The sequence below is a fragment of the Rosa rugosa genome, chromosome 2, assembly GCF_958449725.1.
Source record: "Rosa rugosa chromosome 2, drRosRugo1.1, whole genome shotgun sequence".
NCBI classification, from domain to species: Eukaryota; Viridiplantae; Streptophyta; class Magnoliopsida; order Rosales; family Rosaceae; genus Rosa; species Rosa rugosa.
The window spans coordinates 56,344,131-56,415,848 of record NC_084821.1 but is presented as its reverse complement, the minus strand read 5'-3'; the positions used below and the strand labels follow the sequence as shown (position 1 = coordinate 56,415,848).

General features: G+C 40.4%; 4 protein-coding genes, 1 long non-coding RNA gene and 2 pseudogenes across 5 annotated transcripts; 4 read left to right on the top strand and 3 right to left on the bottom strand.

Moving 5' to 3' along the window:
* Positions 1 to 5,902: 5,902 nt before the first annotated feature.
* Positions 5,903 to 10,557, bottom strand: LOC133731091 (cysteine-rich receptor-like protein kinase 10). The gene is made up of 8 exons (XM_062158550.1): positions 10,540 to 10,557; positions 7,922 to 8,084; positions 7,680 to 7,876; positions 7,332 to 7,565; positions 7,178 to 7,193; positions 6,560 to 6,785; positions 6,308 to 6,458; positions 5,903 to 6,220 (listed from the first exon to the last, which is right to left on the bottom strand). Exons 1-8 carry the CDS (start codon positions 10,555 to 10,557, stop codon positions 5,903 to 5,905), a joined length of 1,323 nt encoding a protein of 440 aa, XP_062014534.1.
* A 2,645-nt stretch (positions 10,558 to 13,202) lies between these two features.
* LOC133728640 (G-type lectin S-receptor-like serine/threonine-protein kinase At1g67520) lies at positions 13,203 to 16,441 on the top strand (annotated as a pseudogene).
* Positions 16,442 to 27,198: 10,757 nt separating this feature from the next.
* LOC133731090 (cysteine-rich receptor-like protein kinase 44) lies at positions 27,199 to 28,738 on the bottom strand (annotated as a pseudogene).
* Positions 28,739 to 32,171: 3,433 nt separating this feature from the next.
* Positions 32,172 to 33,953, top strand: LOC133733437 (PRA1 family protein B4-like). The gene is made up of 4 exons (XM_062161053.1): positions 32,172 to 32,921; positions 33,041 to 33,184; positions 33,355 to 33,424; positions 33,483 to 33,953. The coding sequence occupies exon 1, from the start codon at positions 32,364 to 32,366 to the stop codon at positions 32,916 to 32,918; it is 555 nt and encodes a 184-aa protein (XP_062017037.1). The 5' UTR covers positions 32,172 to 32,363; the 3' UTR covers positions 32,919 to 32,921; positions 33,041 to 33,184; positions 33,355 to 33,424; positions 33,483 to 33,953.
* Positions 33,954 to 43,930: 9,977 nt separating this feature from the next.
* On the bottom strand, positions 43,931 to 45,169 carry LOC133728641 (uncharacterized). The gene is made up of 2 exons (XR_009855940.1): positions 44,427 to 45,169; positions 43,931 to 44,337 (listed from the first exon to the last, which is right to left on the bottom strand). It is a non-coding gene; the product is annotated as an uncharacterized LOC133728641 (long non-coding RNA).
* A 464-nt stretch (positions 45,170 to 45,633) lies between these two features.
* Positions 45,634 to 49,380, top strand: LOC133728639 (G-type lectin S-receptor-like serine/threonine-protein kinase At1g67520). Its single transcript, XM_062156063.1, has 7 exons — positions 45,634 to 46,610; positions 46,702 to 46,806; positions 46,915 to 47,111; positions 47,972 to 48,182; positions 48,296 to 48,533; positions 48,629 to 48,779; positions 48,867 to 49,380. The coding sequence occupies exons 1-7, from the start codon at positions 45,686 to 45,688 to the stop codon at positions 49,176 to 49,178; spliced, it is 2,139 nt and encodes a 712-aa protein (XP_062012047.1). The 5' UTR covers positions 45,634 to 45,685; the 3' UTR covers positions 49,179 to 49,380.
* Positions 49,381 to 58,260: 8,880 nt separating this feature from the next.
* Positions 58,261 to 59,968, top strand: LOC133731089 (uncharacterized). Its single transcript, XM_062158549.1, has 2 exons — positions 58,261 to 59,236; positions 59,655 to 59,968. Exons 1-2 carry the CDS (start codon positions 58,261 to 58,263, stop codon positions 59,966 to 59,968), a joined length of 1,290 nt encoding a protein of 429 aa, XP_062014533.1.
* The last annotated feature ends 11,750 nt before the right edge of the window (positions 59,969 to 71,718 follow it).

Below are 71,718 nucleotides of genomic sequence, written 5' to 3'. Positions count from 1 at the left end.
CATTTTTTATGAAGAAGTCGAAGGCTCATTCTGAAGGCTTGTTGGAGAAATAATTGAAGGAATAAAGGGGCAGAAACTGACCTAAAACCAGCTCAATATTCACATGTTCATGTTTCCTACCCACATGAAGAAAGCTAGATGCTTTTCTTCTTTTCCTTAGATATATTTTTCAAGACAATCTCTTTAATAGATCATCACCACTTCCATGTTGCTGCACCTTCATGCTTTGCTTTCATTTCATCTTTTCTCTATCTTTTCCATATTTTACAAGTGAACTTAGATCTACTTTCATTATTTTTCTTCCACTCATCATTTCACTCTTCTTTTTCTTCCCTATATAAACACATTCTCTTCTCATTCTAACACACCCATTCACACAACATCAAAACATCTCTAAGATGATCTAAGTTCTCTCTAGAGCAACCTCTCTAAGAGCAACTCCTCTCCTTCTCTTTCTCTTAGCGGTGATCACACTCCTAGTCCTAGTCTTCCCAGAAGCCGACTTTCAGTGCCACTAAACCCTCTGTCATCGTATTTCGGTCCTAGTCTCCTCGAGAGCCGATTGTAGTACCACGACCAAACACCAACAGACACACATTCACATTCAACAACAACATCTCTAAGATGATCTAAGTTCTCTCTAGAGCAAACCTCTCTAAGAGCAACTCCTACTCCTCTCCTTCTCTTTCTCTTACCGGTGATCACACTCCTAGTCCTAGTCTTCTCAGAAGCCGACTTTCAGTGCCACCAAACCCTCTGTCAACGTGCTTCGGTCCTAGTCTCCTCGGGAGCCGACGGTAGTGTCGCGACCACAACGGTTACAGAACCAGCCAAGCAAGGGTAACGCCCTAGCAACCCAGCCAAGCTAAAGTCACGCTTTAGCAAGATCTCAACACTTCCCGGTGATGTCGCTCTGCTCGATCTACAATATTGAGTATCGATTGTGTTAACAAGAAGAAACTTCAGCAAAGTCCTCACCACGAGGTAGAAAGAATCCCACGACGAGGTTGGTGCTCTCCTCGTCCACAATTGCTTGAAAGAAGTCAGGTCAAGGGACACCCCCGACGACCGCACCCGAACGGTGCTGGCACGCCCGCGCAAGAAAAGAGACTGTTGACCAGCTGCAGCAAAATTGGAGCCAAACATTTTGGCACGCCCAGTGGGACCAGCATATTCAACCACCGGGCTTCAAAACAAACATTTTGGCACGCCCAGTGGGACAAGGTTAGAATTTTCTTTTCTCTTGAAGCACATTCAACCACCGGGCTTCAAAACAAACATTTTGGCACGCCCAGTGGGACTATACTAGAGTATTTTTTCGTCATCATTGAGATGCCAGGGGAAAATCTTTACCAAAAGAAATTCCTAAAGTGAATTGATGGACAATGTTGCCACCATTGGCGATACCGCCATTAATGATGAGTTTATGCCTATTCCCATCCCAGAGGGGGCAAGCATTGATGACCAGCTCGCGATCATCATGGCCAACATCGAGAGGAATAAAGAAAAGCAAGCCAGGGACATGGCCATTTTGATCGCAAAAACAAAGCAGAGGTTTCGCGATTGGGACCTAGAAATTGAGCAGAACGCTCGAGAAGAGGTCATTTATGAGGCTGATTTGCCTATAGGTGGCAATCAACCTAATGGCCTCACTGGTGAATCACAGCCTTACATAGAGGCTACTTATGGAGAACGTCATCAACAAGATTGTTCTTCAGACAAGAAAATTGTCTCTGAACAAATATCTGATGTCTCCACTGATCAAGCCAAATATGTGGCTACTGATCAGATGCATGGGGGGCAAGATATGACCCATGATCATCCCTTTGATCAAGAGAAGTTGGCGACAGTTGGCGACAAAGCCGATCTTGGGACACCGTCATCTTCTAAATTACAATTGGAGATCATGTCTCGTCAACCAACAAAGATACTTGGGGGGCAAGAATACCCCTCTCACGAGCCAAATTCCTCCAAATTCTTCAACGAGAAGTATCTTTGTTCTTTTTCTACAAGCTCTCATAGGAGGGATTTTTACCCTACAAATTTTGATACATCGGAGCTTGGAGTGAAGCATAGATGGCCTCCCCCGTGGCCTTCTGGAGGTTAGCCAAATATAGTGCTGCTAACTTCTTTCTTTGTTTTTAAATTTCCTGTCAATTTTCAGTTTTCATTTTTATTTTCGTCATTTGTGAATCATAACGGAATAGGTGAAGTCTCTTTTGTTAATATTGGCCTAAACTCCTTATTGGTGCCTAGTTCAGGTCCCTTAAGGTTAAGGGCGGCTTTTATTAACACTTGTTGAACTGTCTTCACACTTATGACCTTTCTCATCTTAGTAAGTATAGCCTATGTGAAATGGTGTCTAGAAAGAGGACAACGTTCATGACAGGTTCTTGAATCCAGAAGTGCGTGCAAATGGGCCTAAACCACTATGTGGGAGTAGCTCATGCCAAAATGGATTCTGCCTCTCTTGTTCGCCCTCCCCCACCTGGCCATTTCAGTAAGGTTGCCCAAAGGATTTGAAAGAAAATTTGTGTCTAGGCGACTATACTTGGGCCGCATGTCTAAACCTTGATTCACAATGTCTTATTAAAATTAAAAAAAAAAGACAAAAATACAAAAAGAGTTTCAAATTTGTGCGTCGCGGAGGATGCAAAAAATTGTGTTCTTGCCTAATAGTGGCTGGAACTTGCTAATATACTTAAGAGGCCATTGGTATTGGTCTGGGCACATATACAACAGGCATTTAATATGCCTAGTATGGTATTAGCAGTGGAGGAGGTCAAATCAATATTTTTGCCAATAATTGTGGCGAAAGCTGGGTTGCGAATTGTTGGCAGCGAAGTGGTTTTAATTACATGGCCTCGCAAAGGATGGTTCGCGAAGGAAGACTGGCGATTAATATATGTATGCTCACTATGTATAATTAAGAGTGAGAGAGGCTACTGTTCAAGTAATTTTAGTCAAGCCAATACAAGTGGCTTTGGAGCAACGACATTATAAGAGGAGTGCTGATTCAAGACCTCTTCAGTCAAGACGAAGACCTTTGACTTCGAGGTCTGGGGGGCAATATTTGGACCCAAAATGAACATTTTGGCCTGACAAGGCATGTGTTGGAGAAATTGAGCCAATGTCAGTGGCTCAAGCTATATATTGTCGACAAGCTCGAAATATATATTTAGAGGCTAAATAAAGCCTACTATGGAAGCATGGAAGCATGAAAAGTTAACTTTAGCACATTTTCCTACTTCGGCTAGGAGAAACCGAGCTAAACAAGGAAGGAGGGGCGGCAGACTAACCAAATGAAATCGAAATGTACTGAAACTTTCCAGATCCATTCTAGACAGCCCAAGGATCATTTCTTATGAAGAGTGCAAGAGCTTTTTTTGAGTGGAAGGCCTTCAAACAATCAGCCCAATTTTCTACAGAAGCAAAACTGGAAAACTGGACCTGTAAGAGGTCCAGCAGCATTTTCGGCCCAACCACATGGAATAAAAATCTGAAAATTTGTCAGGATGATCTACACTCATAGTGGAACATTTTTTATGAAGAAGTCGAAGGCTCATTCTGAAGGCTTGTTGGAGAAATAATTGAAGGAATAAAGGGGCAGAAACTGACCTAAAACCAGCTCAATATTCACATGTTCATGTTTCCTACCCACATGAAGAAAGCTAGATGCTTTTCTTCTTTTCCTTAGATATATTTTTCAAGACAATCTCTTTAATAGATCATCACCACTTCCATGTTGCTGCACCTTCATGCTTTGCTTTCATTTCATCTTTTCTCTATCTTTTCCATATTTTACAAGTGAACTTAGATCTACTTTCATTATTTTTCTTCCACTCATCATTTCACTCTTCTTTTTCTTCCCTATATAAACACATTCTCTTCTCATTCTAACACACCCATTCACACAACATCAAAACATCTCTAAGATGATCTAAGTTCTCTCTAGAGCAACCTCTCTAAGAGCAACTCCTCTCCTTCTCTTTCTCTTAGCGGTGATCACACTCCTAGTCCTAGTCTTCCCAGAAGCCGACTTTCAGTGCCACTAAACCCTCTGTCATCGTATTTCGGTCCTAGTCTCCTCGAGAGCCGATTGTAGTACCACGACCAAACACCAACAGACACACATTCACATTCAACAACAACATCTCTAAGATGATCTAAGTTCTCTCTAGAGCAAACCTCTCTAAGAGCAACTCCTACTCCTCTCCTTCTCTTTCTCTTACCGGTGATCACACTCCTAGTCCTAGTCTTCTCAGAAGCCGACTTTCAGTGCCACCAAACCCTCTGTCAACGTGCTTCGGTCCTAGTCTCCTCGGGAGCCGACGGTAGTGTCGCGACCACAACGGTTACAGAACCAGCCAAGCAAGGGTAACGCCCTAGCAACCCAGCCAAGCTAAAGTCACGCTTTAGCAAGATCTCAACACTTCCCGGTGATGTCGCTCTGCTCGATCTACAATATTGAGTATCGATTGTGTTAACAAGAAGAAACTTCAGCAAAGTCCTCACCACGAGGCAGAAAGAATCCCACGACGAGGTTGGTGCTCTCCTCGTCCACAATTGCTTGAAAGAAGTCAGGTCAAGGGACACCCCCGACGACCGCACCCGAACGGTGCTGGCACGCCCGCGCAAGAAAAGAGACTGTTGACCAGCTGCAGCAAAATTGGAGCCAAACAGGATGATTGATCATTAAATCGTTGTAAGCAGTTCATATTAATGAAGTTCTTCTTTGATCAAAAAAAAAAAAAAATCTCCTTTAATCACTCTCCTTAAATGTAGGCTTTGTACCTGTATATAAACGAGTAACTAGTACTGATATGTAATCTAAGACAGTTTTGGTCCATATTAAACTTATTACTAGCCAAATCAAGGTTGTGCTCTGATGTATGGCTCAATATTGTTCCCCCAATCTTCTTAGTTTCTGTTTTAACTAGTGATGGCATGGCCCTCCTTGCCCTCACTATTTGCTTTTTCTCTGTTGTTTTGCCTGCTTCTTTTGTCAGAAGCTTCCAGTTGTATTTGCTTGGCTTCCCCTTTGGGGTTTTAATCGAAGTTATAAAGTTTTCCCGACCAAAGAAAAAGCAATTCCAAAACTATCGTTATGCAGGAATTTCAGTGGCCTCCCACTAAAAGTTTTTAAGCAATATTGTGTTAGGATCGAGATCCCTAGAAGTCATGGAACAATTCTACATATGGCTCCCACCCAGTAATCACTATATATGCTGAAAAAAGTGACTACTCTATTAAGAGGAACAGCAAAATAGTGGCATCCCCAGTCAAAATCATCAGCCGTATTCGTCGAATCACCAACAACCATGCATATTAATTCTGCTCTCTATAAACAGGCTTCAAGGTTCCTTGCGATCAAATGAATAAGTTCAGTCTCTACCAATAGGTTCCTTACGACCATTACCCGAACTATAAAGAGGGTCGCACTACTGCATAACACTTCAGAAGTTATCCGTAGTCCTTACTACAAAAGAACCCGAGAAGCAAATATTTATAACAACCAAATCACAGCTCAAGTAACTCAACCCCTTCCAACTAGCCAACACATCCACGATGATCTTTCCCCTCCTATAAGAGCCAACAAAAGAGCGGATACAAAATTGCCAATGCTCTATGATTGTCGGAAGTGGGGAAATCGGTGGGAGAGTGGATCCGGCCACCAAGTGATGATGGGGTTAGACTTGATCACCCATCAGATGAAGAACTTAGGTTCAAGTAAACCACCCGAGCCACACAACATATAACTTAATCTGTCCTCGAAAAATATTGTCCTCCAAAAAATATTGTTCCAAATGACTTACCCTAAGACCTATACCAAATTATCGTCCATCTCAAATCTCAGTACTACTTGCTATAACTCATAGCAACACACATTCACATAGTACATTTAACGTCCATACATATTGGAAATGGTCATACCATTCATTGACACAATTTGTTGTTTGTCTCCAACTATAGTACTAGTAGCACTAGCACTGATCACTTCTTCCGTACAAAATGATGGTTTTGTAGGTTCTGGTAGTGGCACGCTTTCATTTGTCAACATAGATATCACCTCTGACATGGTAGGCCGATTGGCTGCAGTATCCCCCACGCATAGTAGACCAACAATGACGCATCTTAAAAACTGATCCATATTGCATGAATCTCCCAAGTTTGAATCCATTAGTTGTAGCCCTGCACCTTCTTTCCATAACTCCCACGCCTGAAATTAGCGAAGTCATATCAGATCATTTAGGATATCAGAAAAAGGGGTGCAAATCTGATTACTGTAGAGATTTTTTTGACATACATATCCTACTAAATTGAGTACTCGACCATCATTGTAGAAGCAGTTGTTTTTCCTACCACTTAGGATTTCAAGCATTAACACCCCAAAACTGTAGACATCAGATTTTACGGAAAAAACTCCATTCATTGTGTACTCAGGAGGCATGTAACCACTGCACCAATTGGAAAACAAAAATTTACTTGTATGCAGATATCTGCAAAATCTGCATGCTAGTGACCAAAAGCAAAAGACAAGTGTGTACTATTTACTTACAGTGTCCCAACAATCCTGCCTGTATTTCCTTCAAGTTCATTATGTGTGAAAATCCTTGCCATACCAAAATCAGAAATTTTTGGATTCATACTTTTATCAAGTAGTACATTACTAGCTTTTAGATCTCTATGAACTACTTTCTTTCTTGAGTATTTGTGCAAATAAAGCAATCCTTGAGCAATTCCTTCAATTATGCTGAAACGCTTGTGCCAATCAAGAAGAACGCCTTCAGTTGTATATGGCCAATACAAAGAGATTAAAGTCAGATATAATCTCACTTATATATGTATATGTATATGTATATGTATATCTATATGTGTATGTATATATATATGTGTGTGCGCACGCGCGCGTGTGTGTATATCAGAGAGTTCAAGAGTAGACCCTCATCATTTGCGCAGTTTCTCCCTATGGCATGAAGTACCATAGAAATATTAGGTCCTCATTCAGGATGATCCTTACCAAAATCAGTCAAGTCAGAAATTATTCAGTCACTTGACTATCTTTATTTTCAGCCAACGGACCGTTTATCTGCATAATTTCAAAGAGCAAATAGTTTCCGATATGATTGTTTTTTGCAAGCTAGCATGATCCTTGAAGAGGACCTAAAGGATGGACGTTTCTGATTACTGTACTGCATTGCTGAGTAGCAAAATGGAGGTCCACCCTTGATCTTCATGCAGATATATATATGTGCTTTTGATTGAAAAAAAAAAAAAGAACGTGGATATACATCTGTTAAGTAAATATATCACAGATACTAAGATCAAACTGATATGTTGACAACTGAATTACCAAATAAAAAGTAGTCCAGACTTTTGTTTGGCATGTACTCATATATCAATATCCTCTCTTCCCCATGAACGCAAAATCCAAAAAGCTGCACAAGGTTTGTATGTTGAAGTTCATATATAAGGATCAATTCATTCTTAAACTCTAATGTTCCTTGCCCTGAACATTTTGAAAGCCTCTTCACTGCTATTTCTTTTCCCGTCAACAATTTTCCCTGATGATTAATCATATTTCCATCATATATATGTATACATAAACAGATAAAAAAGGCTATTATATTTCTTAGCTACAAATGGAAACAGAAAATACATAAAAGACCCTTTATTACCTTATAAACAGGTCCAAATCCCCCTTGTCCAAGCTTGTTTTCTTCAGCGAAGTTACATGTGGCAGCCATGATTGATGCATAGCTAAATATGCTTAAATCATGTCCCGTGACCAGCAATTTGTTCTGATCAATCTCATCCTCACCTATTAAGAATAGTATAGAGACAGAAAACGTTATAAACGTGAAGTTGAATCTGTCTAACAACTGCATATCATGCATGCTTAATTAACTAAACAATATACCTGAAAGTTCTGATTTTCTTCTTCTTCGTAGATGACACAAGATGCAAAAGGCTATTACCACAAGAGTAGCACTAATAGCCGCCCCAATCCAAATCCATTTACTTGTTGCACCTAGAGAGTCGCGATTAATTATTCTTTTTCTTACCCATTTTCGGTAAACAGACTGGAATTTAAGTATTAAGCATTATATGTAGCTTCAAAGAAAAGAAGAAGAAAAAACAGTCAATGTGTTGTAGGAGAATGCAATTGTGTGTGTATTATTGATAATAGGAGCCCTTTAAATAGGGAGTTACAAGGTACCCAAAAAGGTAATAGAATCCGATTACAATTGAATACCTAGAACACATTCCTATTACAACTCTAACCCTAGTTTGTAGAGGCACACATTATGTCGATATCCTTCAACACTCCCCCTTGTGCCGCTCAAACTTGGTGATGACGCTTTAATTGTTGCCTCGTTAAAAACCTTGACAGGTAACAAAAACCCTGTGGGACAAAAATAACCCTGGTCGAAGGACAAAAAGAGCACAACACGTCCTTCACTCTTCGAGATCGAACATGTAGACATCATGCCTCCCCCTGATGTCAATATCTCCCCCTGATTGCTACAATCATGGGAGTTCGGATAACTTTCTTAATCCGATGCTTTTCACATGTTTCTCGAATGTGGATTTTGGTAACGACTTAGTAAATAAGTCCGCTACATTATCCTCAGATCGGATTTGGTTCACTTCAATATTTAGAAGTGCCTGTTGTCATTTTGATGGAGGGGAGGAGGAGCACGGAAGGTGGCATTTTGCCTTGTGGGGTCCGATCCCACACTTCCGTTATCTCTTTTCTCTGTAGGGATAGAACAAGCCCATATCAATCGTACCTCTCAAGTATCGAAAGATTGTCTTTATACCAATCTAATGGCGTTGCGTTGGCGCGGGGCTATGTCTAGCCAACAAGTTCATAATAATTGAGGTATCCGGTCTTGTATTGTGCTAAGTACAATAATGCGCCTATTGTACATAAGTAAGCACTTCTGCTATTAACACGTCTTCGTCATCATCCCTGGGACGAAACGGATCCCTTTTAGGGCCAAGACTACGGACGACCATGGTGCATCTTTGACTTTATCAAAAAATGTCTCTTGACACGGTATACAAGTTCTGAATTTAGACAAAACCGTGTTCTCCCAAGGTCATTCCTCTCAAACTCGGATTTCAGGTGTTCAGCGGTTTTCCTTAACCCACAAGGGTTCCAATTATGTTTATCAACATAAACCGCGACAATTGCAAATCCGGAACTTGTCATAGAAACGCGTGGGCATAGTTCATCATATCCCTTCCCAATCAAGTAGTCACTTTAGTGAGCGTTTCAACCTCGTTGCAAACGCGCTCCGTGGTCTAGAGCCACTTGACTTGGGTAAATGAAGTTCACAAGAACCTTCATTATATTCCGTATCTAGATCCCCATAAAGATATGTAGTGACCACATTTGTAAGCTGCATGTTCAGTTATTTGGAAACTACCAAACTGACAAGGTAGTGGAGTGCAATGACATCCATTACGAGAGAATATGTCTTCTCGTAGTCAATTCCAGGGCGTTTTGTGAGAAGCCTTGCGCCATAAGGCGAGATTATCATCTCTTTTTCTCATCACGCTATCTAACGAAGACCTATTAATGTCAACAGGTTTTATGTTAGGAGGTGTTGGCATCTCAGGCCCGAAATCCTTCCTCTTCGTTAGTGAATCCAATTCAACCTGGATCGCATCTTTCCATTTAGGCTAATTTTCTCTACGTTGGCATTCTTCAACGGAGTAAGGTTCGATGTCATTGGTCTCAATAATTCCACGTCCTCATGTACACTAGTGTAGTTCGTAGAGATCTCTATATTCTCAGGAATTGGTTCTAACATTGAGGCGTCCCCCAACGATGTCTCTTGGACATAACCACAATCCAAAATATTCTCATGAGACGGATTTTGAGTATCAAATGATCAATGGATCAAGTTGTGCCAAACTCGCTCTCCTCTTAGGGCGAGAATCCATCGAACCTATGGGTCTCCTACGCTCTCTAGCGGAACCCATGGCCTATGACGCCATTATGCCACCTTGTGGCGTCACCATACCACCATCCATGGTGGTGGTGCCGTACCCATCTTCTCTGGGTGACACCATGTCCTCTTATGGGGACATCAATCCTTGCAGGCATGTTTGCAGCAGGTATATGTGATCTCGTCACTTTTAGGGGATCAAGATGAGACATAGTGGGGACAGACCACGACAATTCCTGTCATTCATGTTGAACATTGACGTTCTAATCTCCCCCTAACGACGGGAAGACTGTCTCATCAAAGTAACAATTCGCAAATCCAGCGAAATAGAGATCGCCTATCAAGGGGACTTATATATATATGCATTCGTTGCAATGACTCATGTTGATGCGCTGTGGCGGCGCAATTGGCACATGAACCGCACACTCAAATATGCATAAATACGAGATATTAGACTCGAACCCAGTCACTAGCTGTAACGCAAATAAAAGTTGAGTGGCTGCTATGAGTCGTAGACGAATTAGCATAGCTGCATGCAATATTGCATAACCCAAGCGGAAATATTTGTGCGCATTACCAGTGTCCGGGCTACCATCGTAGTCGTTTAATGGTGGCTTTTCCGCGAGACCAATTGGGTGTGTACATGGGAATATGATACTTGATATCAATACCCAATGACATGTAATAGTCATCGAAAATTGGACTGCAGACATTATAAAGTAGCAATTTTCAATTACTCCCAAGTCACAGTATACTATAAGAACTTTTATTGAGATGACATATTTTGTATGCATCATTAATATTCCTAGCACAAAATTTATGTCAAGAAGACATTCAGAGTCAGATATTAAGAACATGACACTTGATTGAAAGATAAACGTGGTCTGGGAGGCTTTGGCTCTGTTTAGAACAGAGCTGTTAAATTGCCATCTTGTTGTAGTTTAAGATGTTCTGTGGTCTAAAGATAAGGGTTATTTAATTCATTAATTAGGTTTTTGCAATAGGAAGAATTCATCATGTCAATGTAGAGCAAATAATCGAGTTTGGTTCCGAGGGATCAAAAAGACCTCTCTTGTTAGATCTCTAGACAGTGCTATTAACAGAGAGAGAGAAAACTCTTGCTCAGTAGGATAGGATGAATACACCAGTGGTATCAGATGCTAAAATCTAGAATTTTAATTGTAAAGCCCACAGCATTCTTTTTAACAGAAATTCTACTTCAAGTTTCAGACTCTCGGCTTGCAAGATTCTACCCTGAGGCGTAATAGGTTTTATATAGCTCCCACACTATTCTACAAACCATTCATGCTTATAGTTTCGGAATGTTGTTTCAAGAAATGGCAGGACAGAGGAGGAACTTGAGTGCAAATGCAGAAAATTCAAGCCATATATACTTACCTTCCTGGATTTATGAGAAACTAGAAAATGACTCACTATTGAAATTGTGTGTGCATGTGAGTATCATATGTAATAGCCAAGAAGGTCATTGTGCTCTATGGTGAAGTTGAAGTCCTGAAAATGCCTCCAAATAACCTCTCTTCTGTCCACAAGAGAAGCCAATGGAGGATCAATCCAATGAGACTGATGATCAAGAGATATCTACCCAGCCACATGGCAGTACAGATACTGCATTCATGGTACAAGGGTAATGTAGTGCCTATTTAATCTTGTACAGTCCCATAAGAAGAACCAGATCTAACGTAACAGATACTACTACTCAAGGGTCTATGTGTTGAAAATCATATAGTTACTGTACAAGGAAGTGTAGAGGAAGTTAATCAAAGCGGTGATTGTATTCAGTAAGAATAGATAGAAGTTCAATTGCATACATATTTAGCACATCAATAGCTGCTGATTCTAGCTAAGGAGGAAGCATACCTTTTACTTGATAGCAGTATAGTTTAAAGTGACGAAAAAAGATTATATTTCTGACTTATTCCTTTCAGTTTCAACTACTGGCTGATCTTCACAGTATTGTTCTGGATTCCATCTTGTGATCGGCACTCTTCAATAGTATACCTCTCCAAATATGGTGGGGAGTTTGCACTATGACCATTTCAGCTGATATCAAGAACTAGCAATGTCTTCACAACACCTCCACAAAGTATTGCAATGTATATCAGATCACACCCTCATTCGCTTATTTGCATCGCCATCTCCTCAGATAACACAATCACCGCATATTCAGAATAAACCACAGCTGGATGATGACGGTTGGCAACAAAGCCCACACCATATGTAATTCCTGGCATGACACCCCAACTTTTCAATCTAAGATGAGAATAAGTCTTATAAGAATAAGGAAACAACGCTCTTCTGAATCTCATGCTCTGCCAAGCTAGTTATCACTCTTGGGACACTTATCTTCAACTTTCTTTTGGCATTTTACACAATACAATAGCATAAGTAAAATCCCTCCTCCATACTCAACTAAAACCACTGCTTATCTTTTGCCACTGTAAATTTGTAATAACGGCTCTCAAAAGCACACCCGATTAATCTCATTGTTTTGTTCTGCTTCCACTGCGAAAAGTACTCTACACAGACATAGAAATCCTTAAGAACCCGATCGGCTTAGGGAAGCCTGAAGCTAATACTATCTTGGACATGGGGTCTTCTCTTTACATCTAGAACCCATTAGACTCTACAAGAACATCAAAATGCTAGAATTTTTCAGACCCACAACTTCCTGTTTCTTTATCTCTTTTAAGAGTAGAGCAAATTGAAACAAATGCTATTGATTCAAAATCAAACAACCAGCAACCCATTTTTGCATTTTCCAAATCAATAACACACAATAAACAGAGTTAACCAAATATAGAATAGAGGAAAGTGGACACAGTAGCACAGCACTCAATTGGAGAACTCATACTATTATTAAGATTATTCATTTCTAAATGTTCTGAACTTTGCATTTACTATCAGTTGTGAAGAAAGAGGGCATCAAAGTTAAGAGTTTTAGGCTGAAATCGTTCAAAGATTGGAACTTTATTTGTTAATTTAGTTTTCTCTTTGGGTATTACATTTGATATTTCTGAGCAGAATAGAACGGAAGCGAATACCTGGTCGGGTTGGGATCGGATACGATGCGGGCGACTCCAGTGAGGAAAGCATAGGCGGTGAGACTGTCCCTACCAAAAATAGAGGAGGATAGCAACCGATTACCTGCTCAGTCGTTGCCATCTTATTTTCGTTCGAGTGCAGAGTCGCGTGAAAATCATATTCCGAGTACCTAAGACGTTTCGCCGCCTTTGAGGAAGTCAAAAAGTCTTCCATGAACTTTCTACTGAAACTCGGACTCGTATATTTTATTTGAAATCTTTGATTTTTCAAATAATTAAGGCAACCCTTGACCCTCCATGGTTAACGCTTAACAGCATTCCAATGATCATCTTATTGTGCTTGCTCATCAGTTTCTCAAGCTTCTGGACTTGTCATGTTGCAGCTGCACTGTTCATTGGAGACACGCTTAATCCAGGGGAGGCCCTCAATTCCTCGAGCTTTATGGTCTCCGCTTCGGGGGAGTTTACGTTGGGTTTCAACTCCGGCTACCTCATTCTGAGGTGCAAGAACTATGCGGTTTGGGTTGCCAACCTGCACACTCCGATTTCAGACCCTTCGTCGGCGCTTCTCACCTTGGACAAGAACACAACTGTCCTGCAAATTACCCTGAAAGGCAAGAATCCCATCGTTCTTTACTCCCCTTTTCATGATAATAGTACCAATAATGTTGTGGCTACCCTGTTAGATTCTGGCAATTTAGTCCTACGAGAGGTCAATCAGAACGTTTCAAACTCTCCGTTGTGGCAAAGCTTTGATGGTCCTAATGTGGCTCTTAGGCCGGGGATGAAATTAGGTTTTGATGCTGGTCTAAGTATAACTAGCAACAGTATGTCGATTTGGAGTTGGCAGGAAAATCAGAACAGCCGGGGGCCAGGGTCTTTCAGCCTTTATTGGGATTCCGGCACACGCCAATTGCAAGTTAGGAGAAACGGGGATCTTTGGTGGACTAGCGAAACATTGAGAAGTGGAAGATACGAGTATGCTAATTTCCGTAATAAATCCAAGGTCTATAATTTTAGCATGGTTTCATATGAGAATGGAGACTACTTCAGTTACACTGTCGTTGGTGATCCAAATGGCAGATCAGCCTGGGTGCTAGACACAGGTGGGGAGCTTTATGATGTTGACTATAACATTTCTATTGGGTCAGCAGGTGACTGTGATGGCTATAATTATCACACCACCTATAGCTCTGTCGACGGCTATAACTCCGTTGGTGGGACGTGCCAGAGATGGAGTGGCCGGGCCACTCTTTATTGTCCTGTGGCAACATCCTCTGGTGCATTTATTCAGCCGACAGAAAGGCGCTCCTTTAGACCGATCAGTATGAACATGTCTATCAATTCAACATGGGAGGAGACAAATTCAAGTCGATATGGGATTTATGAATGTATGGCTACTTGTTGGATGGACTGTGACTGCCTTGGTTTTGAATTTCTCTTTGATAATCAGACTGGATGTCGATTATGGAGTGTAAAGTATTCTCAGGTCCTTGAAGATCCGGATAGTTCTGCAACTAAATATATTATACCAGGACTAGTCCCTACGTATAAACCGCAATCTCGAAGAAACATAATTGGTTAGTCTACTTAACTAGTTATGCAAAATGATGTAACTAAAATATACAGCTTGAGCTATATATATAGTTAATAGTTTTTCACTGTAGATGCATCACAAAAGTGGATATGGATTGGTATTGCAATTGCGGCTGTTCTTCTGGCGCTGGTGCTTTGCAGCATCTGCTACCTAATACGAAAAAGAAAACTTACAGGTATTAGTTTCTTTAAAGATTATTATGTACACCTGTTTTTTGATGTTGCTTTTGCGAATAGAAATGATAATTATCTGCATTAATCTTAATAGGTGAGAACCAAACAAATATCCAGGATATGCTGAACAGCATGAAATCTAATAGACCTACTGATGCTAATGGGCTTCAAAGTGATGGAAAGAGGGGACAAGATTTAAGTGTATTTAGTTATGCATCTATTACAGCTGCCACTTGCAACTTCTCTAATGAAAATAAGCTCGGAGAAGGAGGTTTTTGACCTGTTTATAAGGGAAGGCTTTGAATAATGCAAGTTATTATTTGAAAAGCTATATGGTTATTAGTTCATTACTTTTTCCTCTTTTGGATTACTGCAAACATTATATATTCAGGGGAAATTGGTGACCGGACAAGAAATAGCAGTGAAAAGGCTTTCAAAACATTCAGGGCAGGGAATATACGAGTTTAAGAATGAATTGATACTTATATATGAACTCCAGCATACAAATCTTGTTCAGTTGTTTGGATTTTGCATTCATGGTGAAGAGAGGATGTTGATATACGAGTACATCCCAAACAAAAGCTTGGACTACTTTTTATTTGGTTATTACCTTAATCTAACTCCTTGCTTAATTACTTTCATTTATCTATTTGTGATCTGATTTAATCCGATTGTACCAATTGGACAGATTCAACTAGATGCCAGCAGTTAGACTGGAACAACCGTTTCAACATAATTGAAGGAATTGCTCAAGGTTTACTTGCACAAATATTCCAGAATGAGAGTAATTCATAGAGATTTGAAAGCAAGTAATGTTCTACTTGATGAAAGCATGAACCCCAAAATTTCCGATTTTGGAATGGCAAGGATTTTCACGAATGATGAACAAGAAACAAATACTATGAAGATTGTTGGCACACGGTAAGTGAACAGTTCTGATATTTTGTTTTTGGTTGTTAAGCATCCATTTGTTAATGTAGTTGTACTAACGAATTCGTCTTCTCATTTTGGTGCAGTGGTTATATGTCCCCTGAGTATATTATGGGGGGAAAATTTTCCATAAAATCTGATGTCTATAGTTTCGGTGTGTTGATACTTGAAATCCTAAGTGGTAGAAGAAACAACAGTTTCTACAATGATGATCGCGCCCTCAATTTAGTTGGCTATGTATGTCAAACAAATCTTTGTTCTTCTTGTAGGAGTGGGAGAGTTCAGTGATTATAAAATTCTAAACGAATGTGGTCTTGTTTCAGGCATGGGTATTATGGAAAGAAGGTGCAGGACTAGAACGAATGGATCCAACACTTGGTGATTCATGTGATAAAGATCATTTCTTGAGGTGCATCCATGTTGGTTTGCTCTGCGTAGAGGAAAATGCAGCCAGCCGACCAAAGATGTTAGATGTGATATCTATGCTAACTAATGAAAGCATGTCATTGCCGATACCTACAAAACCAGCATTTTGTACAGAAAGAAATGTCATCACAACTACTATAGGTGGAAACGGACCGGAAGTGGTGGTATCTGTAAATGGCATCTCCAATTCTGATTTTGATGGACGTTAAATTTACTACCAAGAAAATCGCCACACTTTTCCCTCGAGAATACAAGTGGTTATGAGCTTAGTAGTTTGATTTTCTGTCGAAAAAAGTTTGAGATGGTTATGTTTTCTTCTCTTAACAAAATGTAATATTCATGTATGTTATTGATTATACACATTTATATGCGTCTAATTGTATCTAAAACACTAGAATTAAGCTAATCCTCATGTCAATTATTACGTAACTAATCCACTTTTATTTATTTTATAGGAAATAAGCGAAATTACGGAAACCGAGAAAAATTGGTGTAAAAGCGGAGCAAACTGGAGTTGTTGACAAAATAAAAAATTCTCAACGTGGTCAACGACGTCAAGGAAGAAATGAAAAGACGATAATGAAAATGGTGGTAGAATTACATTGGCTTAATTAACCTAACCTTAGGTTAATTGAAGAAAACGTGGTTTAGGGTTTAGGCCCTAAACCCTAAACCCTAAACGTGGAGTTGAGTAAATAAACACCCAGAGAACCAAGAGAAAAGGGGAACGCGCCTCACGCGCGAGAAAGAAGAGAAAAGGGCGAGTGCGATCTCTCCCGGCCGAACGCCGGCGGTGCTCTTGCCGCTGCGTTCCGGCCCGGGAGAGGATGTTGGTTTGGGTGAATAGCAAGCCTTATGAGCTGAAGCTTGGTCCACGGTGGGAGATAACTGGTCAGATCTGGTTTTGGGAGGATCCATGTCGACCTATCCCGTCCGGATCTTGGTCGTGGGTCTGCAGGAGGGGTACCGTGGTGTCTCTGGAGCAGTTAGTGTGGCTCTGGGGCGCCGATGGCCGGCGGCGTGGTTCCGCGGTGTCTCTGGAGCAGTTGGTGTGGCTCTGGGCCGTGGATGGCCGGTGGCGTGGTACCGTGGTGTCTCTGGAGCAGTTGGGGTGGCTCTGGGATGCGGATTGCCGGCGGTGTGGTTCCGTGGTGTCTCTGAAGCAGTTGGTGTGGCTCTGGGACGCGGGTGGCCGACGGCGGTTCGTGGTGGTCCTGCGACATAAGCGGGCTGGGGGGCGGTGGCTGAGATCTCGATCTCAGGGTGGTGTTGATTCCGGCGTGTCGATGCTGGCTTGGTGGGCTTCTGCGTTGGGCCCTTGGGAGAGATGGTGGATGGGCCGGGCTTCCGCTTTTGGGCTTTGCTGCTGTTTTTTAATTTCTGTTTGTTTTGTTTCCAGTGGTTGCTTTGTTTATTTAGTTGTTTGCAGTTTGTGGGTTGTTTTGCGCGTAATAAGTCCCTATACTCGTTGTGTAGGGATAGTTGGGCTTTTTGCCCGTGGGTGCAATCTTTGTGCCTTGTCTGCTCTAGGTTGGCGGCGATTTACTGGCGTTGTCAAATGGTTGCTGCCTCCTAGTGGCAGGGTGAGACTTCTTGCCACTGGATGTAGTTTCCAGTGGCAACATGATAGGAAAGCTGGGAGAAGTGACATTATGCTTTGCTGTATTAGAGTTACAGATCAAGTAATCTTTCCGTCGTGTCACCGCTTGGTAGCAAATAGAACCGTCTGGAGCGTGTTTTTTGCTAGTTGGTGTGAATTGGAATACAAGTGTTTAGTAGAGTCGTCTATTGACTTATTTTCTGGATGTACTCTTGATGCAGATTGTAATATGGGGTTTAGGCTCTTTGTCCCCCCCTTGTATTCGTCGGTTTCATTTATGAAGGCCTGAGGGCAGCCACATCGGCCCTTGTTTCAAAAAAAAAAAAAAAAAAAAACGTGGACATGCATGCTTTGCTTTAATTGATTGGATGCCACTAGAGCCTTGACACATGGCATGCAGCTGATTTCTTAATTAAACCAATGTTTAATTATATGAATGCTAGTGGTCCATGAGACGGAGACGTGATCCATTCCTTTTGGGCTCTCACAATAGCCGGCCAATCACTCTTTCTCTCTCGACCATGAAGCTCACAGTCACACGCACAACCCAGCATCATTCCCTATCTCTCTCACGTGTAGCAGTTGCCATATATAATCATCAATTCATTCTCTACGGGAACAACCCTAGACCACCTGCCGCACACACCAAATAGAGGCAGCCCCTTTGGGCTGCTCTCTCTCCTCTCCTCTCCTCCTTCTCATCCATTTTTCATAATAGTTTTAGTTTTCTTTTGGGTATTCATAGAATTTCTCACACAAGCTTCAAGGATTCATCAAGAGCTACAAGATTCAAGCTTTAGGTATTTGTGGGTGTTGTAATTCAAGGGAAGTCATATTAGCTTCCTAGCTAATTGTGGCTACCTTTGTGTTCTCCTACACTTCTATAATCTTTTCTCTTTGAATTTTGTATCTTTGATGTTCATAGTTATGGGTTGTGAGTAATTTCTTTGTTGGGAGTTAGGGTTGTGAAGCCCTAACTCATATTGTATAAATATTGATGCTTTAATTTTAATAAATGCAATTTTCATTGTGTATGCTTTAAATCCGAATGTATTGGTCCTTAGAAGCATGTTTCTAGGCTTTGTCACCCTTTGAAATTATGTTGTGGGCAATTGTGATGAATAGATTGATAAATTGACAACTTATTGGTCTTGTTGCGTCTAGGATTTAAGTGTGGTAACCATTAGCTAGCTTAATTGTAGCTAAGCTTGCTTGGGTCTCTATTATCTTGCACTCTAGGCCTCTAATTTTAGATATTGCGGCCTTAACCGGCGTAATGCCTAAATTAGAGAGTTGATTGTGGCCCTAACCGGCATAATCGATACACCGAAAGGATAATTGGTTTAGTAGGCTTGACCGGTACTAAATACGGGACTTAACACATATAGGAAATGCATGCATTTATGAAATTGGCACCGATATTTGCAAGATAGTTAGTGTGAATCACCCGACACTCCCATATTCCCATTAATTTGAAAATCCAAATTTAATTTTCTAGTTCGTTAATTAGTTGTTTAGTTTACTTTTCGGTTGCGTTTAGTTTAGTTAATCCACAATTCAAAACTTCATACAATTTCGACTCATTTGTTTATATCCACCACTAGGCTCTTAGTTTTGATTAGGCTTTGGTGAAAACCAAAGCCGAGCATTGCTAAGGCTTGGTGCCTTAGAATAGCCTTTTTATTCACTTTATTTTTATTTTGTTTGCTTAGTGACTTTAGTTCCGACCACCCAAGGATTGTGGGTTAGCCACTAATCCCCGTGGTACGATAACTTTGGGCATTATACTTCCCTATCTTGACAACGATATGTACGCTTGCGTAAATGTGTATCAAGTCAGTTATCGATAATTTTTTTTTTTTTTTTTAAAGGGTTATCGATAGTATTTTTGACTGAAGGATTTATAATTTATTATTTCATTTGGTTTCTAAGGGTCAATGATTGTAGTGATATACTGTGAAACTCTTTCAAAATGTATTAAAAAACAAATTTAGTTTTGTTGAAGGAAAACCTAATTTGTGTTTAGCCCAAACTCTAGGTTACTTGACCTAGTGGTAATAAGATTTAATTAGAAGGATCTAGAATCCTAATCAATGTAGAATTACATTCCTTGTATGATTGAGATTCTATGCATTGTAATCCTCTATATAAACCTCCCTATTATCAATGAGAATACACAGCAATTATCTCTCAATTTCTGATTCCCTAAAACACGTTATCAGCACGAAGCACTAACCCTGAAACCTAATATTCGTAGCCTCCAAACCCCCGAAACCTCCGCCTCCCACCTTGAAGCTCTCACCCCCAGGAGCCCAGAACCGGCGACGAAGACCCCAGAACCGGCCTGAAAATATCCGAACCGGCCCCCGGAAATATCCATAACCTCTCTCCCCGGTTCGGAGCTTTCCTCCCTGTCAACTGCCACCAAAATTCACCAGCAGCTACAGCAGCACCTCAAATCATTGGAGACAAAAAATCATGATCGGAACCGGCCTAGAACCACGTGAACCGGCCGCCTGAACCACCGGAGCTGCTGAACCGCCGCCTGCATCTTCTACCTGTGCTTCAGTCAACCGAACCCACTTTCGGTCAACCCTAGGCCCAGCTGCGATCAGCCCAAGCCCCAGCAGCCTATGCTCTTGGCCCAGCAACCTGAAGCCCAAGCCGCCAAGCCTCCAAGCCCGAGCCGCCGAGCCACCGAGCTACTAAGCCGCAAACAGATCTGCCACGTCAGCGCAGCTCTGCCACGTCAGCGCCTGACCTGCCACGTCAACCTCCGGTCAACGACCAGTCAACCCTCCGGTCAACACTTTTCCGTCGACTTTTCCGGCCACTTTCCGGCCAACTTTCCTGTCAGCTACAGTAACTCCAGCAGCTACAGTGAATTTCCGTCAACCATTTTTCTGGCATCTTTTAAGGTAAACTGTTCTAAAAGTTCCCGCTTTTGTGAAGTTTTTTTTATTTATTTCTTCTTCTTTTCTCGGGGACTTCCAAAATCCCTTCTCCTACCCCCCTTTCTCTACATAGGGGAGACCAAAAGCCGAACTGTGGGGTTCGTGCTCACTCCAAGCTTAGAGTTTGTAGAGTCCTCCAAACTTAGAGTTTGTTGAGAAGTTATGATCGACCACTTACATCATTGTTTCGATCTAATCCAATATCTCTTGGAATCGAATTTTTTGGAAGCAACTACGCTTGGAAATTCCTAATTTCTTGGAAGCGATTACGCTCAGAAATTTCATATGTTTTTGTGGTAGTCTATTTCGCTCCGAAACTAACCCTAATTTCTTGTTCTCTTTCTGGATGAGTAACCTGAACAAATTGGACTTTGCTCCACTGGGAACAACTGGCTTTGGATATCACAGGTGGGTTCGTGATATCCGCCAGCATCTCAAGGCTGATAGAATCCTGGATATGATTCTAGAGCCTAGCCAGGACGTGTTAACTGTTGAGCAAGCTCAAGCTTTGGAAGCAAATAGAGCAGCCTTAGAGGCAAATAAGCCAAAAGCCATCATCCTAATGACTCGTCATATGGATGATTCGCTCCAGTACGAGTATATGAATGAAGAAGACCCCAGAAGGCTGTGGGTCTCACTCGAAGAAAGATTTGGCAACGTCCGTGACTCCTTGCTTCCTGACCTAGAAGTGAGATGGCATAGCCTCCGCTTCTGTGATTTCAAGTCAGTTCTTGACTATAACTCGGAAGCACTTCGCATTAAATCCTTAATGGAATTCTGTGGTAAAGAGATCACAGATGCGATGTTGATTGAAAAGACTCTCTCTACCTTCCCTGTCTCTGCATTGATGGTTGCTAAGACTATCGAATCGATGTAAATGCAAGACGGATCACAAGGTTTCATGAGCTCATTGGAGCTATGAATGTCGCTGAAAAGCATGATAATATCCTTGTGAAGAACTATCATTCGAGATCCGTGGAAACAGAGCATATTCCGGAATTCAATTATAGTCGCACTTCTAAGAGAGGGCTCCAAGAGCGAAACCCTAATCTTAGGTATACTTTTGGACATTCTGATCCATATAATCGCTCTACTTGGGAAGGTAACCTCCAAAATAGGCGAACAAGGAACCGAAGAGGTAAACGTGGAAAGAGAGAGGGAGGCAATGCCTCTGGCCATGTTGGTGGCGCCACCAACACTAAGAGCCATCTAAATGACGCTTTCAAAGCGCCTCAATCAATGGAGTTCGAGCAAAGGGATGTATGTTCTCGATGTGGAGTGTCTGAGCATTGGGCACACATTTGTAGAGTTCGTGAAGAACTTGTCACCGCCTACAAAGCATATTGTGAAGCAAGAGAAGCTCACTATGTGGAACAAGAAGATCAAGAAGATGATCTAGAGTGAAGGGTTGAAGACTACAAATCTGGCTAGGATCAATAGATCGCCAATTCTGTCTAAGTTTTTATTTTCAAGAGATGTAGGCGATTGCCATATTACTCTTATTGGATCAGATTTTCTTTGATCAAAGAAACAATGATGTACTTCGTTGGCTTATGAATAAAATTTCGAGTTCTTTTCATTATAACTCAATTTTGATTCTGAGCATATGACTTTGTGACTACGATGGCTAGACTATCAGTATTAATTCAAGGACATGGAATAGCCCAAGTTCCACTTGCCAAATGGCACCTTGATTACAGTTGTCACAGAAACTCTCTACGCTCTTAGGGCAAATCGTACCCTATGAATAGCCAACGAATTCCATGCGAAAATGCATGTAGAGAACGGAAATGAGTTCCTTTGCATTACCTCTAATGATTGCGAATAAAGACGCCTCTTAGAGAAGTTTATGTGTCTCTTTAGTGGACTTTATGTCACTATTCGAACTATTAAATCCAATAAAGTTATGAGAGAAGATCTCTTGGATTTAGACACATATTGGCTTTGTCAAGACAGGATAGATCATCCTAGTCATGATATGATGATCCGTCTACAAAAAGACTTCACACTGACATCTTTTCTCTCGAGCAAAATGAAGCATGAATCAAAAGTTGATTCTTCGACTAAGTGTGACCGACGTTGCTGCCTAGGGCACCGCCTCCGTCCACCACCAGCCTAGGGATGGCGTAGTCCCTATCCATGACTCCATGGATGGCGTCCATCATGGTGATGGCGCCCCAGGTGATGCTGCGATCACCCACTTGCTTCAAAATAGCGTTTCAGACGCTCAGGCCTAACCAAAATTCTCATTGGTTGCTTCTAAAGCCTCTCGCTCGTTTTACTAAGCCCGTTCCTTAGGGAAATTAGGACTGAGATCGTCCTATGCAAAGGATATGATGTTACTCATTCTGTTCTTACAAAGAATCCGTAGGGATTTTGTGGATTGATTCAACCAACTTGCGGACGCTTAAATATTTCATGATGTTGGTTGACACGCAAACACGCTGGTCACGTGTTGTGCCATTGTCCACCTATAAATGTTGCTTACGCTACACTCCTAGCACATATCATGTGACAATGGGCTCACTCCCCAAATCATCCTATTCAGTCAATTGGATTTGACTATGTTAGTGAGTTTACATCGAAGACTTTCGATGGATATTGCAATGGGCTTGATGTTGGACATCACATTCCCATGTACACACCCAATTGGTCTCGCGGACACGACTACGATGGTAGTCCGAACATTGGTAATGCGCACCAATCTTCTTACATCCGCTTGGGGTGATGCAATATCGCATGCAGCTATGCTAATTCGTCTACGACCCACTGCCACTCAATCTACCTTTGCGATACAGCTAGTGACTGGGTACAACTATCGTACTTATGCATATTTGAGTGTGACATTTATGTGCCAATTGCGCCGCCACAGCGCTCTATGATGGGTCCTTACAAGACGAATGGGCAACTACGTTGGATTTGAGCTTCCAACAATCGTCCGCCACTTAAATGCCCTTGCTAGGCGATCTCCTTACCGCTAGATTTGCGGATGTCACTTTGATGAGACAGTGTTCCCGTCGTTAGGGGGAGATAAGAACACGAATGTTCAACAGGAACGACAGGAATTGTCGTAGTCTGTCCCCACTATGTCTCATATTGATCCCTATTAAAGTGACGAGATCACACAAATGTGCTGCAAACATGCCTGCAAGGAAGGACGTTCCTACGAGAGGACGTAGTGCCACCCTACACGGAGGTAGGCATGGCGCCAATGCCAAAGAGAGTGGCACTCTGGCGTTACAGGCCATGGCCCCAGCTAGGATGCTTGGGAGGCCTGTGGTTTCGAATGATACTTTCACACATTCCAATCCTTTAATCATCAAGACTCAAAATCCGTCTCATGAGTATCTTCCACGTTATGGTTATCGTTGGGGGACGCCTCAACGTCAAAACCTATTCCTGAGAATATAGAGCTCTATGAAACTTACACTAGTGTACATAAAACGTGGGATAGAAACTCCATCATAATTGATGATGTAGTTGCGTATTTTGTTGCGCATGAGTTTTTGAGTTAGATGATATCGAACCACGCTCCGTTGATGAATGAATGCCAACATAGAGAGTTTTTGGCCTAAATGGAAAGATGCGATCCAGGTTAAGATGGATTCTCTAACGAAGAGGAAGGTTTTCGAGCTAGAGATGCCAACACCTCCTAACATAGAACCTGTTGACTAATGGGTCGTCGTTAGAAAGCGTAGTGAGAAAAAGAGATGGTAATCTCGCCTTATGGCGCAAGGCTTCTCACAAAACGCCCTGGAATCGACTACGATGAGACATATTCTCTCGTAATGGATGTCATTGCACTCCACTACCTTGTCAGTTTGGTAGTTTCCGAATAACTGAACATGCAGCTTACAAATGTGGTCACTACGTATCTCTATAGGGATCTAGATACGGAACATACATGAAAGGTTCATGGCGAACTTCATTTACCCAAGTCAAGTGGCTCTAGACCATGGAGCGCGTTTACAATAAGGTTGAAACGCTCACTAAAGTGACTACTTGATTGGGAAGGGATATGCCCACGCGTTTCTATGACAAGTTTCAGATTCTATCGAGGTTTATGTTGGACATGATCTTCATTAGAAGCCCTTAAACAGTTAAGGGAAACCGCTGAACACTTGAAATCTGAGTTTGAGACGAAGGATTTTGGGAGAACACGATTATGTCTCAGTTTGGAACTTGAGCATCGTGTCGATAGATGCTTAGGCATTTTGACAAGGTCAAGCCTTCAAGCACCCCCATGATTGTCCGTAGTCTTGATCTTGAAAATGATCCTCTTTGTCGAAAGGATGATGACGAAGATGTGCTAGAGGCAAAAGTGCCTTACTTAGTACAATAGGCGCATTATTGTACTTATCTCAATGCACAAGACCGGACATCTCATATGTTGTGAACTTGTTCGCTAGATATAGCTCTGCGCCAACGCGACGCCATTGAATTGGTGTAATAGATATCTTTCGATATTTGAGATGTACGATTAATATGGGCTTGTTCTATCCCTACGAAGAGATGATGGATTCGGACCCATCACACACCAGAAACGCCGCCAACGTTGGCCTGCGTTCTCTATCCCCATTCCAAAACGACATGTGTTTTGAAAGGTTTTGCTGATGTTGGGTATCTGTCTGACCCACACAATGGTCATTCCCAATCCGGTTAAGTGTTCACCATGGGAAAAGACCGTAACATCTTGGAGGTCTACATAATAGACCCTAGTCGCTATATCTTCGAACAATGCAGAGATCATTGCTCTTCACGAAGTGGTTCGTGAATGTATATGGATTGGATCCATAATTACGCATGTTCGAACAATTGTGGTTTGAAGTCTACCACAGATGAGCCTACGAGCATTTAGGATAATGCTACTTGTTTTGAACAAATGAGGCAAGGCTACATCAAAAGCGATAACACCAAGTATAATAAGCAACAACAGACACTCCTCGAGATCAAAGTGAACTAGGTTCGATCTGAGGACAGTAAGGCAGACTTATTTACTAAGTCATTGCCCAATTCCACATTCGAGAAACATGTGGCAAGAATTGGCTTGCGGAAATTATCTGAACTCCCATGATCGTAGTCATCAGGGGGAGGCGCAGACATCAGGGGGAGATGTCTACATGTTCGTCTAGAATCGTGAAGGGTGTGTTGTGCTCTTTTTCCCCTTCGACCGAGGTTATTTTTGTCCCACTGGGTTTTTGTTACTCGGCAATGTTTTTAACGAGGTAACGAGAGAAGCACCGCGTTTGGGCAACACAAGGGGGAGTGTTGAAGGAAAACCTAATTTGTGTTTAGCCCAAACTCTAGGTTACTTGACCTAGTGGTAATAGGATTTAATTAGAAGGATCTAGAATCCTAATCAATGTAGAATTACATTCCTTGTATGATTGAGATTCTATGCATTGTAATCCTCTATATAAAGAGTCTCCTATTATCAATGAGAATACACAGCAATTATCTCTCAATTTCTGATTCCCTAAAACAAGTTTAAGCTCGTAAGAATAATTTTTCTGTACTAAATTTTGATCCGACGACAAAAGTGAGGTGTAACAATTTGAGTTGTTATCATTGTCTCACTCCAAGCACAAAGTAGTTTACAGTTCAATTACGTTTCCTAGAAGAGATTGCAAATGATTCAGAGAGACGAGACGAGACTCGAGAGACATGATTCCATAGATGTACCGATGTCGTTTAGATGGTAATTGGGCTATTAGACTATCTCTTACGTCCAAGCCCAAAAATTAAAATAAGCCCAATCCCACCGGCTTCCGGATCTGACGACCCAGTCACATAGTACCGTGGAAAACGCATTCATGGTTAAAGGGCAACGTATTGCCTGTGTAGTCTTGTACCATCCCATATCCTAAGACGAACCAGACTGACTCGTAACAGATATCAAACTTGTGAACTTAGGCAATCATCCAAAAAAACCTTAACTTTATTTGTTAAACTAGTTTTCTCAGGACAATTATTTCTTGCTTTTCTGAGCAGGCATATACCAGGGTTCGTAGGTTTATCTGATTGTTCTTACCCTACTACATTCTGAACAAAATTCAAAATAACTTTTTTTTTTTTTAAGGGTACGTGGACCTGGAAACACAGATGGAATATGGTTATGATAGTTATAAACTTGTAATGCCAATTAAAATAAGGTTCAGTGAAGTTGTTACAGTTAAACAGCCTCATATAACTCTTATCACCAAGTTTGCTCTGGAGAAGACAATGTGCCACAACTGACGCAAGGTCCAAGGCCAAGATTTCATTACCAACCGAGCAACGGCCATTGGGGAAACTCGCTGATGTTAATACCATTCTAACCAAATACTAAAACACATGGAAAGTCGGAAGTACAAAACATTGAGGCACAACAAGCATATTAATTTTTCTTTCTTTCTCACAAGCAACGAGAATCAAACCGAAAACTACCACTTTCTCACCCATCTCAATACTAGTTGATCGAGCTAGAACGTTCTATGTGCATTATTTAAGTACATTTAACGTGCAACTAAATTAGAAATGGCCAAACCATTTACTGATAAAATTTCTGGTTCCGTCCCGACTATACCAGCAATAGGCGCATTCCTTTCTGCCGAAAATGCAGGCTTTGTAGGTGCAGGTAATGGCAAGCTTTCAGTTATCAACAGAGATATTGCATCTGACATGGTGGGTCGATTGGCTGCATTATCCTCAACACATAGTAGACCAACATGGGTGCATCTTAACAGTTGATCCAAATTGAATGATATGCCTAGTGTTGTTTCCATTAACTTTAGCCCTGCGCCTTCTTTCCATAACTTCCATGCCGGAAATTAACAAGATTAGTTCATATCAGTTCAGTTAGGATATCTGAATGATTGAATCTCATTGATACAATCATAACTGCTGAGATTTGTTTAACATACATATCCTACTAAATTGAGCGCATGACCGTCATTGTGGAAACTGTTGTTTTTCCTACCGCTTATGATTTCAAGCATTAATACTCCAAAACTATAGACATCAGATTTTGTGGAAAAAATTCCTTCCGTGGCATACTCAGGAGGCATGTAACCACTACAAAAAATGGAAAACATGCAAGAAGGGATTCTGTTAGCGTTTAGCCATGATATACAAAAGTACATGCTTAGCAACCAAGAGCAAAAGACAAGTATTGTTTACTTACCGAGTCCCAACAATCCTACTACTATTTGCTTCTAGTTCGTTATGCGCAAAAATCCTTGCCATACTAAAATCAGAAATTTTTAATTGGGTTCATATTTCGATCAAGTAGAATGTTACTGGCTTTTAGATCTCTGTGAACTACTCTCTTTCTTGAGTATTTGTGCAAATAAAGCAAACCTTGAGCGATTCTTCAATTATACTGAAACGCTTATTCCAATCTAGAAGAACACCTCTGGTTGAATCTGGCCAATATGTAAAGAAATTTAACAGTACGGTAATACAGATATATACAAGAAGATTCAGAATGCATTCATGTTTGCACTTTCTCATACAATTGCAGTTCAATGCTAAGGGCCATCTACTTTTTAGGTCCTCATTCAAGGATAATCATGGTCAAATATCAGCCAAGTCAGGAGTTATTCAGCCATTTAAATTACTGTTATTTGCATTCCACTTTCATCAGACAATTTGACTCTGGTTATCTGCACAAATGGGATGACCTATGGCTGATTCTTGTAAGTAAAATCCTTGAAGAGTGACCTAATGAATGGATGGTTTTGATTACTGAACTACATAGTTAGTAGCTAAATGGCGGTCCTCCCTTGATTCTTCATGCAGAACAAACGAAACAATTACCAAATTGTCTACTAGTTTACCAAATAAAAAGTAGTCTAAACTCTTGTTTGGCGTGTACTCATATATCAAGATCCTCTATTCACCATGAATGCAAAATCCATAAAGCTGAACAAGGTTTGTATGTTGAAGTTCATGTACGAGGATCAATTCATTCTTAAACTCAAAGTTCCTTGCCCGGAACATTTTGTGACTGCTATTTCTTGTCCCATCTGTTGGAAAGAAGAGCAAAATTAGCATCTTGTATAACTGTTAACATTTAACACATTTACTCTATATCATCACATTGATTCTATATTATTAGACATTAATAGGGCTAGAATAACTGTCTTGTTTTGTATCCTAGAATCAAGCTGTATTATTGTATATATGTGCTACAGATCAATAGAGCGTCGGTTTAATACATTGGTAATTGTATTATATGGCAATATGTTTCAATTAAAAATTCTATGTGTTTATCTTTTGCAGCAGGTTGTTATCATGGCTCCAATTAGGAAGTATCCTTCTGGGGCTAAAAAAAGAAAAGAGAAGCAAAAAAAAGATGCATTAGTCAAACTTCAAGCTGGGTCTCTACGTAAGTACTTTAATGCACATAGTGAACAAGTACATGAGAATGAAACTATGAAACTGAGAATGTGAATGAGAATGAGACTGAGAATGTGAACAACTTGACTATTCAAGCTTAATTGAAACTTTTGCGGCCAAGAATGCACGAAGGGTAATTTTTGAGTAATAAGAGTACTGATTATTGTAATTTCAATACTTTTACTATATTATTCAAATGATATTGAGATCGCTATATTGTTATATTATTTTCTAATTTTATGTTGTTTAAAATTACACAATTTTTTTTATAAATATATTTGAAGGTAGGGACTAAGGGAGCCCCAATTTTTTTTTTCACCTAGAGCCCCCAAAATCCCAGGGCCAGCTCTGTCTCTAGTATATGTATATTTCCCTTCAATCCGTATTAGCCCCCAAAAATAAAAATTATATGCAGCTACTCGACTAACTCGAGCCCTCTAGTCCTCGTCTCCTTGACGGCAGTGCGGCACCAGTTGGAGACGAACTCGATGATATGGTCATCTTTGATCGATGGACTTCCCGATGATTGTCTTGACCTTCTACTAGACATGACCGATCGGAATATCTATTCCTGCTGCATATATTTTCTCAGTACCAATCTTCTAGCTTTTGTCAAAGCTTATGAAATTGCTAGAGTATATTATATAGTAGTGGTAGTAGTAGTGGACTAGTGGAGGAGGAGAAAAACCTTGCTAAAAGAAGAAAGTGGGGGAGAAGCAATTTCTGAGATAGAAGAGGACGAGGAAGAAAGAGCTATAGCAGAAGCAGGAGGAGTAGGAGTGGGCGAGTTACAGTGGTAGTTTGTCTTAGAAAATTGTAAGATGGAGTGATACATATTAGTGTACTTCTAATTATTAGCCTAGACAACTTTTGTATTCTGGATCCGCCATTGGTAGTATTACACATGATTTAAGTGTGTTTAGCTATTAGTCTGTCATGGCCGCCACATGCAACTTCTCTGAAGAAAACAACCTTGGAGAAGGGGGCTTTGGATCTGTCTATAAGGTGATTAAGCGTTTCATATATTTCCGATGAGGAATATAATAGTCCATCTGGCCAGTGACATTTTGAATAATGATCACTACAGGGAAAACTGGTGACCGGGAAAGAGATAGCTGTGAAGATCGAGGCTTTCCAAATGTACAGGACAAGGGGCGTTAGAGTTCAAGAATGAAGTGATTCTCGTTTATGAACTTCAACATACAAACCTTGTTCAACTATTTGGATTTTTTATTCATGGTGAAGAGAGGATACTAACATACGAGCACATGCCAAACAAAAGTTTGGGCTACTTTTTATTTGGTTAGAAATGCCATCACTTCAATCTTCATTTGTTATTTGACAATTATACGTATACGTAAACCTATATTTTCGTTTGCATTGCTGAGTACTGGGTTTATTATTAGTTATTCTTTTTTATTGGTTGAGGGTTGTAGACTGGTGCCGGCAATGCTAGACTAGAAAATGTTATCAGAGGATGCAAGCTGGTAGACCTTTAACTATTCAAGAACAGGGTGAATCTTGTGGTGACAATGTTGATGCAGGCATTGGGTTCTTTATCATCGCTCATTTAATATTTGTTTTCTTAAATTTCCTGCACTGTAGTCACTGACCACGCCTTCATAAAAGAGATTGGCCTGTTAGTTTGGTCTTGTTTCTTTGACTGTGTCGAGGATTTGTTTCTTCTTTCTTTCTTCAATGTGTTGCTGGGTTCGTACGACCTTGCTGTCGATCCTTTTTTGGGATCCATCCACTGTTGTTCTTTTTTTTTTTTTTCTTAATAAAACAATTGAACTTCCAAAACCAAAAACAAATTAACCTGCTATAAGAAATGCTACATGAATTATGGAAACTTGAGATAGTAACTAGTAATGTAGAAAAATAATCATTTATTTGATGATAAGGAGACCAAGATTTGAAGATTGGGGAATCCCCATGCTAGGACACTAGTTAAAAAGTAATATATAGTTTTTCTTGGTGCTTTGCATTTGAAAATTGATTGCTGAGGAAATGCAAAACATGTTAACAAAATGTGAAAATTAATGTTGTGGTTCGTCGTTTAGTCTGAAGACATTAATCAAATTATGTGCAATATAAGCACAGGGAGGGGATGCATGTGTAGTGTTTACAAGGTTGGATCAATTATCAATTAATGACCAGTGGGGTAGCCAGATAAGGATGGTGACAACTTGCGCAGTGTCTAACAATGAACTTTTTAGCAGGTGATAGGGTCGAGCAAGGAAGATAGGAAAGAAAACATGGAATTGGAATTTAAGTCAATACCCAGTTTATGGAAGTCCAGAAGACGGGATGTGTATTACTGAAAAATTTGTTCAGGTGGATTGGCTACATTGACTGTAAACTTAGCTGTTTTCAGGTAAGCCTGATCTATTTTTTCGTGTTACTAATCAATGGTATTTCACTACCATTTATCTGGTATAGGCTTGCGGGTTTACCCATAGTTTTGTTTTTCGGCCTTGCATTCAGAAATTGATTTCCAAACTCTACTTTTGGAATTGCAAACCTAATTATCTTAACCGTGTTGTTAATTATGTGTATCAGAGAGACTAAATGATAATTCCCCCTTAGTTCTCACAATATTGCCATGTTCACCGCCTTCAGTTTCTCTTGACTCCAGATTAGTCATCCTAAGGTCCACCTAGCAGAAATAAATTATTCTAGTTAGGCATATATTAAGGACAAACAGTGCCATGTTCGGTAACATTGCATTTGAATATTCGTATAGAGCTGTTCAGTGTCAGAATACACCACAACACATGTGGGCAAAGGCCACACACGTATTGCCACATAATTAAAAAATTGTGGATATAGACCTCATACCCACCGCTATATTCAATGTTGGTGTCTATATCCTCAACCTACAAGTACAAAACATGGGTGCCTAATTATTTAATAAATTTTTTTTTTATTTAAACCATTTATTTAATATTTATTTGGGTTTTCTTTTCTGTACGCCCTAATCTTATAGAATTTTTATCTTTCTTTTTTCTCCTCGATCAAGTCACGAACAGGGATGACCACAGTCCACACCTTTAATTGATCAACACCCATATTTTCAGCATCTCAGACTCTTATCTCTTTCTCTTCTTCTGGAAAAATAAACCATCTCTCTCTCTCTCTCTCTCTCTCGTCTTACTGCGTCTATTTCCATCGACCTTCCTCCGATTCTTCAATCACAAATTCCCTTATAAACCCAAAAAGCTCTCCCCAGATCTTCACAAAAATACTTGATACAATTTCAGATCCCGATCCACCGACAATGTCAACCACCGTCCCACCCGTCCTCCCGATCTCCACCACCTCTGTCGCCGCCGCCGGATCCATCGATTCCCAGGCCTCCCAGCCTCGGATCGCCACCATGGTCTTCCGCGCCTTCATCAACCACATCACCGACACTGTCCGCAACGGCCTCTCCCAGCGCCGCCCCTGGGCAGAGCTTGCCGACCGCTCCGCCTTCTCCAAGCCCGAGTCGTTCTCCGACGCCACCCTCCGCGTCCGCAAGAACTACTCCTACTTCCGCGTCAACTACCTCGCCGTCGTCGCCCTCATTGTCGCCGTCTCCCTCTTCACCCACCCCTTCTCCCTCGGCCTCCTCGCCGCCTGGCTCTTCCTCTACCTCTTCCGCCCCACCGATCAGCCCCTCGTTATCTTCGGCCGGACTTTCTCCGACACCCAAACCCTAAAGGGCCTCGTCGGCCTCAGCGTCTTCGTCGTCTTCCTCACCTCCGTCAGATCCGTCCTCATCTCCGCTCTCAGGGTCGGAGTTGCCGTCGTACTCCATATTCACCATGATCAATTAACCTGGATAGTCTGAATTGTAAGGAATAAATCCCGGATCCCCCTATCAGATTCAACTCTGGTCTATCAATTTAACCTACCCTCTATTTTTGAATTGGGGATTGTGATTTCTTATGCAATTGTGGTTTTTCTTTGCAGCAAGGGATTGAAGAGATTTCATACTGTGTTTGTAGAGAGCGAGGTTGCGAATCACCTCGGATGAAAGAAGCCATCGACCATTAAAACTCGTTCCTCGTGCTTCAACCCGAGACCATGGAGAAGCTCCAGCGAGAACACAATCAGGTACCATTTTAGTGTTTGTTATTTTATTTTCTTTGATGGCTCTATTCGATATATATGCGGGAGAAAAATTGGATGATTTTTGTTGTCTATGGTTTTCTGGTTATGGCTTATTGATTGAATTTTGTATGGGTCTATGCCTATCATCTCTAATCCAAGATCCCCAATTTCAGCACTGAGTAGGAGGCTGAAACCATGGCAGTGATTGAACCTAAGAAGATCATCATTGAGATCCTGGTATCGGTGAGTTCTGTTCCTTGTTTGTTTCTTCAACACTAACATGGATTGCCTCTGTTTTCAGATTTCGGCCAAGTCAATTGCAGAGTGAAGCTGCTTTATTTGCTTCCCCATGTACTCACCAACTTGATTTCAGCAATCGATCCCCAGAAAGTTGAAATAAAATGAATAATATCAAGAATCTGATCAATTTCAATTTCGGAACTGCAAAGAAGCAATAGGACTCGATACTGGACCATGAATAGAAGCAATTGTAGACCGAAAAAAAAAAAAAAAAAAAAAAAAAAAAAAAAAAAAAAAAAAAAGCAATTGAAACTCTGATTCCTACCGGTTGGTCCCACCATGTCAAAATTGCAAAGAAGCCACGCACAACAAAACTGAGACAATTAAGGGGAAAGCAACCCCTCTACAGGGCACTGACCTAAAAAAAAGTGGCTGCAGCGTGGCAATTACCCATTGACACGCACATGTGTGTCCTTTGGCCCAAATATGTCACGAATGTGTATGTGGCCATTGCCAATAATTGTAGTAGTGATAAGAATAGACACATCAGGACCTTTGGAATCATAACACTGAGCAAGATAAACCGCTATCTCCAATATATAAGGTTCTACACAGCTGATATTGATGTGTTTATGTCATAGATGCTAAACTCGACATTTTAACATAGAATCAGATTTGAAGTTATGTCTTTTTTAGGGTTATAATTAGTACTGGAGGTGGTGATTCTTATTTAGAATCCTGGTTATCCCAGTCCTGTACTTCGCTTTGGAATTTGGGTTTGATATTGCTGTCTTGATTGTCTGCAGCATAAGGATGTCTTAGTTCACTTTTTAAAGTCTAGGGCCTCATGGGAACAATGACTACCCCACTCCTCGAGTAGCATCTAATTCTGATAGGGTTCATATACATCAGAGCTTGCTCTTCTCTGATAGTCTCAAGGTACTCCTCTTCTGCTTACGTATTATATCTGTTGGTCCTTTATTTCAAAAGATTGGTGTAGGGATGGCAATGGAGAGGGTAGGGTAAGGGGATTAAATCATCATCCTCATACCCGACTTCATTCCCCATCCCCTTACCCGCCCCAATCCCCGTAATGATACTGGGGATTCCCTGTCCCCGTCTCCATTGGGGATTAGGTCCCTGTACCCGCCCCAATCCCCGTTAATAATATTACTAATTTATTATATAAAAATTCATACAAATAATTATGGATTGTAGAATATGAAGTTAAAATCAAACATTAAAATAAAATAAATTTTTTATTTCAATCAAGGAAAATTGACATGTTGATAAAGATTTTTTATTAAAAAATCTCTATTTTTTTGAACATATTTATTAACAGAATTTAAATATTGATAAAAATATGAAATTTACATAAATATTTATTTATAAATAATATCAAAAAAATATATAATAAATAATATATATATATATATATATATATATATATATATATATATATATATATATATATATATATATCAGATAATTCTTATTGGGTGGGTATGGGGATGGGGATCAAAATACCATCCCCGCCCCGTACCCGATTTCAGAATTCGAATACTGGGGATCCCCATCCCCGTTACCCGATTTCCCCCGAATTTCTCCCCGTTAGGGTCGAATACCCGATGAATACCCCACCATATGGGGATTTTTGCTATCCCTAGATTAGTGAAACCCTTATGGATGTTTATAATCTTAGGAAAATTGAGGTCTTTGGGTTGTTTTCTAACTCAGTAAAAAAATATCATAGTTCATGTCATTTATTTACTTTATTAGATGGCTTGTTTTGTAATAGTATTAGTATCTTGTTAAACTGAAGGTCTGTTATTTACTTGTGCATTACATTAAATTTCCAAGATTTGAAATCAACATTATACTTAGCAGTAGAGTTCCATAAATCATCTTGTACAAATGATGACCAAAAACATGTGTGAGTTGTGTAGGAATCAACAGGTCAAGGTCAACAATGAAGTTAAGGTCAATGGTCAAGCCAAGCTCATTTCATATGAATCCACATGTAGAGCTGAGATTGTCTAGCAAGAAATGTTTGTTAGCACAATTGCTGACAATTAGCTGTTCTGTTAGTAATTAGTTACAATTAGTGGTAATTAGCTATAGTCTCTCCTATATATAGCGTAAATGATTACGTCAATCACACAATAACAAACATCATCTTCATCTTTCTCTCTGCTACTTCTTCTTCTTCTTCTTCTTCTTCTTCTTCTTCTTCCTCCAAACCATATATTTCAGCATGGTATCAAGAGCCAAGGATTCTCAGTACTAGTCTCCGATCTCTTGCTTTTTTCTCCGATCTCTCTGATTCTTCGGTTTCTACTTCGATCTCTCAGTCCTTTGTTCTTCGATCTCTCTGGTTTCTTCTAAAAGATTCAAGATTTGACATTTCTTCACTCTACAACAATGGTGGCAACTACGTACTACAGTCTCTCTTCTTGCCAATCTTTCTAGTCTAATCTCTGTGAAGCTCAACGACAGCAACTATCCCACATGGTACTTTCAAATGCACTCTTTGCTTCGTGGCCGTGGCCTTCTCAAGTTTGTGGATGGCTCTCACCCGTGTCCCTCTTAGTTTTCCCTCTCAGATGATGGTCATCTCACCCCAAATCCCTCTGAGGATCTTGAAGAATGGCTGGAACAAGACTGCAACCTCATCTCTCTCCTTACTGCTACGCTCTCGCCTGAGGCACTCTCTCATGTTGTTGGTTGTAACTCGGCCTTGGAGGTATGGACCACTCTCAGAGATCGGTACGCCACAGTTTCTAGATCTAATGTGCTTCAATTGAAATCCAATTTATAATCAATTGAGAAAGGTTCAGCTGGTATTGATAAGTATATACTTAGAGTCAAGAATGCTAGGGATCAACTTTCGACTATAGGTGTTAAGATTGCAGATGAAGATATCATGATACTCATACTTAACAGATTACCATCTGAGTTTAGTACTGTGAGAATGATGATTAAGGTCAAGCATGCTCCAATTTCGATGACTGAACTTAGATCTTTGCTTCTTGCTGCCAAATCTGAATTGGAAAATGAATCCAAATCCCTTAACTTGTCATCTATGACTGCCATGGTGGCCAAAAATGGTTCTTGCTCATCTGATTCTCATGAGACTAAGGGTATTTTACCTACACCCACATACAATAGCTATAATGGTCTTGCTGCTTTTCACAATGGATCAAGAAACAATGGAGGGTTCAGGAACAATGGAGGGGGTACAGGAGGATTTAGAAATAATGGCAACTATGGAGGTGTCAGAGCTCATAATGGTAGAAACATTGTTGGTGGATGGAACAATGCTTACAGAAGCAACAATGGAAACAGATTCATTGGCAACAAACCTCAAGGTTTCAGTTCCAATGGTTACAATAGTTACAATGGTGGCTGTAGAGCAAGAATAGTCTGCCAAATCTGTGACAAGCGAGGGCACTCAGCTCAAACATGCTGGCATCTTAGCAAGGTTCAAGGCAATATGGTCTCTTCTTCAATCATTGAGTGCCAACTCTGTGGCAATAATGGCCACTCTGCTGCTGATTGCAATCAAAGACAACAGTTTGCAAGACTTCAAGGACAGCACACAGCCATGACTGCTTCACTGCAACACACTCCTACCATTCCAACTCATAAAGTCTGAATAACTGATTATGGAGCCTCTTCACACATGACCTCAGATATTCATGCTCTCAATAACATCACAACCTACTCAGTTGGTGATCATGTTCAGATAGGGAATGGTACAGGTTTGACAATCAAGCATATTGGAAATGGTTCTATCTTTCTTAGCAAGCAGGTTGTTCTTGCATTAAAGAAAATTTTACATGTTCCAAAGCTTGCAGCACATCTTCTAGCTGTTTATCAGTTTTGAAAAGATAACAATTACAGAATGATATTTGATGAATTTTGTTTCTTTATACAGGACAATGCGACAGGCAGGGTGTTGTTCAGGGGGCTTAGTGAAAATGGACTTTATCCTATCCTAGTCTCCACTTCCACAAACCTGTTCAATCCAACTTCCACTCCAAACGTTGCTTTCCTTGGATCAAAGATTTCTCAGTCATTATGGCATAAGAGACTAGGTCATCCATCCAATGTCATTACCTCCTCTATGTTAGCTCAGTCCAATTTTAGTCCATCTTCTGATTTTTCTGATAGTATATGTGAGTCATGCTTGGCTAGAAAATTCACAAAGTTACCTTTTCCCAAATCTAGTACTAGGCCATCTATCCCATTTCATACTGTTCATTCTTATGTATGGGGGTCATCTCCTCATGTTTCCATACAAGGGTTCAGATACTATCTCACATTTATAGATGATTGTACAAGATTTTGTTGGATCTTTCCATTACATAATAAATCAGAAGTTTGTTCATTGTTCATTGCCTTTCAGTCCTTTGTATCCAATCAATCTTCTGCCTCTATCAAAATTCTATAAACTGATGGTGGTGGTGAATACATAAGCCATAGACTTCAAACTTTTCTTACTAACAATGGCATTATCCATCAAAAATCATGTCCATATACACCTCAACAAAATGGTCTTGCAGAAAGGAAAAATCGACATATTGTTGAAACTACAGTCACTCTTCTTCATCAATCATCTTTACCTCTAGAATTCTGGTATCATGCTTGTGCCATAGCAATTTTTCTCATGCTTGTGCCATAGCAGTTTTTCTCATTAACAGAATGCCTTCCCCAACTCTATCTATGTCATCACCATTGCAATTACTTCATTCAAAACCACCATCACTTGAATCCCTGAGAGTTTTTGGCTGTGCCTGCTTTCCACTGATGAAACCTACAACTCAAATAAATTTCAAGTGAAAATAGTAAAGTGCATTTTCTTAGGTTATGCACCAGGATACAAGGGATTCATTTGTTTTAATATGTCAAATTCCAAGTTCATAATATCCAGGCATGTTGTATTTGATGAGCATTCATTTCCATATCAATCCAAACAGTCTAGTCCATCACTTATTCCTCCTTCCTCCACACCTCCAGTTCCTTTTCTACTTAGACTTTCTTGCAAACCTCAAACATCCACTCCTCAACCCAGTTCACCACAACATCATGCCTCACCTGTCCTGCCACCTACAATGGGAAATGCCGCCACAAGTCTTGTTCCTGCAAACACTACATCCACAAGTCCTATTTCTGCAGTACCTCATTTGCCTCAATCTGCTGCAACTACTTCTACGTCGTCATCTACTGTTGTATCTGATGCTCCAAGTTCTTCCAATGATTTTATCTTACAGCCTGGAGAAGTTTATATTCCAATCTCTAACATTGAAATCATCTTAGATCCTCCATCTTCAGCAACTACTGATATTGTCTCCAAGTTCCAACCTCAGTCTATAGCCACTCTAGTTCTTAACACTCACAATATGATCACCAGAAGCAAAAATGGCATTTGCCAAAAAGAAGGCTTTTACTGCTTCCATCACTTCTACTCCTTACAACACTAAGCCTCAGTCCTACAAGAAAGCCATGTTGATTCCAGTATGGAAACAAGCAATGAAGGAGGAATTCGATGCTCTAACCAAACAAGGTACTTGGACTTTGGTGCCTCCTAATCCTGACAAGAACATAGTGAGCTGCAAATGGATCTTTAAGGTTAAGAGAAACTCTGATGGTTCTATTGCAAGGCAAAAAGCCAGACTAGTTGCAAGGGGATTTAGTCAGGAAGAGGGTATTGATTATGCAGAAACCTTTAGTCCAATGGTGAGACATACAACTGTTTGGTTAATCTTGGCATTAGCTACTCAATTTGGTTGGAAACTTCATCAGCTCGATGTAAAGAATGTTTTTTTACATGGTGTGTTAAAAGAAGAGGTGCACATGTCTCAACCTCCTGGCTTTGAAGACTCAAGATATCCAAATTTTGTCTGTAAACTGTAGAAGTCTTTATATGGCTTAAACAAGCCTCAAGGGCCTGGAATGAGAGGTTCACTTCTTTCCTGCCTCAACTAGGATTCCAGCCTTCTATTGCTGATCCTTGTTTGTCAAGAGCTCTGGTTCTTCTCTAGTCTATTTACTCCTATATGTTGATGATATTATCATCACTGGAAATAATGCCACTGCTATTCAACAAGTCAAGGATGCACTTCAACAAGAATTTGAAATGAAAAATTTGGGATTGTTACACTATTTTCTTGGTCTGCAGATCACATATCTTCTTGATAATGGTCTCTTCTTGTCACAAACCAAATATGCCACTGATATCCTTCAAAAAGCTGGCATGACTGACTGCAATGCTAGTATCACTCCTTGCCTTCCCTATTCTAAATTACTTCATGATGATGGTGCTCCATTTACAGATGTCAAGACGTAAGTATTGTTGGTTGCTTACAATACCTCACATTTACAAGGCCTGACATTGCCTACAGTGTCAACTCAATTTGTCAATTCATGCAAGCTCCTACTGATGTTCATTTTCTTGTTGTGAAACGCATCCTCTATTATGTTAAAGGCACTTTGACTATGGTATTACATTCCGGGCAGCTCATCTTGAGTTGAGAGCTTACACTGACTCTGATTGGGTTGGGGACCCTAATGATAGAAGGAGCACTACAGGGTTTGTCATTTTCCTTGGCAACTGCCTTGTACCTTGGTGTTCACGCAAACAAACCTCAGTCTCTTATTCTTCCACTGAAGCATAATATAGAGCAATGGCTGACACTGCTTCTGAGGTACTTTGGCTTCGACACTTGTTGAATGACTTGCATGTTCCACTGCCTTATGCTCCTACACTTCATTGTGACAATGTTTCTGCTCTAGCTCTTGCCTCTAATCCCATTCACAACTTCAAAGTTAAGCATGTCGAAGTTGATATCCACTTCACTCGTGAGAAAGTTGCTCAAGGAGAACTTTCCTTGCAGTTTGTTCCTTCACTTCAACAACTTGCAGACAGCCTCACAAAAGGACTTGACTCGCCTCAATTCAAATATCTCTGTTGCAATCTTATGGTTGGTTCCCACCATAAGCTTGAGGGGGGCTGTAGGAATCAACAGGTCAAGGTCAACGATGAAGTTAAGGTCAGTGGTCAAGCCAAGCTCATTTCAGATGAATCCACATGTAGAGCTGAGATTGTCTAGCAGGAAATGTTTGTTAGGACAATTGCTAACAATTAGCTGTTCTGTTAGTAATTAGTTACAATTAGTGGTAATTGGCTATAGTCTCTCCTATATATAGTGTAAGTAATTAGCAGTGTAAATCATTACGACAATCACACAATAGCAAACATCATCTTCATCTTTCTCTCTGCTACTCCTTCTTCTTCTTCTTCTTCTTCTTCTTCTTCTTCTTCTTCTTCTTCTTCCTCCTCCTCCAAACCATATATTTCAGCAAGTTGTTCTTATTCTGGTTCATGTTTATTCTTTTAAAACCTTATTTGTATAGAACAAGAGTAGAAAATATATATTCAGTTGTTTTGCAGAGTGGTAGAAACATCAAAAGATCCTTATAATGGTTGGATTGCATTGCTATACAAGTTTGGACCCAGAGGATACCATTATCAAATCCTTCGCACACATGCTTGGCTTGGCAAAGGAGGTCCACATAGCCTACCACATAAAATGGCTGACTTTGTAGATGAAGGAGCAACTGTAATTTGTGTTCCACTTGGTCCTCTACAAGGCCCGAGAATTTTTTGAGGCAAACAGGATTTGTTTTCAAGAGTCAGTTGTTTGATAATTTCTTTGCTATGTTTTACAATGTTCTCACTGGTGAAACTATATGTTTCTAATTTTTACATGTGCTTTGCTAAGACAAGCAAGTCTTGCCCAAATTTAACAGATATATTCTATTATTGTTGTCAAATTCAATAAATGGAACAGAAGGCCTCAATTGTCAGTGTAATTCGTTTGTGATCTATAAGCTTTTATCTTTTAACATTGCAAAAAAGAAGCTGTGTATGCTTGCATAATATGAAGCAACTTTAAATGAAAATAATCAAACACAAGCTAAGTAGTAGTAGAAAATTACAATCCCAAAAAAACTTTAGTGGTATGTTTCTACACAATTGCAAGTTTATTTGGAAAGGCATGCATGATCCTAGTTTTCCATTCAGTGGCTGTGCCAGGATGCAACATCAAAAATGCTGCATCAAAGCAAGCTGCTTCTTCTCAACCAGTCCTACTTGGTCGGATGTAGCATTTTGCATCAAAGCAAGCTGAGAATGTTGTCAAATAGTCTTCAATTCCAACAACCTAAAGTCCATCAATAACTAGCTCAGTTAATGAGTTAACTAAACTGTCTAATTATCTAGGATTAAACCACTGTACAGTCTCTGCCAGGTTGGGAATGTTAATTGTATGTTTGCGTTGGGAATGTACTCAATGGGATAGGCTGCCCAAGTATTCTCTACAACTAGAAGAAACATAGCTTAATATACTTATCTGGCTGAACAGAGAAGCCTTATTGTGTGTGTGTGTGTGTGTGACAAGATGATCTTTTTCCTTTTCAATTTTCTTCTTTCTTCTCTATAATATTATAGAGGTACTAGCTACAATTATAAAATGAAACACCCTTCAAGTAATTTGATGTATTAGATACCACGTCAGAGCATATGGTACTAATGGTAGTGTCGACAAAGTGTGTTATATAACATGAAAAATGGTAATCCTCGATGTATATGTGCTTAGAGCCTTAGACTGTCACACAAATAAAATACACAAAGTACCAAAAATATTTTATCATTGTTGAAATGCCAATGAAAGAAGTTAAACACAATAGCTAGAAACACTTGAAAGCAAATTTTCCAAAAGCACGAGCACATCCAATGAAGGCGGGAAACTTTAATTTTTGTTAGCCGATGAAGGCGGGAGGTTGAGAACTTGAAATGTTGAGTTGAATTCCGCTTCATTCTTGTGGAGTATGGGCTAAAACTTTGTTTTATCACTTCATGTTTACAAGGGATAAGGCTTTCGAAAACAAACTCATGTCAAATGAAATTTATAATTACTCTATATCCAGTTTGATAATATGGAACTGAACTGGAAATTTTTGGTTTTATCTCTTGGTGGCTGTTGTAATAAGAATATGCACAGACATGGGGAACATGTTCTGGAGTCAATTGAAGTGATTTGTATGGCTAGTGATTGGCAGTTTGAATGGGAGAATAAGGGTGGACCACGGCAAGATCAAGGCACTGCTTCAGTACAAAGGCAGGTCAATTGGAGGCCCCCTCTTGTGGGCTATCTAAAAATGAACTTTGATGGAGCTTATGATTCTAAAAATACTGTCTATGGCATGGGTGTGGTGTTTAGAGATAATATGGGTTTACTAAAAGGGGCTATGGCAGTACCACATATTGGAAATCTCCCCCCAATATCAGTGGAAGCTCTTGCTCTTCTGCATGGACTGCGTTTTGCCTTGCATGTGGGATTTACAAGTCTAGAAGTTGAAGTGATGCTCTCTCCGTGGAAAATGCGTTGGATGATAACTCTGATGACTTGAGTTTTGAGGGTCATATTATTGACGAAGTTAAGTCTTTAGTTTAGTTTTTTCATATTTCTAGTGGTCACTTTGTGAAGCGAGAAGGCAAAAAAGTTGCAAAGAAGCCTTTAACTAGTCAACCTTTTTTTTTACTTAGAGTTGAGGCCTGCTTGACTCTATCAGTGTGTCAATATGGACTTTCAGTGTGAAGTCTAATGTGGGATATTCAATGTCCCATAACCCATTGTAATCGTTTCATTCTTAATGAAGTATTTCTATTGATCAAGATTGAAATATTTTCATAGAAAACGAAATTCTAAACTTCATTGTAACACGGAATGGCAAGTTATGTGTGCAGGGAGGGCACATTTAGGTACTCCATCACCACCCGGGGGGTGTGTGAATCCATGTAAAAAAAAAAAAAAGGGCTCTTGACCATCTACCCAATTTGGGCCTAATAACAAATATTCACTTACTGCACTAAAAGATTTATGTACCCACTTACCCAATTTGAATGTAAAAAAATAACTTTGCCCTTCAAATAATTAAAAATCATTAGAGATTTTGCTGGACTCCTGTCACCGGCCGGAGGTTTCCAAATAGATCACCGGAGACTTTTATTATCACCCCAATAAAGTTTTATTTGAGGGCAATAAAATATTTATTGGGTATTATTGGAGGGGGGGGCAAAAAGTTTATTGGGGGCAACAAAACAAGACGCGGGATTCCAGTCACCGGTCTTGAGGTTGCCGGAAGTTCTCAAACAGGTTGTCAGAGACTTTTATTACCTCCTAATAAAACCCAACAAATTTTTATTGGGGCAATAACAAGTTTATTGGGTATTATTGGGGGGAAATAAAACCGGACACAGGACTGCGGTCACCAGTCGTCGAATTTCGGGAGCTGGTTGTCAGATTTCGACAAAGTCTCTATCTCTAAGTGAGAGAGAGAGAGAGAGAGAGAGAGAGAGAGAGAGAGAGAGAGAGAGAGAGAGAGAGAGAGAGAGAGAGAGAGAGAGAGAGAGAGAGCAAAATTGTCTCAAAAATAAACAAAAACTAAGAAAAAAATAACTTAATTGGGTATTATGGCAAATAATATGTAATTTGTTGGGTACAATCTTATAAAATGTTTGGGTAAATGGGGAGAAGCTCAAATATAGGTAAATTGACATTTTCCGGGGAAAAAAAAAGTCTTTTTCCTCCTTTAGCGGCAGCTGAGAGGAGGATGATTTATTACCATTACACCATTCTTTCTGCCACACGCACGCAGCGGCATATATGGGGATAAGTTGTCACTTCCAAAAATTGCAAAGAGCAAATGCCTTCGCAACCCCGCAAAAGAGTTTCAGAATCGTCGGAGAGAAGAAAGAAGAAGCTCAAGATATATGTAGAGAAAGAGAGAGATAGAGATGGCATAACAGCTGTCCGGGTGTTGTTGACGAGACATCTCCGACCAGTATTGACCTGCAGCCATGACATCAAAAGGTTCAAAATCGAAGCTAATTAATGATGAAATTAACCAGAGCTAAGCGGCATAAGGTTTAGATCCCCACCATTAAACTCTACATTTTCATTTGAAATTTCAAGTATTTTAAGAATTTAGAACGCAACTTTTGGTAGTTTTCTTCCCTTAATTTGTCCTAGGCTATGATGCACAGAAACGCCAAAATGGCCTCGTTTCCCGTATCGAAACGGGAAACGGGTCGGAAACGCTTGGAAACGCTCGGAAACGCGTATCCTGATTTGGAAACGGTTTGGATACGTCTGTATCCAATCCGGAAACGTAAGAATGTAAATAAATCAGAAACGGTTTGTAGAGTCGAGTCGTTTGAATCAGCGATCTGGGAAGGGGTTCGGGAGCAGACTTCGGTGACGCTGTGAAGATCAGCAGCGGTGAAAGCTTGACGAACGATGGTGGCATCGCTGGTGGCCGGGTCGGAGGTCCAGAGGAGGAGGGGCTTTCTTAGTTTTTCCCCTCAACTTGAAGCAAAGGCTTGGTGAGGTCCGTGGAGCATGTTAGCCGAACACCTTGAAGGCTTTGAGGAGGTCGATGGCGTTGTTATGGGGAGAGGTCAGATTGTCAGATAAGAATGAAACTCAGATAAAAGATCTGAGTCGGTGGAGACTGGAGAGAAGGAAAAAAATTCAAAAATGTTTGAGGATCGGGGCACGTGGAATGAATGGTAATTAAAGAAAAGGGATGAATGGTAATTAAAGAAAAGGGATGAATGGTCTAGGGGCATGGTCTATCTGTCAAGATTGTCTAGGGCACGTGGGAAGGTGGGATAAAGGTAAGAACGTGGGGGCACATGGTCTATATATTCTTTATGTCTCATATTTTTTTTCTTTTGATTATATATATATATATATATATATATTTATATTTATATATAAATAATTGGCGTTTTCTTTACGTATCCGTTTCCTATTACATTTAAGATTTGCCGTTTCCACGTTTACGATACGATCGTATCCGGAAACTCGTACCCGTTTCGGTGCTTCTTAGGTCCTAGGTCTGAGATAAATAACTTATTCATCTTCTCTGAATTGAATTACAGTATTCGACACTGTAAAGTTTAGTAATTTCGACTGTTGTGAGATATTAATTTCTTTTGGCAAGTGTCTCATATGCGCGTGGGGAGAAGTCTCAAGTCTTTGTGGAAGTCAAAGTCTTCCAGGAACTTTCCATTAGTCTCAGTCTTTTGATTATTTTATTATTGAAATCTTTAATTTTTCAAATAATTAAGTCACCTCCATATAGGTAGACTCTCTAAAGAACTCTACATAAATCAGCATAATTTACTGGTTATTCATGGTTAACAGCATTCCAATGATCAACTTATTGTGCTTGCTCATCAGTTTCTCAATCTTCTGGACGTGCCATGGTGCAGCATTGTTCATTGGGGATACACTTAAACCAGGGGAGGCTCTCAATTCCTCGAGCTTTTTGGCCTCTGCTTCGGGGGAGTTTACCTTGGGTTTCAACTCCAGCTACCTCACTCTGAGGTCCAAGGACTATACGGTTTGGATTGCCAACCTGTACACACCGATTTCAGACACTTCGTCGGCGCTTCTTACCTTGGATAAGACCACAACTGTCCTGCAAATTACGTTTAAAGGCGGGAATCCAATTGTGCTTTACACCTCTCCAGAAAATAGCACCAATGTTGTGGCTACCCTGTCAGATTCTGGCATCCTAGTCCTGCAAGAGGTGGATCAGGATGTTTCAAACTCTCCTAAACAAGAATCGCCATTGATAAGGGTGTTGTGGCAAAGCTTTGATCATCCTACTGTGGCCCTTATGCCGAAGATGAAAATAGGTGTTGATAATAGAAATGGCAACAATTGGTCACTGTCATCTTGGCGGGAAAGTCAGATCAGCCCTGGGCCAGGTTCTTTCACCCTTGATTGGGATTTCAATACACGCCAGTTGGAAGTTAGGAAAAGCGGGGAGGTTTACTGGACTAGCGGGGAATTCAGATCTGGAAGATTTTTGTACATCAATATCACTGAGGCATCCAAGGTCAGTTACAATTTTAGCGTGGTTTCGAATGAGAAAGAAGACTACTTCAGTTACACTGCTGTTGGTGATCAAAATGTTGCATCAGTCTGGGTGCTAGACACAGGTGGGGAGCTTTATGATGTTAATTATAACATTTCTATTGCGCGAGCAGGTGACTGTGATGGCTATAACACCCTAGGAGGGTGCCACGGATGGCGCGCTCGGAGAACTAATGGTAAGTCCAGCTAATTAGTTATGTTACTTCTGTATGGTATTGTAACTACATATATAGCTTGAGATCAATAGCTAATAGTTACTCGCTGTAGATGGACTGCATAAGAGGATCTGGATTGGTATAGCAATTGCGGCTGTTCTTCTGGCACTGGTGCTTTGCAGCATGTGCTACCTAATACAAAGAAGAAAACTTGCAGGTATTAGTTTCTTTGAAGATTGTTCTGTACACCTGTTATAAAGAACTTCACATTTTCGCGTTGCTATTTTAAATTGAAATGATAAATTATCTACATTAATCTTAATAGGTGAGAACCAAGCAAAGATCCAGGATATGCTGAACATAATGAAATCTAATAGACCTACTGGTGCTAATGGGCTTCAAAATGATGGAGAGGGGGCCCGTGATTTAAGCGTATTTAGTTATGCATCTATTGTAGCTGCCACTTGCAACTTCTCTAATGAAAATAAGCTCGGAGAAGGGGGTTTTGGACCTGTTTATAAGGTAAGGCTTTGAATAATGCAAGTTAATCCTATATTATTATTTGAAAAGCTATATAGTTATTACTTCTTTTTCTTTTGGATTACTAAGAATAAAAAAATAGGAGCTTCTATTCATACCTCCTAAATTGGTATTTGGACCTCCCATTTTAAAATTTACACAAAGCTTCCAATCTTGTCTTTTTTTGTATCCACACAATTTTTCCTAATACAAATCTACTATTAATATCTTTTTTTTCTTCACTTAAAACTCAATTCATGGCCATGACTTAACACCATTCACTTTGTAAGCTTGGATACTCTTATGAACATCCTATTTCTTAATAAATCGTGCAATTTATAATACCACAGAATGACTATTATCAAAATCAATTTCCCTAAACCCAAATCAGGCTAGCAACATAGTCTACTCTAGCCAAAAAAAAAAAACCATAAAAAGAGACCAAGATGACAATTAACAATCAACTTCATGAATAACTAGAAAGAAACAAAAATAATAGGAAATAGAAATTGCTTTTGCTTTTGGATCATTATTTTCTCGATTGTTCTTCTTTATATTTTTTGTTCTTTATTCCATTTTGCAATCTTTAACATTCTGCCTTAATCAAAGTTGCCCAATAATCCTCATGTATGACTGTAAGAGAATTTGGGGGGGGGGGGGGGGGGGGGGGGGTGTGGTGGTTGGAGAAGAGAAGGTGCAGATTTTATTTATTTATTTTTTATCTTTCATTTTGTTCATTTTTTAGAAGGGTAAAGTTGGATTTAAAAACTTACAAAAATTGTTGGAGGTCCAACTACCATTTTAGGAGATATGAATAGAACTTCCCTAAAAAAATTGATTGGTTGACATGTATATATATTCAGGGGAAATTGGTGTCTGGACAAGAAGTAGCAGTGAAGAGGCTTTCAAAACGTTCAGGGCAGGGAATATCTGAGTTTAAGAATGAATTGATACTTATATATGAACTCCAGCATACAAACCTTGTTCAGCTGTTTGGATTTTGCATTCATGGTGAAGAGAGGGTGTTGATATACGAGTACTTGCCAAACAATAGCTTGGACTACTTTTTATTTGGTTGTTACTTTAATCTAACTACAATTGCTTAATTCCATATATCTATTAATTTGTTAAAGAAATGTACATACCTATTTGTTATCTGATCGAATCCAATTTTACCAATTGGACAGATTCAACCAGATGTCAGCAACTAGATTGGAACAAACGTTTCAGCATAATTGAAGGAATTGCTCAAGGTTTGCTTTACTTGCATAAATATTCCAGAATGAGAGTAGTTCATAGAGATTTAAAAGCAAGTAATGTTCTACTTGATGAAAGAATGAACCCCAAAATTTCTGATTTTGGAATGGCAAGGATTTTCACGAATGATGAACAAGAAGCAAATACTTGCAAGATTGTTGGGACACGGTAAGTAAACAGTTTTGATATTTTGGTTTTGGTTGTTAAGCATACTTTTTTGAATTTGGTTGTACTAAAGAAATTTTCTTCTCTGTTTGGTGCAGTGGTTATATGTCCCCTGAGTATCTTATGAGGGGAAACTTTTCCATAAAATCTGATGTCTATAGTTTCGGGGTGTTGATACTTGAAATCCTAAGTGGTAGAAGAAACAACAGCTTCTACAATTATGATCATGCCCTCAATATTGTTGGCTACGTATGTTAAACAAATCTTTGTTCTTCTTATAGGGGTGGGTAGGTTCAGTGATTCTAAAATTCTAAATGAATGTGATCTTTGTTTCAGGCATGGACATTATGGAAAGAAGGTGAAGGACTAGGACTAATGGATCCAACACTTGGTGCTTCATGTGATCAGTATCAAGTGTTGAGGTGCATCCACGTTGGTCTGCTCTGCGTGGAGGAAAATGCAGCTAGTCGACCCACAATGTTAGATGCGATATCTATGCTGACCAATGAAAGCATGTCACTGCCAGTACCTATAAAACCGGCATTTTATACAGAAAGAAATGTGATAACAGATGCTGTCGGTGGAAATGGACCGGATATGGTGGTATCTGTAAACGATATCTCCAATTCTGATTTTGATGGGCGTTAAATTTACTACCAAGTCAACCGCCACACTTACCCTTGAGAATATAGGTGGTTATGAGCTTCGAAGTTTGATTTCTATTGAAAAAACATAAGGTGTTTTGTTTACTTCTCGTAACAGAATGTAATCATGTATTTTGATTCACGTACTCTTGATATCTTGGTTACTAGTTTGTGATGCACAATGAATCAATAGTTGATGATGGTCATTTGTTTTGTAGGGGTCAATGATGATCCATGATGATAGTGATAGAAAACGCATTCATGGTATAATGGTAATGTAGTGCCCATAGTCTTGTAACAATAAGTGACCCAAGAATGAAACTACTGTAGGTCAGCAGTTCCTAGCTAAGAGGAGGTTCATGAACTATAAAGCAGAGTTGTATATTCAATTAAAATAAAAAAATAACAGATCATTTGCCAAATTTCTAATACACATCAGTAGTTGCTCATTCTAGCTATATAAAGAAGAATATATACCTCTTACTTGATAGGTTGATAGCAGCAAAGTGGAGTAAAAGACTGTCTGACTTCGTTTCGCTCTCAATTTCAACTATTCTGCATGTGATCTTCTCTCCATTGTGAACACACTCTCTTCCAACCGTATCTGCATTATGACAGTTTCGGTTGATATCAAGAACTAATAGTTTATCAGTGGATCACAATGCACGTCATAGCACACCCTCTCTTGCTTCTTTGCAGCACCATCCTCCTCAGACAAGACAAACATAGAATTTTCAGAATGAAACAGAACTGGCTGATCGATGACAGTTCGCAAAGAAGTACGTCCACACCCATATTCAATAGCTAGCATGACAAATTGACAACACAATTTTTTTCATTTTAAGAAAACAGGGTAACATACAATGTTTTCTGAATTCCACGCACTCCCATAGGTGGTTATCGTTCTTGGGGCGCTTCTCTTCAACTTTCTTCAGCGATTTCACATAATAGCAACAAGAATTGCTATTAACTTAAACAACCGGCAACCCCTGTTCATTATGCAAATCAATAACACGCAAATACCGAAAATATATAGTAAAGCAGCACACAGCAGTTCTAACTTGACTCAAACCATGAGGAGATGGAGATGGAGATGGAGAGAGAGAGCGGAGGGCAACGGAGACGGTAACGTTGACGAGATTATCTTTGACTCAAACCATGGCATTCAAAGGTCCAAAAAAACCAGAGCCAAGTGCCATAATGTTGATTTCCCACCATAGAATTTATGAAGCTAAGGGAATTTTAGAACCCACATTTCTATTATATAGTTAGTTTTCACACTTCTTTGAACCACAGCATTCGACATTATCGACATTGTAAATTTGAGTAATTTGAACTCTGGTGAGATATTAATGTATGAGGCTCCTATTGGCGTTGGGAAAAGTCCAAGTGTATGAGGAAGCCAGAGTCTTCCATGAACTTTCCATTCTCAGACTTTCGTTTATTTTATTGAAATCTTGGCAACCTCCACAGTCAGATTCACTAAAGAATTCTGCATACCTCACCTTACTGGTCAGTTATAATTACAAGCATTTACAATGATCAACTTATTGTGCTTGCTCATCAGTTTCTCAGACTTATGGACTAGTCATGGTGCAGCAGCACTGTTCATTGGGGACTCGGTGTCAATGATAGAGGTCAGTTATTTCGGGTTTTTCATTCAACAAACATATCCTCTCCTACTATGATATCTTCTTCTAGTCAACATATGTTTGTGCAGTTTTCTGTTGGTGGTATTGCTCATGGTCTGATATTTGTCTATGCGGCAACAACTAGTGTGGCACGTCGTCCTTTATGGTCTGCAATTGAGCAAATAAAGACAAGCTTCTCGGGTCCTTTGCTGTTAGTTGGTGATTTCAATGCGATTTTAGGAGCCCATGAAAAGACGGGTGGTAGACTACCTACTCGTGTTTCTTGTGATGACTTTCAGCATATGGTGGATGTGTGTCATTTGACACAAATTGATCTTAAAGGGTCACCGTTTACATGCACAAATGGTCGAGGAGTTGGCTCACATATTGAAATGTTGTTGGACAGGTGCTTTTGTTCTATTCCATAGTTAGACTATTGGCCGATGACTAGTTGTTCCACTTTGGTTCAGCACTCTTCTGATCATAATCCTCTCTTGATTTCATTCACCAAATACATTGCACAAGGTCCAATTCCATTCCGTTTTCAGAAGCTTTGGTTGGGGCACTCAGATTTTCTTAAAATTGTTCAAGTAGCATGGCAATCCTTTGAGGTATGTGGTTGTCCTATGTTTATTCTACAAAAGAAGCTTAAGCTTTTAAAACCTATTCTGAAGGAGTGGAATGTTAATGTCTTCTGTAATGTCCATACTGCTGTGGATAGTGCACGCGCTGCCCTTGAAAAAATTCAACTAGCCATATCTCTTGATGGGTTTACTGAAGTGCGTCATGTTGAGGAGCTTTTAGCCCAGGATGCTTTATCAAATGCTTTATTGGTTCAGGAAAAATTCTGGGCGGAGAAGGCAAGGGTGAGGTGGGTTAGGGAAGGTGACAGAAATACTGGCTATTTCCATACTTTGGCAAAAATTTGAAGAGCACGCTCCTCTATCACTTCTCTTCGCATTGGGAATGACTTGGTGGATGATGTTAATATTTTGCGTGATCATGTTGTTCAGCATTTTACAAGTGCCTTTTCAGATGTTGGAAATATTGCTGATACAGGTTTGGTTGAAAATATTATTCCTTCAATGGTTTCAGATTCAGAAAATGGCTCTTTACTTGCTATTCCTTCTGCTGAAGATGTCAAAAATGTTGTATTTTCCATGAATGCTGATAGTGCCCTAGGTCTGGATGGTTATTCTGGTCACTTTTTTCAGGCTTGTTGGGATGTAGTTGGGTTGGATGTGGTCTGTGCTGTTAGATCTTTCTTTCAGTCAGGTTATATACTGCCTAATCTAAATTCCAGCTTTGTGGCGCTTATTCCAAAGGTTCAAGAAGCTGATGTTATCACTCAATTTCGGCCCATTGCTATGGCTAATTTTTCTTTTAAAATTATTACTCGCATACTAGCAGACCGTCTTGCTCCTATTGCTTCCAGGATTATATTGCCGAATCAATTTGCTTTTTTGAAAGGAAGACAAATCTCTGATTGCATTTTTCTGACTTCTGAGTGTGTTAACTTGTTGGATAATAAATGTTGTGGTGGGAATGTTGCCATTAAGTTTGATGTAGCAAAGGCCTTTGATACTCTGAATTGGGACTTCCTTCGAAGGGTTCTTAACGCTTTTGGTTTTCATGCAACTTTTGTGGAATGGATTAGTTATATAATGGCTTCAGCTCGGCTCTCTATCTTATTTAATGGCTCTTCAGTGGGATTTTTTAGTTGTAGCCGTGGAGTTCGACAAGGTGATCCACTGTCTCCTCTTCTTTTTTGCCTTGCTGAAGAGGTTCTTAGCCGTGGTATCTTGCGTCTGGTTGATATGGGGCATGTCCAAGCTATAACCTCTCCTCGTGCTGTGAAAGTCCCTTCTCATGTTTTATTTGCTGATGATATAATGGTTTTTTGTAAGGGAGATAAAAGTAGCCTACTAAATCTTATGGCTTTCTTTGAGGAGTACGGACTCAACTCGGGTCAATTGGTGAACAAAACCAAGTCTCATGTTTATTTGGGGAAGTCAGCTCTTTATCGTCGTACTCTAATATATTCCTGGTTGGGTGTTTCAGTGGGTAAATTGCCTTTCATGTACCTTAGTGTGCCAATTTTTGTTCGCTGCCCAAAGCGAATTTACTTCCAAGTCTTGGCTGATCGAATTCGTAATGTTATGTCTAATTGGAGAGGGCATTCTCTTTCCATGGCAGGACGGGTAACTCTGGTCAATTCTGTGGTGGTTAGTATGCTTTCCCATAGTTTCACAATTTATGCTTGGCCAAGGACTGTATTGCAACAAGTTCGAAATTGGATGAGGAATTTTATTTGGACCGGCAATGTGTCTTCTAGAGCCTATTATCCAGTCTCTTGGAAAAAGTGTTGTGCTCCATTGAAAGAGGGTGGTCTTGGAGTTCGTAATATTATGGCTCTTAATAAGGCTTTCCTTCTAAAAAAAATTTGGGATTTCTTAACTAAGTCTACACCAGCCGCTGCTTTTTTTTCTGCTCGGTTTCTTCAACGTTCAAGTCAGCCATGTTCTTACTATAAAAAATCATCTATTTGGCCTGGCATGAGACCCTTGTTTATGGATATTTTCTACAACTCTAAATGGTTAGTGCGCAATGGTCGATCAATTGATTTTTGACATGGTAATTGGCTTAATGGTTCAGTTGTTGATAGATTGGGTATTGTGCATCAGCTTGGCAAATTATTATGTGCCAAAGTTTCTGATTTCATCAGAGATGGCTCTTGGTATTGCTCTACAAATTTGATTGCTGATCTTTCTGCACTTTGGTCAGAAATTTCAGCTGTTAGACTTTCTTATTCAAACATGGAGGATAAGCTGGTGTGGTTGGATTCTTCTGATGGGAGTTTATCTTTATCTATAGCCTATGAGTTCAAGAGGAGTAAATAGGCAATTGTTCTTTGGGATAGATGGGTTTGGCGTCAATGCTTTCGTCCTCTAAACTCTGTTACTTTATGGAAATTTCTTCATGGTAAGCTTTTAACAGATGATCTCTTACTTCAGCGAGGCTTTTCTTTTGCTTCTATGTGCTCTCTCTGTCATGCATATGTTGAGACGGCCCACCACCTTTTTTTTTAGTGCTCTTTCTCTATAAAGGTATGGTCTGCAGTTTTATCTTGGTTTCAAGTCAGTATTCATTTCCTGGATATATATGATTTCTTCTCTTACCCACTGCAACATGGTTTTGGTACTCAATTGCAATCGCTATGGTGGGGAATGATGGGAGCTGGCTTCTACTATCTTTGGGAGGCTAGAAATTCTATCCGTTTTGATGAGCGTCGCTTAACTACTGATTGTTTGATTCGCTCCATCAAGCAGCAAATTCGAGAGGTTGATTCTTGGGGTTTAGGAATTATGCGTAACTCAGTAGATGAGCTTTGTATTTTCAGTGCTCTTAGAATCAGCGGTCGAGCCTCAAGATCACATCAAATTCGTGAGGTAAATTGGCATGCTCCTTGTGCTTTTCAATTAAAGGTTAATACAGATGGTGCTGCTCATGGGACGCCAGGACTCGCGGGCTATGGAGGTATTTTTTGTGACCACTTGGGTAATTGTATGGGTTGTTTTGCTGGTTCCTTGGGTATTGCTACTGCCCTAGAAGAAGAGCTTCAAGCCATTATTCATGCAGTTTCAATAGCATCAGGAAAAGGATGGACTTCTCTCTGGATTGAGTGTGATTCAGCGGTAGCAATTCACTTTCTTGCCAATAAAATTTACTCAGTCCCTTGGCGTCTAAGTGTTGATTGGGTCAATTGTTGTACCACTCTCTCCTCTATACAGATTCAGTTTTCACATATTTATCGAGAAGGGAATCAAGTGGCTGATTGCTTAGCTAACTATGGGGTGGATCATGAGGGGCATTATTGGTGGGACTCTTGCCCTCCTTGTGCATCAGCTGCCTTTGTTCACAATCTGCAAGGGTTACCGAATTTCCGTATTAGCTAATTCGGAAGTGCTTGATAGATTTCATGCAACGGTGGTTTATGCTGCATGATTGCTCTATTCATTAGTTTGTAACTATTTTAGCTCAGTGCTCACTTTGAGTACTTTATTTCATTTTGTTTTCAGAGAGGTTTTGGTTCTTGTCCCCCTCTCTCTTCTTGTGTTTTCTTTTCATTTTTTAATAAAATAAAATAGCGGGATGGGCGGTGGGTTCCCGGTTGCGATGACCCCCTTTTTTTTGAGATTGTGGGTGGGTGCCAGTCACCCCAAATCGGCTGTCGCAAAGGAACTAATATCGTCTAATCCTCTATTTAATTAAAAAAAAAAAGGACAAGCTTAATCCAGGGGAGGCCCTCAATTCCTCAAGCTTTTTGGTCTCCGCTTCGGGGAAGTTTACGTTGGGTTTCCACTCAGGCTAGTTCACTCTGAGGTCCAAGGACTATACGGTTTGGGTTGCCAACCTGCACTACAAAAGAAAATTGCAATAGCCACGGTGCCCTCCCGTCGTGAAAAGCTATTTTGCAGTCGCAAAAAAGCATTTGTGACGCTCTGCGACTGCAAAACTTCTGAAGCCGTTGGTGGCGTCGCCAATACCTTTAGCCACAGCAAAATGTCGTCGTAGACCACTTTTGCGACGGCAAAGAGATTTGCGACACTTGCTCTACGACGGTTTCATGCTACCTCTAATGTCATTGCCATTACAACATATACTACGGCAAATTTACATCGCAACATAATTAATATTAAGATAATTATATTACTTCCTGCCAAATTTGTTTCCCGCCAATTTTTTTCCTGCCAAATTGATTTGCTTCCTGCCAGTTTTTCAATAGCAAATTTTGATACGGTCTCGCTGCCGTAGCTTCGGTGGGGTGTTATATAGAAATATATTCTTGACTAATGCAATTCACAGATGCTAGTAGCCAACCAGCATTTAAAAAAAAATTAAAAAAAAAAAAAACCTTTATTTTTGCAACATCCAAAAATGGGATAAAAATATCAATATACAACACATATATTGTTCATTAACTCTGTTAAGGTCTAAGATTTGGCGGTAGTCAAATCTTAGTTAACGCTGGTCCAATGGGCAGACCGCTATTTGGGTGCTTTGGTGACCTCCGCTATCTGTCAAATGAAATACAAAGGGCGTTGGAGGAAGACCGCGTTGAGCGGTCTTCTCTTCTCTGATGTCTAAGTGAGTCAATATATTTATGTTGACAGAATAACAGTAGATAAGTAAATGCGTTGTTAATGAGGAGAGAGGAGAGAACCTTTTATAGGTGGGGAAGAGGCTGACTTCTTCCATGTTTTTGATGTGGGACTGACATGCTTCAGTTCCCAGCTTCTGGAGCTACTGATGCTATATTGGCGCGGTGCATGGCGGCGCGTCGACGATGATCTGTAGGCGAGGCGGCCTCAGGCGGTAGCCTGCTTGGCTGTGTTTCTGTAGGTCACACCGTTGGTGGTAGTTGGTACCGCTGGCGGTAGCGTGAGCGTGGCTCATTATAGCTAATTATGCTTGGCAAATGCTCATGTAAGTACAAGTCCCCCAAGTCCCCAGTCAAGGAGGGCAATCTTGGTTGGGCAGTTGCCTAGCGGTTTTGAAGCATTACCAAGGTTCTAAAAATCAGCGCCTAGCAACACAGTTCCGATTCTCCCTTAGTCGAGCGAGCTGGGCATTGGGAATAAAGTTGGGCCAGCTCTGGGCAGTCTGCGCCTAGGCATTTTCTGTCTTTTTTTTTTTTAAAAAGGAAAACCTAAAACTACCAAAACGAGACGAAATCACGAATTAGGGTTTCATTTTCTGGGTTTAAAATCAAGAGGGAACGTCGCTCATTCGTCCCTCGATCAGTCGATTCTCAGACTCTCAGTCTCTCTCCGAGTCTCCGGCCAGCTCTCTAGCTCTCCAGCTCGCCGGTAAACTGGACTTCCAGCTCGATTTTGTCTCTCTCTGGGTTTTTGTCTTTCAATCGAATTTCTGGGTTTCAATCTCACAATTTCTAGGTTCACACTTTTCAGGGCTTTCTGGGTTCAAGGCTTCAAGCTCGGTGATTCTTCAACCACGAAGCTTGGTGATTCACTGATTCTTCAAGCTCGATTTCTGGGTTCGATCTCTAGGTTCAAGGCTTGAAGCTTGGTTCAACCTAGAAACTTGGTGATTCTTCATGCTCGATTTTTGGGTTCAAACTTCAAACTCGGTGATTGTTGAAGCTCGATTTCTGGGTTTTGGATTCGGTGATTGATTCTGCAAGCTCGGTGATTCTTCAATACATTGTGAGTCATTGTCTCAAAGTATCAAACTGTGAATGTTATCAAACTGTGAATGTTAAGTTGATGGGTATTGTATTGAACTGTGATGAACTGATGACCCATGTTGTTGGTGAGTAGTCAGAGTAGATGACTCATGGTTTCCGTTGTCTTGTAACTCTTGTTGTCTTGTTGAGTTGTTGATGAGAATCATGAGATTAAGTTTGATAGTTTGGACTGTTCTGTTTTGGTCCTTTTGGACAGTTTCTATGAGTCTGTGACAGGTTGTATACTTGAAGTGTTGTATACTTGTATTCTCAGATTAATTATGCTTTGTGCCTCTGTTATGGACTTTTTGAGTTTTTGGTAATCACTTGACAAGTTTCATTGTTTTGGACTTTTGATAAACTTAATTGCATATTTGCATATATAGAAATGGTTGTTGAATGTTCACTGATATTTTTATTTATTTAGGGCAATGGTGGGTACTACATCTTCCCTCGGCATCTAATACAATGTCAGAGATGGATAGATCATTAAAGCGTGGTTCGGGTGATATTGGATGGGAGTATGCAGAGTTGGCGGATGCTTCAAACTTGGATAGGTACGGTTGAGGTGTAAGTTGTGTTGGAAATTAGTGAGTGGTGGAATATATCGAATGAAGCAACATATTGCTCACATCAAGGGAAGCGTGGCTCCTTGTAAAAATTCTTCGGATGAGGATAAAGCCAAATGCAAGAATGCTATTGAAGAGGCAAAGTCTAAGAAGAAACAAAAGAGTAGACATGAAGCCGAAGTGAGGCAAGAAGTTATTCTTGAAGGAGATGAAAACAATGAAGCGAGACAAGGGACAAGAAGAATGCCGCATACTCTTGGGCCTATGGACCGTTTTGCATCCCCCATCGATTCAGATTCTTCCTTGGATGGAAGTAGGAAGATAAGGCAACAAAATATCAATGATGCACTTTTCAAGCAAAGAGCACATAGTGTGCATCAATACTTGGCTAGATGGGTATATGAAGCCGGGATTCATTTTCATGCCATTGATAGTGATAGCTTCAAGAGGTTTGTCGAAGCGGTTTGTCAAGTTGGCCCGGGTTACCGACCTCCAAGCCAATACCAATTAAGGGAGCCATTATTGAAGGAAGAGGTAGAGAGAACTAAAAGGTCTTTGAAGAAGCAAGAAGAAGAGTAGGCTTTGAATGGTTGCTCTATTATGTCCAATGCTTGGAGCGACAGGAAAAGAAGAAGTATCATGAATTTGTGTATGAATTGTGCGGAAGGCACAACTTTTCTTTCTTCTAAGGAAGCATCGGATGAGGCACACACCGGGACGTATATATTTAAATATGTGGACAAGTGCATTAAAGATGTTGGGCCACAAAATGTAGTTCAAGTGGTGAAGGACAATGCTTCAAATAATATGGCGGCGGGAGATTTGATGAAGTTGAAGAGGCCAAACATATTTTGGACTTCATGTGCAACTCACACCTTGAATCTTATGCTTCAAGGAATTGGCAACCAACCTAGATTCAAATGGGTGATTGAGAAGGCAAAGAGCTTCACCATCTATATTTATGCACATCACAAGACTTTGGCATTGATGAAGAAATTTACAAAGAAAAGAGATATAATGAGGCCGGGAGTCACTAGATTTGCAACCGCTTTCCTCACTTTGCAAAGCTTGATGGAGAAGAAGAATGAGTTGAGAGCTATGATTACTAATAATGAATGGAATGCAAGCAAACATGCAAAGAGTGTAAAGGGAAAAGCGGCGGTGAATATTGCTTTGAGTGCTTCCTTTTGGAATGGGGTAAGTATTTGCTTGAAGGTGTTTGGCCCTTTAGTCAAGGTGCTTCGCCTTGTTGATAGGGATAGAAAGCCATCAATGAGCTTTGTGTATGGAGAACTACTTAGAGCCAAAGAGGAGATTAAAATGGCATTCAAAGATCAAGAAGCTCACTATTGTCCAATCCTTGACATTGTTGATGGAAAAGCCCGTGGTCGACTTGATAGTCCATTGCATTTAGCGGGTTACCTCTTGAACCCTTACTACACATATGCCAATCCAAGCATTGAGAATGATAATGTGGTCATGGATGGGTTCTTCACTTGTGTTGAGGTATTCTTTCCCGATGACATTCAAACTCAAAGTTTGGTGACAAATGTAGAATTGCACAAGTATTTGAAGAAAGAAGGTGGATTTGGAAGAACTTTGGCTAAGAATCCGGGTAAGAAATACCAACTTTTTTTTTTATATAGCCAATTGCTATTGTTTTGTTTGTTTTGCTTTTGGAGTTTGGCTAATTCATAATTGTTGTTGCTTTTTTTATGTTTTTTTTTTAAGTTCTGTGGTGGAATATTTATGGAAACCTTGTACCAAAATTGCAAAGTATGGCTAAAAGGATACTTTTATTGACCACAAGCTCATCCGGATGTGAGAGAAATTGGAGCGCTTTTGAGGGGGTAAGTACTTATTTAGTTATGCATTTTTGTAAGTTTATAAGCAAGTAGAAATGTAGTTTACTAATTATTTAGAAACTCATAATATACTAATTTTTTTTCTTTATGTAGATCCATACAAAGAAAAGAAATAGACTAGATACAACGAGGTTAAACAATTTAGTCTATGTCCAATTCAATGCCAAGATCATCAACAAGAAGAGAAGAATGTGGATGTGTTACTTGCTAGTGAAGCTACTATGGCCCAAGGATGGATTGTGGATGGTGGTGATGAAGATGTTGATTTCGATCTTACTAGTGAAGTAGTTGGAGAGGGATCAAGATTGGGAGTGGATAGTAGCTTAGAGCCTAGGAGAAGTTGTAGAATTCAAGAAATTAGAGAACTTCATGAGGAGAATTTTGTATCGGATGAAGAGGAAGAAGATGAGATGGATTTTGAGTTTGAGTCCGATGAGGAGGGAGTACTAGAGGGATATGGAGAAGAAGAATTTGAGGATTAGGCTTGGAAGAATCAAATTTGCAATTTTTTTTTTATTTCTAAGAACTCATTATCTCATTGTTGTTGAACATTTAATCTATATTTTGAGTATTTTTACTATTTTCAAACATTATAATACCTTTTATGTTTTTATTTATATAATTATATGTTATAAAAATAAAAATTAAATTAAAAAAAAAAAAACCGCCTAGGTCCCTAGGCGCTAGTCCCCGGCCTTCCGCCCGACTAGTGCCTAGTGTTTTTTAGAACCTTGAGCATTACTTCAACCAGACTTGCAAAAGCATAATTAGCGTCAGTGCGTTGTCAACCATGGCTTTGTAATGAGCTAACTCTTTATACCCTTTCGAGTGGGCCCCTGTTGGGCCCCCCAGGGAGTCCCCCACTCCCTAGCTAAGATAGACCTCCGTTTGGTCAGTGTATTGTTTGTTGAGGGGAGTTGCGCTGAGCAGAGAGCGCTGGGTAGCGAACCCAATATTTGATACCCAAGTGGCGGGGGTCAACATGCCTGATCAGGGCCGTTGAAGACTTTGTTGACGTGTCCCCTTGTCCCTGAGGACCGTGGCTTGACTGGAGTGTCGCGTGGTGATCGCCGTCAGAATGAGGCGTTGCCTCGGGAACCGTTGCGGCAGGTGTCCCTCCGCTGATAGTGAGCAGTGAGCGTCATAGCAGGTACCCTCTTGCCTGAAGCTTCGCGAGCGGTGTTTCGTCCAACGGAGATTGCTTCACTTGCAAGATGAGAAGGGAGAAGTTCCGCTAGAGGTGTTGCGCTTAGCGGATACTGTCTCGCTTGCAAGATGGAAAGGGAGAAGTTTCGCTAGCGATGTTGCACTTAGCGGATACTGTCTCGCTTGCAAGATGGAAAGAGAGAAGTTTCGCTAGCTGTGTCGCGCTTAGCGGAGACTGTCTCGCTTCCAAAGGAGGAGTTCCGCTAGCGATGTCGAGCGTAGCGAAGACTGTCTCGCTTGAAAGATGGAAAGAGAGGAGTCTGCCTCGCTTGCAAGATGGAAGGGAAGGAGTTCCGCTAGCGGTGCTGCAGTTAGCAGAGACTGCCTCGCTTGCAAGATGGAAATGGAGGAGTTCCGCTAGCGGTGTTGCACTTAGCAGAGATTGCCTCACTTGCAAGATGGAAGGGGAGGAGTTCCGCTAGCGGTGTTGCGCTTAGTGGAGACTGCCTCGACGATTGGTATGCTTGCCTCTTGACTGTTACTTCTGATAGACGCTTCATCTAATAGGGGCTTACACGTGGTGGTCATGCATTGGGTTAGCGTGTGTGATTACGTCTCCTCAGCACGCCCGCATCCTCGCCATTAATGCGAGTAATTATTGATTCGGTTAATTTGGGGACTAAGTGGGATCGTGGGGCACGTGTACAGTTGTTGTATGATGTCGTTTTTTACGGATGGCCCAGATTTGCTTGATGTTGACATAAAAGAGAGGGAAACCAGTGGTGTTTGACATCTTATTCACTTCAAATCCAACTCGTCGTCTTTAAGCTGTGCCTCCTGAGAGCTGAAGGTTGCATCATGCGAATCGTATTGTTGTGAGGAAAGAAGGGTCGTCGTCGGGAAGATAATCTTCACCAGGCACATCAAGGGTTCTGTTTTTTCAGGTTGGTAATCTGAGCCTCATCTCTGTTTCATTGGTTCTTGGTTTTGTCAGTTTCTGTTTTTCAGTTTTTGGTGTGATTTCTGCCATTCTCCGGTGTGCTCTGAGGGTCTAGAGTGAGTTTTGGGGATGGGGTTAGATGTTTGACAGAGGGTTGAGATTTATGGATTTGCTAGATGGTCGAATCTGGGTTTTGGATATATATGCACTGTGTTCTTGTTTTGGTATTTTCTGGGTTTGCTGGGTACGAGTGTTCTTGACTAAAAACCACCATAGAAGTAGTTTAGATCGTTTTGGAACTAACTGACTTGGGTTTTAGGGTTTGTGATGGCTAGTGTCGTAGAGATCTCGAGCAGTGAGGATTCTGGGTCTAACGTGTAGCTCATCGTGGCGGATAGGATATTTATTGACTCGTTGCGTCTGTCTGCCCCTGCAGGAACCTCACTATCCGAGCCGCTAGACATCGAGCCGCTACAGACTATACCCTGGGAAGTAGCAATGGGCCGTGTTGGGCGTCCGGAGAGTTCTAAGGCAAGGGAGGAAACTGCCGCCCGCAAGCATTGTGAGGAGAGGCTAGCAAGCAATAGCACAGCTAGCGGTTCCGCTGATGGAGGAGTGGCTGGCGGGGACGAAGTAGAGTCAGCCTGGGTCCTCCGTGATGGCACTCCAGTTGATGAGGCAGGAGGACCGATGACTGCGGCGGCGGTAAACCGGTTGAAGAGGATATTCCACCTCCCTGGCGTAGTGAAGCTTCGTCCGCCGACGGGAGATGAGAGAGCATCTGTTTTGCCGGCGGGGTATGCTTCCGTCCACGAGGCCATCTTCCACCAAGGAGTGACGTTTCCGCTACTCCCAAACCTGCAAATCCTGGTTTGCGAGTTCGATCTTGCGTTCGGTAGAATTTGCCCTAACATGTGGCTGTTACTGATGGCGCTGAACTCACTGTGGCATTTGTCTGGATGTGAAGGGCCAACCGTGGCGAAGGTACTACACTTCTACGAACTCGTCTACGTGAGGCGTCGGGGGTGTAGCGGACAAGTGAACCTGACCCGTCGCCAGGGGGCACCCAAGTTGATTGAGAATCTAAAAGATTCCATGTCTGCCTGGATGGGTACCTATTGCGTTGCGACCGCGGGGTGAGAGTATGACGCCGGAGTAAACGATGAGGCGCCGACGTTTAGGACTAAGTCGGAGTTCCAACCAATCCGAGGTTGTTGCTATCCTCAGCTGACCAAGGTTGGCAGATATGTCTGCATGATTCTTGTATGCTTGATGTATTTTTTCTAATCATCGCCTCATTTTTTTTTTTTTTTTTGTAGCGGGCTTGCGCTTTAATTTGACGCTCGAGAAACAGTGTCGCATGGCAAGGATCAAGGGCTGCTGGCAGGTGAAAATAAAAAAAAAGTTGATTGTTGATCTGTATATTTTCAGGGGAAATTGTTGAACAGACAAGAAATAGTAGTGACGAGGCTTTCAAAACGTTCAGGCCAAGGAATATCAGAGTTTGAATTGATACTTATAAATGAACTCCAGCATACAAATCTTGTTCAGCTCGAGTGATTTTGCATTCATGGTGAAGAGAGGATGTTAATATATGAGTACATGCCAAACAAAAGCTTGGACTACTTTTTATTTGGTTGTTACTTTGATCTAACTACTTGCTTAATTGCATATATGTATATATATTTGTTATAGAAATGTACATATCTATTGTTATTTGATTTAATCTGATTGTACAAATTGTACATATTCAACCAGATGCCAGCAACTGGATTGGAACAAAAGTTTCAGCATAATTGAAGGAGTCGCTCAAGGTTTGCTTTACTTGCACAAATATTTCAGAAAGAGAGTAATTCATAGAGATTTAAAAGCAAGTAATGTTCTACTTGATGAAAGCATGAATCCCAAAATTTCTGATTTTGGAATGGCAAGGATTTTCAAGAAAGATGAACAAGAAGCAAATACTATGAAGATTGTTGGGACACTGTAAGCAAGCAATCATGATATTTTGCTTTTGGTTCTTAAGCATGCATTTGTGAATGTAGTTGTATTAATGAACTTTTCTTCTCCATTTGGTGCAGCGGTTACATGTCTCCTGAGTATGTTATTGGGGGGGGGGGGGAATTTTTCCATAAAATCTGATGTTTATAGTTTCGGAGTGTTGATGCTAGAAATCCTAAGTGGAAGAACAAATAACAGCTTTTACAATGATGGCCATGCCGTCAATATAGTTGGCTATGTATGTTAAAGAAATCTGTGTTATTGTAAAGGTGGACATGTTCAGTAATTCTAAAATTCTAAACGAATGTGATCTTGTTTTAGGCATGGGCGTTATGGAGAGAATGTGCAGGACTGAGACTAATGGATCCAAGACTTGGCGATTCATGTGATAAAAATCAATTCTTGAGGTGCATCTATGTTGGTATGCTCTGCGTGGAGGAATATGCAGCCAATCGACCCACGATGTTAGATGTGATATCTGCTGGCTAATGAAAGCATATCACTACAAGTACCTACGAAACCAGCATTTTGTACAGAAAGAAATGTGATCACAGCTGTTGTAGGGGGGAATGGACAAGAAATTATTGCATCTGTAAACGGTATCTCCAATTCTGATTTTGATGGGCGTTAAATTTACTACCAAGCCAATCAACACGCTTTCTCTTGAAAAATCTAGGTGGAAATGGGCATAAGATAATCGGTTATGTTTTCTTTTCTTAATAAAATGTAATCATATATGTTATTGACTGTATTTTTAACTGTAGGATTTGTAATTTATTATTTCATCCGTGTAATCCTCATATTGAGTTTATTAGTCATTTGGTTTCTAAGGGTCAATAATGGTAGTGTTATAACACAATTAGTGTGACATATCTGTAAAAACTCTTTCAAAAAGTGTTAAAAAAAATTAGTGTTAAAGGAAAAACATATTGTGTGCATTCGTCAAAGTGATTGACGGAGAGCGAATTAAGCAATTACCGATTAACATCAATCAGCATGGATTACGAACCAATCAGTAGTTAATGTCATCATTGTAATTGTTCTTTCCATTGTAATTCTCTCCCTATATAAAAGGGTTATGAAATGAAATGAGTAGACCAATTCCAATTCCCATTTTACTTTTACACGTTATCAGCACGCTCAGAGCCAATAGCCAAGAAAAAAAAAAATTTCTAATTTCTTTCTGCTTTCCGTTGAAAAATAAACTCAAACCCTAGAAGAGAAAAAAAAATCTCTCTTCCTTTTCTTTCTGCCGCAAACCAAAAAAAAAAAAAAAAAAACCTCTCTTTTCTTCTTCGACCACACCAGCGCCTTCGACCTAGCCTAGCGCCCCATCGCCACAGAGCTTCCTTCCGGCCACCAAATCCCGACCAGATCGGCCTTAATCACCTTCACGTCCGATCCCTGCAGCCCATCCCAGCAACGATCCCTGCAGCAACCCTCCCAGCAGTTGTAGCAGCCTGCCCACCGTGATATCTACAACGCCGCACCCCACTGCCCCAACGCAGCCTCTGCCGGCGCACACCTCACCCAGCCTCTGCCCCGCGCCCTTGCAACAGACCGGGCTCGAGCCCCGCCGCCAGCTTTCACCAGCCCCCAACCCGGCCTCTGCCCCTCACCACCGTTGCTGCTACCTCCGCAAGCCTCCAAAGCCTCAAAGCTTCTGCCTTGCACGTTCGGATCCCAGGAGTACACGGCACCTCCACCGGCATCTTGCCCAGCTCATCGCTGCCTCCACACCAGAAAACCAGAACAAAGAAGAGGAGGAAGACAGAAAAAGAGAGGAAGAAGAAGAAACAAAAAAATAGAGGAAGAGGAAGAAGAAAAAAAAAAAAAAAAGGGCGGGTTGACCCGACCCAGAAAAGAGGCTGACCCGGCCCAGCAAGAGAAAAAAGTGACCCGGCCCAAGAAAAGGTCCGGCCCAATTAAAAAAAAAAAACAAATAGGCCTTGCGTGGTGATGCAACCCAGTAGAAACAAAAGAAAAAAAGGCTGGCCTGCGGCCCAGAGAAAAAAAAAACAGGAATAAAAGAAAAGACCCGGGCCACCGCTGAAAAGAAAAAAAAAAAAAAAAAAGGGAAAAAAGAGGAAGCAGCCCAGTTCTCAAGTCTAAAAATATAGCTACGCACGCCTGCATCAACACCGCGTGCACTAGGATTATTTTATTTACTCGATACCAAGTATGTTCTCTTTTATTTATTTATTTTCATACTATGGTATATTTAATTATTTATAATTAGAATTTTTTATTTTTGAGCATACTATTTTATTGCTTGTTATATATGCGATATATATTCGTGGGATCTAAAGCATGTGATTTTTATTTATGTCTACTATTTTTAAGCATGCTTTATACTTTATTATTTATGTAATTTTGAGCATGTTTTTTTTATTTTATTTACGCTTTTATAAATAATGCCAACACATGTTTTACATTATGCTATTATTTATATTTCATTTTACGCATGATATATTATTATATGTAGCATATATTTTGGTATACATGTGTGAAATTTGAGCATGCCAGGTAGTTTATTTCTTATATATGCTATGTTCAAATGTGTTATGCTTATTTTTAGAATTTTTTAGAATGCTATACAACATATAAAATTCTATTTTGCCATGATAATGAAAATTCATGCGCATTATACACACACTTACTGTGATAAAGTATTTTCACATAGCATCGAAAAAATGTGACCATTACGAATCTTGGTCTTGAAATCTAAGTCATATATTTGGAAAATAATTTACGTGGATGTCTTTATGACTGCGTAATTAATATCTTCTCTCTTGTTTTATGTAGATGACTGATCCAACTCGACCTGAGTTTGACATCTTGGACTCAGAAGGACTTGAGTACCATCGTTGGGTTTCCGATATGGAAACTGCCTTTGTGGTAAAAGACTACACTGCCACCATTACTTATCCCAAAGATGATGAACTATCTAATAAGGTGAAAGCAGATGCCTTAATTTTTCTGAGGCGACATATTGATCCTAGCCTACGCTAGGAGTACCTTCAGTTGAAGACACCCAAAGCACTGTGGGATGCCCTTAAAGGACGTTTTGGGAACATTCACGATACTTTGCTCCCAGGACTGGCTGTTCAGTGGAATGGAATCCGCTTGCTTGACTATAGAAAGGTCAATGACTTCAACAAGGACATGTTGCGCTTAAAGGCACGTCTCAATTTCTGTGGAAGGGAAATCACAGAAGATGATATGATCTACAAGACTCTTACCACATTTCCTAATTCAGCTTTTATACTAGCGAACCAGTATCAGTTGGATTCAACAAAAGAATCACAACCTTCAATAAGTTGATAAGCCTACTGCAAGTGGCTGAGAGACAAAATAAGATTCTCTTGAATAACAATGCCAGGCCCACTGGGACAAAGAAAATTCCTGAGGCTAATTATGGAAAAATGAAAGATGGAAATAACTCCAATGCAAGGGGGTTTAGACGTGCTGATCCCTACCCACGTGGCAACAATGCACGACGTGGAAAGGGACATGGGGATCATGGAAACAAGATGCCAAAGGAAAGAGTTGACAATGAACCATGCTATATGTGTGGATTCATTGGGCATTGGTACAAGAACTGCCAAGCAAACAACAGAGTAGCAGCCAATTACAAGAGGTATAGAGAGTCTAAAGAACAAGTGGCTCACTATATGGAAGAAGGAGGTCATGACCTAGACGTCAACCTTACAGTTGCAGACTCCAATGGCAAAGAGGAACTTGCTAAGTCAATGGATGCTCTCAATCTTGACTGATCTGCTTTATTCATTTTATTTTCCAAAGGCAGTTGTGAAGGCATAATGCCTCATTTTTAATTAGACTATTGTTTGGTCTTAAAGTTTATTTTCAATCATGGATTGATGAATAAGATTTATGAACAAGACCTTGATTTGATTATCGTTGGCTTATTAATAAATTTTGAGTTTTATTCTGAAGCACTGAATTTATTCAAATTTATTTACTACACATATTTACATGGTTCAACATAGCACTATAAAGATGTAAAGCAATACATCTAGAGAAAAATTATTAGAATGAAAAGAATACCATTCTACGCAAATAGAAATACTCTAAAGAATATGAGTTATATTTTCTAAATATCTCCCATTTATTTGTAGGAATGAATGGAGGAGAACTTGAGTGCTTAGATGATAGTAGACCTGTAAATGGACCGGATTTTGATCCGGACCCGCTCCAGATCCGTAGCTATTAAACGGGCTTGGATCGAACATTTTGATCCGTTGATCCGTTAATGATCCGAATCCGTTAACCCATTTAATAAACGGATCGGATTTGGATTTAGGTCGATCCGATCCGTTAATGATCCGACCCGTTTTAGTAATATATTATTATTTTTAAAAAAATATAAAATATAAAATATAAAATATTAAAGATTTCTAATATTACTTTTTGGCAGAAATCTAAGAGGCAGTCTTCGTAATTTTATTTTTGATAATGTAATTTTATTTTTAGTGATACTCTTCATGTAGATCATGTTATTTTAATATTTTATTAATATCTTATGAGATATTATGATATAAATTTAATATTACTATTTAAAATTTAAAAATATTTGAAATTATAAACGGATCAGATTAGCGGATCGGGTATCCGTTAATCCGACGGATACGGATTTGGATCGAGGTATCAATGATCCGCCGGGTTAACGGAGCGGGTTTGGATCGATTTTTTTTTTTAGTAAACGGATTTGGATTTAGGTCGATCCGATCCGAACCCGGTCCATTTACAGGCCTAGATGATAGTGGGACTACCCACACAATATTAAGAAATAGGCAATTATTCATTGAACTAATAGCCTATAATTCCTCTGTGACTACGATGATTGGATTGTCAAAACTAATAAAATGGCGAGGAACTGCCAAATTTTTGCTGCCTAATGGCGCAACATTTCAAGTCACAGACGCTCTATATGCACCAAGAGCTAATCGAACCTTGTTAATGTTTCAAAGCTATTTGTGCCAACGATTATCCAGTAAAAACACACCGTGAGAATGGAACTGAATATCTTGATATTACATCTAATGACTGTGGAAGGAAACACATTTTAGAGAAACTTATGAGTCAATTTAGTGGACTGTACCTCACTACGATTCGGACAATTGAATCCTATACTGTCACCAACAATGAAATGTGGGACACTGACTCATACAGGCTTTTGCATGACCGCCTATGGCACCGAGGTCGTGACATGATGATCCGTATTTTTCAAGAACTCACACGCACATCTCTTCTTTCGAGTTAAAAAAAAAAAAAGGGAGAAAAATCCGCCACACTGCAAGGTGTCGGTTCTAGGATTGCTCAAATGCAGTCATTGCTTTCTGAAGTACCAGAAGCACTCCCTCCCTCCCATTATGCCTCATTGACTATTTCAAAGGCACATCACTCGTTTTGCAAAGCCTGCTCTTTAGCAAAAACAGGATCGAGACCTTTCTATGCTAAAGATACAAAACAAAACATTCCATTCTTACAAAGGATACAAAGAGATGTCTGTGGACCTATCCATCCAGAATGCGGACCATTCAAGTACTTTATGGTTCTGGTGGATGCTTCGACAATCTGGTCACATGTCGTTTTATTGTTCACAAGAAATGTTGCAATACTCCTAGCACAGATTATACATTTAAGGGCTACCACCCTGATCACCCTATCAAGTCTATACGGCTTGATAATGCTGAAGAGTTTACATCAAAAGCATTTGATGATTATTGCATATCTATTTGGATCGATGTAGAGCATCCTGTACCCCATGTGTATACACAAAATGGTCTCGCAGAAGCCACCATCAAAAGGCTATATATGGTGACTAGGGCATTGGTTATGCGCAACAACCTGCCTATATCTGCATGGGGTTATGCAATAGTGCACGCAGCTTTACTTATTCGTTTCAGACCCATTGCTAGCCAACCATTATCTGCATACCAGTTGGTAACTGGATATGAGCCTGACATTTCACACTTACGCATATCTGGTTGCGCAGTATATGTGCCTATTGCGCCCCCACAACGCACTACACTGGGTCCTCAGAGACGATTAAGTATTTATGTTGGATACGAATCGCCAACAATTATCCGCTATTTGGAACCCTTGACAGGCGATCTCTCTACCGCTAGATTTGCGGATTGTCACTTTGATGAGACAGTCTTCCCGTCGTTAGGGGGAGATAGGAAAAATGATTTTCCAAGGGAACGATAGGAATTGTCGTGGTTTGTCCCCACTCTGTCTCATCTTGATCCCCGCACTTCATAAAGCGAAAGTGAAGTGAAAAGAATAATCGATCTTTAGAACGTAGGAAATTCGATGCCTGATGCGTTTACTGATATCGTAAAAGTGATGAGATCACATATACCAGCTGCAAATGTGCTTGCAAGGTTAGAAGTCCCCAACAAGGAGCACGGTGCCGCAGATAGAGGCACTGCAACCGCACTTAGTGGAGGTGTGGTTGAGGCCGTGGCTCCCTAAGGAAGAGGGGGAGGTCACTTGGTTCGATTGACACTCACCCAAGGAAGAAGAGGGTGAGTAAGGCACAAACCAATCATCAATGTATAGAATCCCTCTCATGAGATTGTCTCTGATTATAGTTATGTCCATGAATCAATACTGGAGGACGCTCCGATGTTTGAAATGATTCCAGAGAACAAAGAAATCTCAAAGGATTACGAGAGTACGTATGAGTTGATAGAAAGATCTTCCATACACATTGATGATATATACTATTGCTCAAGGAATCATAGAGCACGATGATATCGAACCACGCTCTGTTGAAAAATGTCAACAAAGAGCAGATTGGCCTAAATGGAAAGAATCAATCCAGGTAGAATTAGATTCTCTGACAAAGAGACAGGTATTTGGTCAGGTAGTGCTAACCCGACCAAGTGTAAAGCCTATAGGACATAAATGAGTCTTTGTCAGAAAGCGTAATGAGAAGAATGAAGTCCTGAGGTACAAGGCTGGCCTTGTGGCGCAAGGTTTCTCACAACGCCCTGGAATTGACTACGAGGAGACATACTCTCCCGTAATGGACGTTATAACGTTCCGCTACTTAGTTAGCTTAGTAATGTCCGAAGGACTGGAAATGCAGCTCATGGATGTGGTTACTGCATATCTCTATGGGGATCTAGATTCAGAGATATATATGAAAAGTGCCTAATGGCCTTACATTACCCAAGTCAAGTGACTCTAAACCACAGAGTACATTTGCAATTAAGTTGAAACGCTCACTTTACGGATTGAAACAATCCAGACTGATGTGGTATACCCGTCTAAGTGACTACTTGATTGGGAAGGGATATAAGAATGTTGAATTATGCCCTTGCGTATTCATAAAGAAAACAAGTTCCGGATTTATAAATTGTAGTAGTATATGTCATAACTGGCACTCTTGATGAAATAAGAGAAACCGCGAGCTACCTGACATCCGAATTTGAGATGAAAGATCTTAGGAAAACTCGATTCTATCTAGGTCTTGAACTAGAACATCGAGTTTGTGGAATATTAATCCACCAGTCTGCATATGTCTAAAAGTCAGGCGATATAACATGGACAAAGCACATCCTGCTAGCACTCCCATGATCGGTCGAAGTTTGGATGCAAGGAAATATCCATTTCGTCCAAAGGAAGATGACGAACAAGTGTTGGGAGCTGAAATTCCCTATCTAAGTGCAATAGGCGCATTATTGTACTTAGCCCAATTTACTCGACCAGACATTGCATTCTCAGTGAACTTGTTAGCTAGATTTAGCTCAGCACCAACGGAATGGTATTAAGAACATTTTCGATACCTAAAAGGAACCATTGACTTGGGACTATTCTTTCCCTACAGAGAGATAAGAGGGACCGCAGATGGAGCTGCAATCCCTAAAGGAAATGTTGATGGTGAAAACGCCACTCACTACACTAAAACGCCAAATGACGTTTTGGTCGGTTTTACTGATGCTGGATACGTATCTGACCCACATATCGTTCCCAAACTGGTTATGTATTTACCAATGGGAATACGGCGATATCTTGGAGATCAACCAAGCAAACCTTTGTGGCTACCTCCTCGAACCACTCAGAGATCATTGTTCTACATGAGGCGGTTCTTGAGTGTGTATGGTTAAGAAC

What these genes read in the sequence shown, in the direction of transcription:
- LOC133733437 (XM_062161053.1), top strand. Translation starts at nt 32,364, where the DNA reads ATGTCAACCACCGTCCCACCCGTCCTCCCGATCTCCACCACCTCTGTC.
- LOC133731089 (XM_062158549.1), top strand. Translation starts at nt 58,261, where the DNA reads ATGAATTTGTGTATGAATTGTGCGGAAGGCACAACTTTTCTTTCTTCT. An exon ending in AACTTTGGCTAAGAATCCGG is followed by an intron (nt 59,237 to 59,654) that starts GTAAGAAATACC and finishes TTCAATGCCAAG; the next exon opens with ATCATCAACAAGAAGAGAAG.
- LOC133728639 (XM_062156063.1), top strand. Translation starts at nt 45,686, where the DNA reads ATGGTTAACAGCATTCCAATGATCAACTTATTGTGCTTGCTCATCAGT. An exon ending in ACAAAGAAGAAAACTTGCAG is followed by an intron (nt 46,807 to 46,914) that starts GTATTAGTTTCT and finishes TAATCTTAATAG; the next exon opens with GTGAGAACCAAGCAAAGATC. An exon ending in GTTTTGGACCTGTTTATAAG is followed by an intron (nt 47,112 to 47,971) that starts GTAAGGCTTTGA and finishes ATATATATTCAG; the next exon opens with GGGAAATTGGTGTCTGGACA.
- LOC133731091 (XM_062158550.1), bottom strand. An exon ending in GATTTGGACCTGTTTATAAG is followed by an intron (nt 7,566 to 7,679) that starts GTAATAAAGGGT and finishes ATTAATCATCAG; the next exon opens with GGAAAATTGTTGACGGGAAA. An exon ending in GGCAGGATTGTTGGGACACT is followed by an intron (nt 6,459 to 6,559) that starts GTAAGTAAATAG and finishes CAATTGGTGCAG; the next exon opens with TGGTTACATGCCTCCTGAGT.